General features: G+C 34.6%; 2 protein-coding genes and 1 long non-coding RNA gene across 3 annotated transcripts in view; 2 read left to right on the forward strand and 1 right to left on the reverse strand.

The window, feature by feature from the left end:
• The window catches only part of LOC130809850 (glyoxylate/hydroxypyruvate reductase HPR3-like), a 16,977-nt gene extending 10,929 nt beyond the window's left edge, over window positions 1-6,048 (reverse strand). Inside the window, exon 1 of the mRNA XM_057675683.1 lies at window positions 5,516-6,048. Coding sequence (XP_057531666.1) covers window positions 5,516-5,974 — 459 coding nt within the window. The 5' untranslated portion in view covers window positions 5,975-6,048. The remainder of the gene's footprint in view (window positions 1-5,515) is intronic.
• Window positions 6,049-28,531: 22,483 nt separating this feature from the next.
• On the forward strand, window positions 28,532-35,204 carry LOC130809852 (uncharacterized). Its single transcript, XR_009040952.1, has 3 exons — window positions 28,532-28,720; window positions 34,165-34,380; window positions 34,510-35,204. It is a non-coding gene; the product is annotated as an uncharacterized LOC130809852 (long non-coding RNA).
• Window positions 35,205-35,345: 141 nt separating this feature from the next.
• Window positions 35,346-54,211, forward strand: LOC130809851 (1-aminocyclopropane-1-carboxylate oxidase homolog 3-like). The gene is made up of 3 exons (XM_057675685.1): window positions 35,346-36,046; window positions 52,970-53,291; window positions 53,761-54,211. Exons 1-3 carry the CDS (start codon window positions 35,535-35,537, stop codon window positions 54,019-54,021), a joined length of 1,095 nt encoding a protein of 364 aa, XP_057531668.1. The 5' UTR covers window positions 35,346-35,534; the 3' UTR covers window positions 54,022-54,211.
• The last annotated feature ends 17,878 nt before the right edge of the window (window positions 54,212-72,089 follow it).

The following is a 72,089-nucleotide window of genomic DNA, read 5'->3' on the forward strand; positions in this document are numbered from 1 at the left end:
CCCGAAGCATTTTGGATTACATTTTCTGTTTATATTGACTAATATCAATCAAAATTCAAATGATGTCTTGTTTACCAAATCCTTACATTTTAGGACTTGATGGTTATGTTTCGATTCTGAATCATGCTTTGAGAAATAAGATTCCTTTTAGGCTTTCTATTTCACATATAAGGAGTCTTGAACTTTGAAAGAGAGACGTGAACTCTGAAAAGACAAAAGCTTAGTAAATCGTTATAAGCTTTCTTCTTAATTTACATCTTAATTTAGTAAAGCCACTTATAAGACACTTTTCTAAAGTATTGTTCTTCGTACTATTGAGACTGTTGATAACTTTATCTTTCATTAACCATGGAATTGTTAAGATTGTTCTCCTCTAGAAGAAAAAATTTGTGTGTAAAAGAAAGTGAGTTCTTCAGGTGATCTAAACTTCCAAATTAATGGAATAGGTGAATCCTACGGGTTAAGAAAACACTAGGAAGAAGTAGACTATTTGCAGCTAAACCTCGTTAACAATTCATTGTGTTTTGTCTAAGTTATTTTTGCTCATTATTATTCAAGTATTATTTCAAAACCGGTTTTAAGACGCCGAAACATCATTCAAAAGAAATTTCAAACCGACAAACTCTTCATTCACCCCACTAAAGAGTATTTAGTCTCCTACTCGAATCTTCACTAGCACCATGAAAAGAGGCCACGTGATAACTAGCTTGTAGGACATTGGATATTTTAAAATTCATTGTATACATTTTACCTTTAATTCTATTTTTGGAGAAATAATAGAATAAATATTCATGTACAAATTTATGGTACATACATTAGAGCTATGAATAATTTTCGAGTTCATTGCATTTTACTCCTTGATTCACGGATCACAAAATCACCACTCGTTGAAGAGTGTGGAGGCAAAATAATGGGTGCAGATCCTTCTAGTTGTGGTTTTTGTTGTGCAGATCCTTCTTGTTGTGAGTTATGTTGTGCAGATACATGTTGATTGATTGGGGCTAAGTAAAAAACAGGTTAACAGACTATGCATTGCAAAAATGAAAACACATTGAAACGTTGAGGTACACGCATTGAGAACCTCACCGTTTTCGGAAATAAAAACACTTACAAGTTACACTCTTACAAATGAAGTATTACAATTGAGTAAGAGATAAAACAAAGGGCTATGTGTTTAGGCCTAGGGTTGTGTTTGATGTGTTTTGATGAACAAAAAAGCTCACAATTTATAGAGCTAAAATACACTTAATGATAATAAATATTTAAGACTAAGAATAAATGAAAAACATAAGCTCACTATTTATAGAGCTAAATTACACTTAATGATAATAAATATTTAAGACTAAGAATAAATGAAAAACATAACAGCTCCAAGAATGTGAATGGTGGAAATCAGAACCCAAGGAGCACTGACCCAGGTCGCTCATTCGAGCTTGAGGGACGCTCGTTCGAGCAACCAACACCAGACCCTTCTAATCTGCTGCTTGCATGCTTTTGTTCCCTGACTGCTGAGGTGCTCGTTTGAGCATGTGAATCGCTCGTTTGAGCACTTAGTTGCTGGTGAGTCTGTTAGCTACTGAACTCTGTGCTCGTTCAAGGCATCACATAATCACCTTGGTGCCTCGTTTGAGGCATCAATGTCGGACCCACAAACTACTGATATTCTTCAATAAATTCTATCATCAAGTGTCATAAATCATCATGTTTAAGTCACTCATTCAAAGCCTTCATTACTTCAAGACTTAAACACCATCATAATCATCCTCATTCATCACCATATTAAGTTATCAAATTTAAACACCTACATTAACAATCATAGGATTTCATCCCAAGAGTCACACATGAATGCACACATCAAATATGCACTCAAGTCACACCATTCATAACAATCTCCACCTTGACTTGAGTTCACCCAAGTCAAAGCATTCATCAATCCACTTCATCTTAGAAAAATATAAACAAGCATAGAAAAACATACACACCTCATATGCCCGAAAGGACATCACTTCAAACAAGGAGCTAGACCAACCAAGTCAACACATAAATCCAACTTGGTTGCAGGCAATGGTTTTTTCATCACGTCGGTTGGGTTATCTTTAGTATCAATCTTCTTCAAAATCACCCTTTTGTGCTCAACTTCATCCCGAATGATATTATATACTTGATATCAATGTGTTTGGACCTTCTATGAAATGTACTTTGATTCCTAGCCAAGAGGAGTAGACACACCTTTAGCATCTTTCATTGAGAAGCGTTGCACAACTTTCTCAATATACTTCCTTTGGATAAGGTATAAGCCGGACAACCACTCCACACCCTATACCCCTTTACACCCACTCCATATCCCACAAAAATGCATTTTCTAGCTCTAGATTCTTACTTTCCATCATTTACATGAATATAAGCCGGACAACCAAAGACTCTAAGACCAGAATAATTTATCGGAGTGTTGTACCACACTTCTTGTGGTGATTTAAATTTCAAGGCGATATGAGGTGAGCGATTGATCTTGTACCACACTTCTATGTCTCACAATACCTTAACTCGCACAATATTGAAGAAATTTATTATCAACAAATTCAAGACCATTATCGGTTCTCAAGGTCTTGATGCTCCTATCGGTCTTTTTCTCTATCATTTTCTTCCATTCTAAGAAAACATCAAATACTTCATTTTTGTGTTTAATGAACACCAAACTTTTCTTGAGAAGTCATCTATGAAAGTCAACAAGTAGTTCCAACCACTAAGTGAGGGCTTTCTTGAAGGCCCCCACAAATCGGAATGAATATAGTCAACGATTCCCTTAGTGTATTGGATGGCGGGTTTAAAACTAACCTCTTGTGTTTCCCATAATACATCGTTCGCAAAACCCAAAGTTCCCGAACTTTTTACCATCAAATAAACCTTGTTTAGAAAGTTCATACATACCTCTTTCTCCCATGTGACCAAGTCTCAAGTGCCAAAGCTTTGTTTCACGATCGAACATTGTGTTTGTGGAAACATTTGCCGAGCCGAATTTAGTTGAACCTTCAAGAGCATACAAACTCCCATTCATCTTCCCCTTCATCACCACAACCATGTGACCAAGTCTCAAGTGCCAAAGCTTTGTTTCATGATCGGACATTGTGTTTGTGGAAACATTTGCCGAGCCGGACATAGTTGAACCTTCAAGAGCATACAAACTCCCATTCATCTTTCCCTTCATCACCACAAGTGACCTTCTATCAACCTTCATAACTCCACCTTCACAAGTGATGCTACACCCGATCTTATCAAGAATACCCAAAGACATGAAATTCTTTTTCAAACTCCGGAACATACCTCACATTGGTCAAGTTCCTCACCATTCCATCAAACATTCTCATTTTCACAATCCCAACTCCAACCACCTTACACGTTGTGTTGTTTCTCATGGTCACATTTTCCTCATCAACACTTTCAAATGTTTGGAAGAAAGTTTTGTTGGGAGTTATGTGGAATGTGCACCCCGAGTCAAGAATCCATTCATCACTATATTTGTACCCATGTGTGGCAACTAAAACACCACCATTATCACTATCATTCACGTAACTAGCATTGGCGTCACTAGTTGTGTCCCTAGCCCCATCATTACTAGCATTTTTCTTTTTCCATTTCTAATAATCTTTCTTGATGTGGCCTTTAAGCTTGCAATAGTTGCAAGTCTTATTTTTGTTAGGCCCCCATGACGTCGACCTCCCTTTACCCTTGATTCCACCCCCACTAGTGGAACCTTTCTCTAATGTCCTCCCTCTCACAAACAACCCATCACCCGAGCCACCCCGTGATTTTTGTGACAATTGTGTATCAATGAGATCCCTTTGAGTCCAGAAATTTTTCACATCGTCACTACTCAAGTTTTCTCTACCATAAAGTAGAGTTTTTCTAAAATTCTTGTAAGATGGAGGAAGAGAACATAAGAGGTAAATAGCCAAGTCTTCATCATCAAGCTTGACTTCTATGTTTTGCAAATCCATAACAATGGAATAGAACTCATCTAAGTGAGGTTTTAAAGGTTTACCTTCCTCCAAGCGTAGATCGTAGAGTCTACTCTTCAAAAGAAGCCTATTGGTAACACTCTTGGCCATGTAGAGTAATTCCAATTTCTCATATCCCCTTGGTTGTAACTTTTTTAACAACTTCTCTTAGCACTTCATTAGAAAGGCATAATTGGATTGCCGATAGTGCCTTTGTATCAATCTTTTCCCATCTCGCCGCAGTCATTCCTTCCGGCATTTTGTCTACACCATCAATTGTCTTTCGCACACCATTTTGAATCAAAATGACTTTCGTTTTGACTTGCCATAAGCCAAAGTTTACACTCCTATCAAACTTCCCTATATCAAGCTTCATTGTAGACATGTTTAACCAACAACGACTTCTTAATCACCGTAACAACAACTTGGCTATGATACCAATTGAAATGATAGCTAGGATCGATACATTTCGAAGTACTTTGATGAACAATACCGAATTCAATGAATTAACAAACATTTGACAGAAAATAAAATTGCAAAAATGACACAATGATTTAAGGAGGTTCACCCAATGATGGCTACGTCCTCCGTGGTGTGTAGTTGCTTGTTTATACTATTTCAAGAGTAAAACACTCTTACAAATAAAGTATTACAATTGAGTAAGAGATAAAACAAAGGGCTATGTGTTTAGGCTTGGGGTTGTATTTGAGGTGTTTTGATGAACAAAAAGCTCGCTATTTATAGAGCTAAATTACACTTAATGATAATACATATTTAAGACTAAGAATAAATGAAAAACATAACAGCTCCAACAATGTGAATGGTCGAAATCAGAATCCAAGGAGCACTGACCCAGGTTGCTCGTTCGAGCAACCAGCACCTGACCCTTCTGATCTGCTGCCTACATGCTTCTGTTCTCTGACTGCTGAGGTGCTCGTTCGAGCACTCAGTTGCTGGTGAGTCTGTATAGCTACTGAACTTCGTGCTCATTCAAGGCATCACATAATCACCTTGGAGCCTCGTTCAAGGCATCAATGGCAGACCCACAAACTGCTGATATTCTTCAATAAATTCTAACAAGTGTCATAAATCATCATGTTTATGTCACCACTCAAAGCCTACAATACTTCATGACTTAAACACCATCATAATCATCCTCATTCATCACAAGATTAAGTTACCAAATTTAAACACTCACATTAACACACTCATAGGATCAAGAGTCACACATATATGCACACGTCAAATGTGCATTCAAGTCACACCATTCATAACAAGTACCTGGCGGATTATACGCATCTCAACATTTTTCTAAACCGTTTCGTAGCTAAGTATGATGTCTAAGCAATTAAGCCCGGTAATAGTATTGATTTTATTTTCATTTTTCCGTCCCACCAATTGTTCTCAAAAAAAACACAATAAACTATTATCTATATCTATTGAATAGAACCTCACAAATCAATAGGAGTAAAATACAATAACAAAAAATCAACAAGATAAGTTTTAGATAATAAATTTACCCGATGCCCTAAAGGAAAAGTAGAAGCGCTCCAATTCCCTCCTCGAACAAACCGATCCGCTTCAGAAATCCTCCGAAGAACATCAAACAAAAGCGCAATCGCAGTATCAGCGCAGTCCCGAGAGAAAACATCGGCGGCATTAGCAACGGTGATTTGACGACGGCGACATTCATCGAGGTCGACGAAGTCAACGCCAATGGTCGAGGTAACGATGCATCGAAGTGAAGGAAGGTAGTTGAGGATGTTATCGGCAGTAATTTTAGGGCCAAGGTTGGTTACGAACATTGCGGAGATATTGGTGGCGCTGGAAGCGGCGAGGAAATCAGGGAGAGGTAGCTGCGATTCGTAGGCTTTGAGGAAGTTGAAATGGAGACAAAATAGGGGTTCGTAAAGAAGGTAAATTGGTGGTGGTCTTAATAAGAGGACTTTAGGGAGATTAATGGAGGTTGATAACGCCATTGAAGAAGACAAGGGAAGATCAGTGAGAACTTAAGTTTTAATATGAAGTGTGTTGAATAGTGAATAGACCATCTTCATATATACGTTGGAGTGACGGATACAATGTCGCATAAACGGCGTGTTACAAGCCACATCAATTTGGCCATTTTCATGTACATAGTTGATTTCATGATTCACAAACTATTGTGTTTCACGGTTTGTTTGAGACATCGTCTTTAATTGATCCGATCTATTATATATTTTGTAAAATATTATAAATAGGTATTAAAAATAATATAAGTAGACATTTAAGATATTAAAGGTAGACATTAAGGATACGGTAAATAAACATTAAAGATAATGTAAGTAGGCATTAATAATGTGATAAATAAACATTAATTTTCAATGGATTAGGCTTGAGATACGTCTCTCAAGAGACTAGTTGTTCATGGTTTGGGTGGTGAATTGGTGTGTAATAATAGGAGTTTGTGTTGGTGTGCGCATAATAATTGGATATGAATCGTCTTATTTAATATATTTGGTATTTTGTTTTACAGAGTCGAATAATTTATACGATATTTGAAATCTGGAAAATTTAGATTGAATAACTGATTTATAAGTCGAAAGTCGGATTCTGATCAGAACTTTAGCAAAATCATATTTCGTTTTTAATTGAAAAATTCTATTTAACCTTTTGAACATTCAACATATTGCCAAGATTGGTTTTCAATCTATGGAAAATAATTTTGATCAAAGAAAGAAAGAAAAGTGGGCATAAGTATTTATATGCACAAAATCAAATAATAAAAATTTCAACCGCTCTTACGAGCGACGATCTCATAATAAGACGAACCATTTACAATCCAGCCCATTATCAATTAGAATTCAAAAAAAATATATATAGAAGATATAACTACCATACTTGAAACGAATTGTTCTCTGAAACTTTCATTACTGCGCCAAAAATTGAAGAACGACAATTAGGGAAGAAATCAAAAAAGAATTACTCCTTCAATTCTACACATATCTCTAGAATTTACAGTATTCTCCTTTTCACGGGCATAAAAATGGAGGATTTAATGAATAAAAGCGACATGAAAATAAATTTACAGTACTTTCGAAGAGATGAAAACGAAATTGAAGGTAATAATATTATGAACTATTGTATATGTCATGGTATCACCTACCTAATTCGTTTATTTATTTATTTCAATTATTAATGTCATTTTACCTTAATAACCTTTAACCTTTTAGATTGACCTGAACTTTTAGTCACTGGGCCTTTTTCTGGATTCTCCCATCTCTTCAATTGGCCCATAAGCAAATGACCCATACAAAACCCTAACTCCTTCCAGAAAAATAACCTCCTATTTGACCCAACTTCCCACTCTCCCTCATTGCTTGGTTATCCTTCTTCCAAGGCTGGTAACTGCCCACTACTCCCATGATATTCAACCTCTTCTCTGAAATAACTTCCTTCTTCACCATTATAAATAGGGACAACCATCAGAGAGGAAGGGATCATTTGAAAATAATCCTCTTAAGTATCCTTACTCCACTTCATTAGCCTACCCAAATTCCAGCAATATCAACCCCGACATCTTCTTGCATTCAGTTTATACTCATCCACTCCATAATCTCATATCAACGTTCTAACTTGAGCGTCGGAGGGGTTTTCCGGGAAATCACCCCCCGGACAAGGCTAACGTGTTGTTTCGCAAGAATTCAAGTCGCTTCCTTCCACGAATCGCCGCTCTTGATAACGCTTCAACTAATGGTATTTCAAGTGTTTCTCACTTCCTCGTTTCATAATTGAAACAGTTTGGCGCCGTCTGTGGGGAGTGAATAAAAAGTCATGGCTCCTAAGAAGAATCCGACCCAAACAGCTACCATGCACAGCACAGATACAGACACTTCCGCAGGTCACGCTAACAACCAAGCCGTGACTCGTCGTGATCTGGACATGCTGGCATGAAACCTCACTGTCGCTTTCTCCGAGCAACTCCGCGCCGTCATAAATAATACTCCTACTCAACAACGAGTGTTAGAGGACATGGCGGACCAAATAAAAAGTTTGTAGGAACGAATCGAACCCCATCAAGAGATACAAAAGTCTCATGAGTCTCAAGATGGAAACTCGAGAACTTCCCACTCCAGTAGGCGCAATAAAAAGAGGCGGGAGAGATCCAGGACCAACCCAAGTCTCAACAAAACTGACCAACAAGATGATGTATCTAAAACCACCTCTCGAGACGCCCGTACCTACCTGGAAAGCAAAAAGCAAAAGGCATCCGAAAGCGTCCAATCGCTAGTGGATAAAAGGATGGAAGAAAGGAAAAAGGCACAACTCGCGGGATCTAGCCGTCCCCTCAGTCCCGTCACTATGCCGCGGAATGCGGACCGCAGGAGTAGCCTTCCCGAAAATCCCATACCAATAATTTCTCCGCTAGCTCCGGGGATACTGAATATTCCCAACCCCGGGAAAATAAAAATCCCAAACATGGCGGCCTTCGAGGGGACTTCCTGCCCAGAGGAACATCTGATGGCCTACAAGAACCTGATGCTACTGTACACCACTAACCCATCATTGTGGTGCAAGTTCTTCCCAACTACTCTTACGGGAGTAGCCCTGACGTGGTACACCTCCTTTCCAGGAGGAAGCATCCACAACTTTGCCCAACTGGAAGGCAAGTTCCTAAGTCATTTTATAGCTTCCAGAAGACAGGAAAAATCAAACTTCCATTTGCTCAGCATCACACAGTTGGAAGGAGAGTCCATATCATCTTACTTGAAAAAGTTCCACGAGGTGGTACTAGAAGTAACTGATTTGGAAGAGTCGATTGCATTAAACGCCCTGATCAACGGAATGAAGACTCAAAGGCTGAAGTTCCAGTTGGTCGAGAGCCAAGTAAAGACATACGCGGAGGCCATGAAGCAATGCCAAAGCTATGTCACGGCCTCCGAAATATGTCAGGCACATGATCCAAAGAAACGAAGGTCCGATAAGAAGTATCTCACAGCTAACCATTCGTCAAGGAGCAGAGCGGAACATTTATCAAGGAGGGAAAGAAACTACTTGCCGCGTCATCCAGAACCTCCGTCAGATATGGGGCCCCCACAATCCAGACACATATATGTCGCTGAGGGGGAGCCCAGGACGCGGAATTTATTAGATGGTGACAACGATCCGCTGTTCAACCGGAACAGGAAGGACATATTCTTCGCCATCAGGGATCAATTGCCAACTCCACCTCCTACTGCCACCCCCTCTGATCGACGCAACTATAAACTATGGTGTGATTACCACAAAGAGCACGGCCACACTTTGGCCCAATGCCGCGAACTCAAACGCAACTATAAACGTATCGTCAAGAGGGTACTCATAGATACCGGGAGCACGGCTGATCTCATAACAATGGAGTGCCTGAGAAAAATGAAGTTCAAAGAAAAGCACTTGCAACCCCTCGACAAACCGCTGATCGGGTTTGGGGGAAGTCAGGTCATTCCACTAGGCACGATCATTCTCCCCGTGCGGGTGGGGGAAAGAAATGAAAGCAGAACCGTGCCCATACGATTCACGGTGGTGGATCTCACCTTTCCCTACAACGCTATCATGGGGCTTCCACTCATCAACAAAATCAAAGCCGCGATCTTCCCTCATCAACTCTTGCTACAATTCGAGAGGGATGATGGACAAGTGGGTATCCTCAAAGGGGATTGGGTGACGGCACGCCAATGTCTCATCAACACCTTAAAACGAGGAGCTTCCATCACCCCCTCCAAAAGGGAAAGGGAAGAAGAGTCCCCTACTGTCATGAGCATGTATCTAGAGAACCCCAACACGCATGAAAGGCCTCGCCCCGTAGAACGATACAAGGAGGTGGACATATTTGAAGGAAAACGCATCAAAATAGGGAAAGAACTCCCTGGCCCGGTCAAACAAGATATCATGGCCACCCTTACTGAATTCCGCGACGTCTTTGCTTTTTCCACGGAAGAAATGCCTGGCATCCCTACAAGTGTCATGTGCCATAAACTTGATATAAAACCATGCTACAAACCCGTGAAGCAAAAGCTGCGACATCAAGGTAGAGAGCGGATAGAGGCCGCCCGAGAAGAAGTGGAGAAATTGCTGAGAGCTGGATTCATCAAAGAATGCCAATACTCCGATTGGCTCTCAAACGTCGTCCTCGTGAAAAAATCAAACGGCAAGTGGAGGATGTGCGTTGACTTCACGGATCTGAACAAAGCCTGCCCCAAGGACGATTATCCTCTTCCTAAAATAGATCGTTTGGTAAATTCCACAGCAGGCCACGCTCTATTGAGTTTCATGGATGCTAACGCTAGCTACCATCAGATTCCCTTGGCCACAGAAGACCAGCCATATACGGCCTTCATTACGAATGCTGGAGTATACTACTACAAAGTTATGCCCTTCGGGCTAAAGAATGTTGGAGCTACTTACCAGAGAATGGTCAATAAGGTCTTCCAATCTCAGATAGGCCGAAACTTAGAGGTATACGTGGATGATATGATCACAAAAAGCAAGCAGGCGTCCCAGCATGCCGCGGACTTACGCGAGATGTTCATAACCCTCCGAAAACACCAAATGCGACTCAATCCAGAAAAGTGCGTGTTTGGAGTCACCGGGGGGAAGTGCCTCGGCTTACTTGTTGACGAAAGAGGAATAGAAGCAAACCCTGACAAGATACATGCAATCCAGGACATGCAGTCCCCGGGATCCGCAAAAGAAGTTCAAAAGCTAACGGGATGCATAACTGCCTTGGGGAGATTTCTATCAAAGTCCGCGGACAGATGCTCGCCGTTCTTCAAAACCCTCAAGCAAAGAAAGTTCGAATGAACAAGAGAAGCCGAAGAATCTTTCCAGCAGTTGAAAGAGCAGTTGTCATCTTTGCCGAAACTGGTTTCGCCATTCAAGGGGGAAAAGCTGGTCTTATATGTCTTGGTCTGCAAATACTCCCTATCAGGAGTACTGATCGCCGAAAGAGAAAAGAAGCAATTCCCCGTATACTATGTGAGTCACGCCTTTCGAGGTTCTGAGGGGAACTACAGCGACGTAGAGAAGGTCTTATTTGCAATCGTGATGGCGAGCAAGAAATTGAAACCATACATCCAATCCCACCAGATCATCGTCAGATCCAGCCAGCCTTTGAAAAAGATTCTGGAGGGAAAAAAATATCAAGTTGCGTCACTGATTGGGCTAATCAACTAGCAGATTACGGCATTGAATACGAACCGCGAACAGCAATCAAAGCCCAAGCTTTGGCTGACTTCATCGCCGAAAGCACTATCCCCCAAAATCCTGAACCCAATCAAGAATGGAGGCTGTAAGTAGACGGATCCTCGACACAATCAGCAAGCGGAGCTGGGCTGTTGATCGTGTCCTTTGCCGGGGTCCGTATGGAAAGAGCGGTCAGATTCGAGTTCGCGGCCTCTAACAATGAAGCAGAATACGAAGCCTAACTCATGGGACTCAAAATCTGCTATGAGGCAGGGGCAAAAGTATTATCCACTTTCTCCGACTCCCAGCTAATAGTCGGACAAGTAAATGGGGAATTCGATGCAAAAGATGATAGCATGAAAATGTACTTGCAGCAAGTAAGAGAACTTGTCAAGAAATTCGACAAATTCACATTGGTCCATATCCCAAGATCTCAAAATGCACAAGCCGATTCCCTGGCAAAGCTCGCCAGCTCAGCTGAATCATCCGCGACTCGCGATATTATCTGGGAAGTACTTCCAAACCCCAGTATCAACCTCATGGTTAACACCATTGATAGATCAGAAACGTGGATGGAACCGTACATCAAATTTTTGCAAAATCAGACGCTCCCCCAAGATGAGAATCAGGCAAAAGTGCTTCAAAAGAGGGCCAGATGGTTCGAGCTCCATGAAGGCACGCTCTATAAAAAATCATATACCCATCCCCTTTTAAAATGTGTTCCTCCTGAAGAAGGAAACTACATCCTTCGCGAAATACATGAAGGCGGATGCGGCATACATCAAGGAGTACGAACTGTCATTGGCAAAGTCCTCAGAAGCGGATATTATTGGCCCTCTCTCAGGAATGACGCGGAAGCCCTTGTCAAGCGATGTCCCGAATGCCAATACCACTCAAAAATAGGAAGGAAGCCCTCTAACTACTTGTACGTCATGCAAGCCGTCTTGCCTTTCGATAAGTGGGGTATGGATCTCCTTGGCCCCTTCCCGCCTGCAAAGGGGCAACGCAAATTCACTATAGTGGCTATTGATTATTTCACCAAGTACGTGAAAGCAGAGGCCCTCAGCTCCATCACAGACAAACAAGGTTGTCAATTCATATGGCGAAATATCATCACAAGATACAGTATTCCTCGCGTGATAATTACCGACAATGGGAGACAATTTGTCAGTAAGAACACGATAGAATACTGCGACATATTTGGCATTCAAATCCAATTTAGTTCAGTATCTCGACCGCAAACAAATGGGCAAGTTGAATCAGCAAACAAGGAGATCTTGAACGGCATCAAAAAGAAAATAGAGGGGGCTAAAGGTACTTGGGATGAAGAACTACTCGGCATCCTATGGGCAAGCCGAACAACCGTTAAAGAAGCGACATGGCATACTCCATTCTCCTTGGTGTACGGGTCCGAAGCCGTGCTTCCAGTAGAAAGGCATACCCTTCATAAGGGTTACCTACTACTCACACGACGAGAATGAACAAGGAAAAAAGGAGAACTTAGATCTGCTTCCAGAAACACGGGGGAATGCATTGTTAAGATCCATGGCCCATAAACAGAAAATGATTCGCAGCTTCAACCGAATCGTCAAAACTAAACACATTCAAGTTGGCGACTTCGTCCTACGCAAAGTTGAGGCCACGGGGAAAATCATAGATAAAGGAAAACTTGGGGCCAACTGGGATGGCCCGTTCAAAATCATTCGCGTCATCAAACCCGGAACATTCGAACAGTAAGACATGAAAGGAAAGAAGCTTCCCCGCCCATGGAATGGAGATCACTTAAAGAAGTACTTCATTTAATAAGATCCGCAAGAGGCCAGTCAATGATCATTACTTTCATCAGAATCAGTAGTTTCATCCCGCGGCATAGTCGCGTTGTCATTACATTTTTCAATATATCAGAGATTTCATTTTTTCAGAATTATCGGGCTCCAATAAGTATTCAGTTATATTCTACTTCCTTTAGTAATATTGCAAATCTTATTAAATTCAGTTATGTCTATAAGTCGGACCCCTTGAGAAGGGTCCCATATTCAAATTAATTCTAAGTCACCATGACTCAGTGACATCCACAAGTCGGACCCAAAAAGAGGGGTCAAATATCAAAAATTATTCCAAGTAAAAATCTCGCCCGTCAGTAACATCGATAAGTCTGACCCCTAAACTGGGGTCCAAAAAATAGAATTAATTTAAGTTAAAAACAATGTTCTCTGGTACTCAGGTAAGTATCAGTGACATCCATAAGTCGGACCCTTAGAATAGGGTCCCAAAATAAAAATTATTCCAAGTAAAATTTTGCTTGATGTCTCGTGTTCGTGACATCGATAAGTCGGACCCGCTTTGATGGTGATCTCGTTCAAAGATATTCAGGTCCCTAAAGACCCGTATGGTCGACAAATCGGACCCCCTTGGGGGCTATTTGTTCCAAAATATTCTAAGTATTGGGGGTTTCCGTGGCATCGATGAAGCATGAACCAGGATCCAGCCTCCGCATCTATATTCCTGTTGCTAAATAATATAGACAGGGAGGAATATTCCGCGGCATGCTTCAAGCCGCGACTTGACTGGCGTTACTTATTTTTCTTGAAGCATCTCCTGCGGTTATTTTGAAAAGGCCATAACTTTTTCGTTACAACTCGGAATTCGGCATGTGAACAGTCGATTTAAAGCTTACGAATCTAATTTTCGGGATCCGCCAAAAGATCCGCCTAATGACGCTTAACGCTTCCGCACAAAGAAAGATACTTCGAGTCATCAGGGTTGCCTTTCTCATATCATCCTTCGTGCGTGGGGCTAAATGTCATGGTATCACCTACCTAATTCATTTATTTATTTATTTCAATTATTAATGTCATTTTACCATAATAATCTTTGACCTTTTAGATTGACCTGAACTTTTAGTCAGTGGGCCTTTTCTGGATTCTCCCATCTCTTCAATTGGCCTATAAGCAAATGACCCATACAAAACCCTAACTCCTTCCAGGAAAATAACCTCCTATTTGACCCAACTTCCCACTCTCCCTCATTGCTTGGTTATCCTTCTTCCAAGGGTGGTAACTGCCCACTACTCCACTAGTGGAAAAAACATCATTTGCTGCGGTTTTTTTGATGACCGCAGCAAATAAGCATTATTTGCTGCGGTTTTATTAAGCGCGCAGCAAATAAGTGTTTATCAAACGAAAAAAAAATAAAAATAAAAAAAATAAGCATTATTTGCTGCGGTTTTAATAAAACCGCAGCAAATAAGTTATTACAAAAAAGAAATTTTTTTTTAATACTTATTTGCTGCGGGCTTCTTAGAACCATAGCAAATAATGCTTATTTGCTGCGGTTTTTTAAGAAGCCCGCAGCAAATAGCTAGTTCAAAAAATATAAAAACGCGTTTTGACGTTCAATTGCTTAAAACCCTAAAATAACTTTCTTCAAAATCCTACGACGACGACTGTCTTCTTCTTCAAGCTTATGAATTTCAGAAAATTTCTTCAAAAACCCAAGAAAAATCTCTTCAAGTTCTTCAAGTTTTTCAAATCATACGACTCCACTGTGTTTTCTCTTCATTTCATTCATCATCTTCCAAACCGAACGACTTTGTTTAAGTTCTTCAAATTCCTGTGTTGTTGAAATTTGTTGCTTCAATAACCGCCCATTGCATGAATTTCCTTCTCCATCTTTGTTTAAGTTCTAAAACCCACCATTGTTGCTTTTCCTTCAAAAGCCACGAAATTATGGCTAGTCTTGTTATTTTTCAAGTCATTGTGTTTTAATAAGGATTTAGTCTTTTTTTATACTAATTTTGATTTGTTTTTTTCATTGTAGGTTACATAATCTTAATCTGGAAACAAAATTATCATATCTCATTATCAAGGTATGTATTTTATGTTTAAATATGAATAATTTACTTATGTATGTACATGAATATTTGAATGTGAATAATTTTAATTAATTAGGATTTTTAGGGTAGTGTTGGACCTCTTGAGTTTTGATGATGACTACACTTAAGCAAATATGTGTTTAGAGATTGTGTGCAGGTCGATATCTGATTGAAATGGTGATCGTTGATAGTACCTGTGGCTTAGTTCATGGGAATGCACGTGTCAAAAGGATTCAAGGGATGTTAAAAGAAGTATATCGCTTGGGATGTAAAATGGAGACAGCAGGTCTACTGTTCCTAAGTTGGATGTTCTAGCAAAACTTGATTCTGGAGACAGCGCACTGTTCCCAAACCAAAGTCAGCCTACGTTAACTAATAAATTCTGATTTTTATTTTTTAGTTAATGTATTTAAATTAATTTGTTGCATTTATTTATTATAGTTAATTGGCAAAAAGCTTTTCTAAAAATCCTTTACGTGTGGTTTTCTAAAAATATTCCTTTATTTTAGGATCTATATTTAGTAAATAATGGATTTACTAAAAATAAAAATAGCGGTTGTTGAATGGGTCTTAGCTATTATTTTTAACCGGTCTTTACTTTTGATAATAGGTTATCATGTCTAGTTTTATTAAGTATAACCGTTTCTAAAAATAGCAAAAACGTTCTAGCAGTTAGTACTGGAATAGGAACTGCTGAAGAAACTGCTGCTTAAGGGAACAACGGTTATTATTAGGGAACAGCGGTTATTATTAGGAAACAACGGTTATTATTGCTTTAACCGTATGTTTGATTTATTCAAGGCTTATGGAAATAACCGTTTGATAGTGTAATCCACATTTTTCCCATGATCTTTTGATAGGGAATAATGGATTGGAATATTTCTCTATTTTTAGAGATTTTATTTTTTATAAATAGCTAATGAACTCGGCTGTTCCTTAGCGCATGCATTGAGAGAAAAAAACGTATAAACCTTTTTTCATGCGATTATTTTTGAAAATTCTATTAGAAATATTTTGCTTTTAAAAATGCCAATTAATTCATAATATTTTCTTTTGCAACTCATTGATTTATTTTAGAGAATTTCATTCATTTTGTAAGGGTTTTTGAGAGAACTTGTAATTAGACTCGGGTGAGTCTAAGGGGGGAATTATATACCTTTAAGTGAAGCTATTGAGGTGTTTAGCTTTTAGTAAAGCTAAGTTTGTTGCTTTGAGTAAAGCAATTTGAGAGAGAAGAGTTGACCTAGTAGATTCGCTTCGAGTGAAGTAAGGTATTTATTGTAATTGTAACTAATTGCCTTAAACATAGTGGAGTTTTTAGAAATCCCAAGGGGTCGTGGTTTTTCCTTCTGTTTAGGCCCAGAAGGTTTCCACGTAAAAATCGTGTGTTTCTCTTTTATTATTTTGTTCTAAGTTTAAGCTTTATTTATTTTACTCAATTCCGCAAAAACAGGGCATAAATGCTTAAACTAGCAACAACAACAATTCACCCCCCCCCCCCCTCTTGTTGCTGTTCCCGTTCCTAATTGAGTCAACAATTGGTATCAGAGCCCTGTTCCCAGTAGATCAGGAAACCCTGAGGGCAGAATCCTGGTGTTCCCGAAAATGTCAATTATGAACGAGCGAATGGAAGAAGGGTATTCAACTCAAAGACCGCCAATATTCGATGGAAAATTCTATACATACTGGAAAAATAGGATGGCAATCTTCATCAAGGCTGAGAACTATCAAGTGTGGAGAGTCATCGAAATCGGTGATTTTGAGGTAACCATTACTAACTCCAACAATGAAGTAGTTCTCAAACCAATAACAGAATATGAAAAAGAAGATTTTCAAAAAATGGAATTAAACGCTCTTGCAATAAAATTACTTCATTGTGGGCTTGGACCAAACGAGCATAATAGGATAATGGGGTGCAAATCTGCTAAGCAAATTTGGGACCTGCTAGCTGTTACCCATGAGGGAACAAGTGAAGTCAAACGGTCCAAAATTGATTTGTTAATGTCTAAATACGACAGATTTGTTATGAAGCCAAGAAAAAGCATCCAAGAGATGTTCACTAGGTTCACCAACATAACAAACGAACTTGTCTCTCTTGGTAGAATAATTCCCACTGATGAACAAGTAAGGAAGATTCTTAGGAGTCTTCCTCAAGATGAGCGCTGGAGGGCCAAGGTTACTGCTATACAAGAATCCAAAGATTTTACAAAGTTTAATCTAGAGGAGCTGGCTGGTTCCCTAATGACGCATGAATTACATTTGGGAACAGTTGACAGTTCCAGAAACAAGGAACTGGCCCTGGCAGTTGGGGATATGGACGAGTGAGAATGCGATGAAGAAGAGGCTGCCTTACTGGTACGAAAATTCAAGAAGTTCTTCAGGAACAGCAGGTATACAAATCAAAGAAAAACAAAGAAAGAAGAACAAAAATCAATCTTGAATGCCACAAATGTGGAAGTACCGATCACTTCATCAAGGAATGCCCAATGTGGAAGAATGATAAGGGCAAGGGAAAGACAAGAGATTCAAGAAGACCTTTGAACAAAGAAAACTTTAACAAGACCGACTTTCGCAAGGCCATGATTGCTGCATGGGGAGAAACTGAAAGTGAAAATGAAACTATTGTTCCCGAAGAAGAGGAGACAGCTAACCTATGTCTCATGGCTACGCACGAAGGCAAGGAAAAGCAGGTAAATACTTCTAATTCATTTTCAATCCATCCATCCAATTTAAGTAAAAATAAATTAATTGAGTTGCTAAAGGAGACACAAGCTAAACTTGAAAATTGCAATGTTAAGTGTCTCCAATTAGAAAAGAAACTCAAGGTAAGCAAAGACCATGTCTCCTATATAAACACCTTTAGATATGATGTCCAAAACAGATTTTTCAGTTTGTTGGATCAAAACATAATTCTAAAGGAAAATATGGAGAGAATTAAAATGGAAAATGTTATTCTTAATATTGAGTTGTCGCAATACAAATTATTAGGCTTGAATAAAGAATTGAATGATGCATCTACTAAAGATTTGTGCAATGAGTTTCAAAATTTAAAATTGAATCTAGAATCCAATCGTAACAATGATGATAAGCTTGAATTAAACTCAAGAGAAAAAGGAAAAATCAAAATTACTCCCCAATGGATTCAAGATGCCAAAAATAAAAATTCAAAAGGCCTAAAATACTTTAAGAATAATAAAATGAAGAAAGCTTACGTTGATCTTCCTAGTGACAGATTCTGTTCCTTTTGTGGAGGAACTGGTCATCTGAAGGACCAGTGCACCAAAAAGGAACAGTACACTGTCTCTAACAGAAACTATATCGATAACATTCAGAATAAGAAAAATGATTCATGCAAAATCGACAAGGAACCCAAGAAAGTCTAGGTTCCTGTAACTAACCATTAATTTTTTACAGGTCCAAGTGAGGGGGAACAGCTCATGGTATCTCGACAGTGGGTGTTCCAAGCACATGACGGGTGACAAATCTAAATTTCTCTCACTTGAAGCCTATGATGGGGGAACAGTAACCTTCGGTGACAATATGAAGGGTGAGATAATCGCCAAAGGAAAGGTTGGAAGGTCATGTTCCCATGCCATTGATAATGTATTTTTAGTCGAGAATTTGAAACATAACTTACTCAGCATTTCTCAATTTTGTGATAAGGGTAACTCTGTGAACTTTACTTCCGAAAAGTGCATTATTTCTAGGAATGACAGAGGAGACATCGTTCTTGAGGGAACCAGAAAAGGGAACACTTATGTAGTGGACCTGAACACTGTTCCCAAGACCAATCTAACGTGTCTAAGTGTTGTAGAAGACGTCCCACTTCTTTGGCATAAGTGTCTAGGTCATGCTAGTTATACATTGATTAATTCATTAAGATCAAAAGACCTAGTTAGAGGACTACCAGCTATAAAATTCCTTAAGGATGAAATTTGTGATCCTTGTGCCAAAGGAAAACAAGTTAGGTCATCTTTTAAACCAAAGAATGTTATGACCACCTCTAAACCACTTGAACTAATACACATGGATTTGTGTGGACCTATGAGAATACAAAGCCGCAGTGGCAAAAGATATGTGTTTGTTATTGTTGATGATTATAGTAGATTTACATGGACTTTATTTTTAGTTAGTAAAGATGAAGCTTTTAATGAGTTTGTTTCTTTCGCTAACAAAATGCAAAAATCTACCAATAATCAAATTATTCACATAAGGTCAGATCATGGTAAAGAATTTGAAAATTCAAGTTTTATGGGTTATTGCAATGAACATGGATTAAGTCATAATTTTTCGGCACCACGAACACCACAACAAAATGGTGTAGTAAAAAGGAAAAATAGAACTTTAGAGGAAATGGCTAGAACCATGTTAATTGCTAGTGGTCTACCAAGAAATTTTTGGGCCGAGGCTGTTAATACTGCATGTTATATTTTGAATCGTGTATTAATAAGACCAATCACTTCAAAGACACCCTATGAATTGCTTAAAGGTATTAAACCAAATATTTCCTATTTTCGTGTGTTTGGATGCAAATGTTTTGTACATGTTAATGGAAAACGAAATATAGGTAAATTTGATGAAAGAAGTGATGAAGCAGTATTTCTTGGCTATTCATCTCAAAGTAAGGCATATAGAGTTTATAACAAAAGAACAATGAGTGTGGAAGAATCCGTTCACATAATTTTCGATGAAACTAACTTTTTGTCAAGTGAACAGGATACAAATAATTTTAAGATAGGTCTTGCAAATCTTGAGAATGATGAAGAAGAAATGAAAATGCAAGATCAAGGAACAGCAGGTGAACAGCTGATTCCAGAAGAGGCAGAAAGGAACGATCTTGATCAGGAACAGCCGGTACTTCAAAACCAACAGACTGTTCCCAATACAGCTATTCCCACAGAAGAGCAAAACGATCCAGTAGCTGAACAGAATGTTGATCAAGCTGATGAACCAGAACATGCTATTGTTCCCACAAGAGAATTTGTGCCCAAACCTTGGAAGTATCAAAGTCATCATCCTCTTGATTTGATTATAAGTGATTTGAATAAAGGAACACAAACTAGATCTCAAATGATAAACTTTTGTGCACACTTTGCGTTCCTATCATCACTCGAGCCCAAGAATCATGAAGAAGCTCTAAAGGATTCCGAATGGATCGTAGCCATGCAAGGTGAATTAAATGAATTTGAAAGAAATAAGGTATGTCACTTAGAACCCAAACCAAAACACAAGAAGGTAATTGGTTTTAAATGGGTATTTCGAAATAAGCTAGATGAGCATGGAATAATTGTTAGAAACAAAGCAAGGCTCGTGGTCAAAGGATACAATCAACAAGAAGGTATTGATTATACCGAGACATTTGCTCCGGTAGCAAGGTTAGAGGCTATAAGAATCTTAATTTCTTTTGCTGCATTCATGAACTTTAAATTATATCAAATGGATGTGAAATGTGCTTTCTTAAACGGTTTTCTTAATGAAGAAGTTTTTGTTGAACAACCCCCAGGCTTTGAAATTACCTCTTGTCTTGATCATGTCTACAAGCTTGATAAAGCTCTTTATGGCTTGAAACAAGCTCCTAGGCAATGGTATGAAAGACTATCAAAGTTTTTGATTCAAAATGACTTTGTAAGAGGCAAAATTGACAAAACCTTATTCTTTAAGAATAGAGGTTCGGATATTGTAATTGTTCAAATATATGTTGATGATATTATCTTTGGAGCCACCAATGAACTGTTGTGTAAAGAATTTGCCAACCTTATGAGCACTGAATTTGAAATGAGCATGATGGGAGAATTAAATTTCTTTCTTGGTTTGCAAATTAAACAAACTGCTAATGGTATCTTCATTCACCAACAAAAATATATAAAAGAACTTCTCAAGAAATATGGCTTGAATAATGTTAAAATCAACAACACACCTATGGCTACAAATGTTAGATTAGATGAAGACCCAAATGGAACAAATGTTGATCAAACTATGTATAGAGGCATGATTGGCTCTTTATTATATCTAACTGCTAGTAGACCCGATATTGCTTTTAGTGTTGGTTTATGTGCTAGATTTCAATCCAATCCTAAAGAATCACATCTCACTGCAGTTAAACGAATTCTAAGATATTTGAAGAGAACAGACGACTTATCCTTATTTTATCCTAAAAGTGATGTTTATGATTTGAAAGGTTTTAGTGATGCAGATTATGCAGGTGATCTAGTTAATAGAAAAAGTACATCCGGTATGGTACAATTTCTTGGCTCATGTTTAGTTTCATGGAGTTCCAAGAAATAAAACACTGTTGCATTATCCACTGCCGAAGCTGAATACGTAGCAGCAGCAGCTTGCTGTTCCCAAATGCTATGGATAAAGCAGCAGCTAAGAGATTTTGGTATTAAGTTTGAATGTGTTCCTATTTATTGTGATAATACCAGTGCCATATGCTTATCTAAAAATCCAGTGCATCATTCAAGAGTAAAACATATACACATTAGGCATCATTTTCTTAAGGATAATGTTGAAAATAAAAATATTTTTTTAAAGCATGTAAACACAAACGAGCAAATAGCAGATATCATGACTAAACCGCTTCCAAGGGAACAACATGAGAAAATGAGATTGGAACTTGGCATGATCAAGCTACATTGAAGTGAGTGACATATGTGATCCTTAAAGTCAGAATGAAAATTGAAAAGGTCGATCAACCACAAAATCTTGATTGAAAAATCGATTAACGAAAGGATCAGGTACGCACCATTTAAAAGTATATACTGTGAATGCTCATATGATTGCTTGTATGATTTGTTCAGATTATAGTAGCATAAAACTTTCCATTTATTTTTCATCTTCATAAAAATTTCATAATATTTAATATATATATTTACCCAGCAATTTCCATTAAGATAGCGGGAGTTAAATCATCATAGTTCTTCACTAAACTCGTCTGTTTCCATTTCACTTTCTGTGTCCATATACATAAATAAGGACAATGAAGCACCAAATTCATTAAAAAAAAAATAACCGTCACCTCACACTTATTAAAGCCACTCTCTCACGTCAAATCCATCATTTCATCTTCAATTTCACTCTCAAAACCTTCTTCAACTCACTGCATTTCAAAACCGCCTTCAATTGCATTTCATTACTTCATTCTTGCTTTTTCCTTTTCTTAATTCTTCAAACCACCATGAAAACCAAGAACCAAACACCAAAAATGAAGCAACCCAAACCTCTACAAATCATCCATCCAACACCTCTCATTACCGAAACTGAGTCCTCATCAAGAAAGCAACAGGAAACCCCGGTTGCCTCTGGAGTGCATGAAACCAAAAAGAGAGAGAGGGACTCTACAGTAAAGAAATCATCTTCAAAAAGGGCAAAAGTTGATGTTCAAGTAAGTGCTGAAGAGCTATCTAAAGAGATGATTGTTGTTTTCGGTCTTGATAAACAATGGTATGAATCCAATTTCTTTCCTCAATTTCACGCCATTTTGCAAAATCAATTTTGGGAATCTTTAATGACAGAACACTGCTGTAATCCAATGTATCCCAACTTGATGCGCGAGTTTATTTCAAATTTTTCTTTTGACCATGGCGTTTGTACTAGTGTTGTTCAGGGGATTAAAATTGAATTTAATAATTTGATTTTAGGAGGGTGGTTAGGTGTCCCCTCCACTGGATTTGATATATATGTTGTTGGATCAAAAATCAATTTTTCTGGGATAAATGAGAAGGTAGTTTGGAAGTTTCTAGGGATAAAAAAGAAAAGAGGAAAGGTTAGTCACAATGTGTTGTCACCAATGCACAAGCTGTTATATAATATAGCAAGACGATTTATTCTGCCTCGCACATCTAAAAGAAGTGAGGTTAGTTTAAGGGATGCTACGTTAATATATTGTATGGCTAATAACATCAAGATTAATTTTCCCTCTTTGATGATTTGTCACTTGAATGATTGTATTTTTAAGCGTAATGTGTTAGGATATGGTGGATTGTTAACATGGATATTTATGAAGTTGGGTGTTCCTCTTGATGGTCCAAATTATCCCATGGGTCCAAATAACAAAGTAGGTGTTAAGTGTTTGAATAACTTGCATCTAAGATTAAATGAAAAAGGGACCCTTGAGAATATCTCTGAACAATCTGAGGGCACAAATGAAGAAGAAAATGAAGAAAATGTTAAGGAGGAGGAAGTAAATAAGGAGGAACAGGAGCCTGTTCCCTCTGCCACTGAGAAGGCAGAGGAGCATTCTGAGGAGGAACCGGAGGAAAATTCTTGTAAGGGGGAAGTTGAGAAGGAACCTGTGAAGGATGCTATGGAGGAAGAAGAAGAAAAAGATGAGGAGAGTTCCTTACCTGGTTCAAACCTTAGGAAGAGTCGTAGGCTAGCTTCCAAAGGAAAGAAACCTGTTGTTATTATTGATGATAACTCAGCCTCATACACAACAACTGAACCAAGCCATCCTTCTTCACCTAAACCTGCCACACAGTCACCGATACAACCATCTTCACCACCACAGTCACCAATACAACCATCTTCACCACCAAAGTCACCTATACCATCATCACCACCACCAGTACACACATCACAAAATCAAGGTTTAGGTGACACTACAATTCCTACAGCCCCTTTATCCTCCATTCTCCTAAAACTCACAGAATTGCAGACAAGCTTCCTTGTTTTTAAGGATGAAATTCGTGTCTCCATAGCCTCACTTTCTGCTCAAATGGACCAAATGGAAGCACGTTTGGGGGCCAAGCTTGACACAGTGGAGGTGGAAACAGAATACATAGATGATGAAGCTCCTGCATCTTAATTTCCCCTGATAATCATCATATTTTTTTTGTTGCAACCATCACTATTATCAAACAATCTTTTCTTGCTTTTGATTTGTACCAGCTGGGGTACTGTTTGTATTAATTCATACTATGACCTACAATTTCTTTTATGCTACTAACTATCTGTGACGATTAATCATAGCTGATCTTGTTTGCATTCATTGTTACTGCTTTTTACTTTGTGCATCCTTATTCTCTCGTTGACTATGTCTATATGCGTAGTGCTGTGGTTTGATTGCTCCAATTCTTTTTGAATGATGTCAAAAGGGGAAATATTTGACACAAACTTAAATAATGCTTGAGTATGCTTAGCTATGATTAAATCTATTATGTTGGACTTTAGGATTAAGGTTATGCTTCTCTGAACTAAGGGCTGTTTGGCTGTATGCTGCTGATGATTGTTGTTTGCTTGCTAATTTTGCTCTGATTGTCAAAATATAGCTTAGGCTTTGAACTGTCAAAATATAGTTAATTTATTGTCAGTATATAGTTAACATCTTTTGTTTATACATTGAAGCTCTGATTATGATTTGATTATACATGATGCTTGTTTTGGATGTATCTGTTCTGTTTTTAAGTTTCTTTTAAGCTCTGATCATTTTACATCATTGTTTAAGTTTTATGCTGAAATTGTATGAGTTTTTGTTATGTTTATTTTTAGAGTAATTTGATTCAAGATATGCTTGGTGAATTATATTTACTAAGTTAAGAAGAGTTGTTTTGATCTCTAACATGCTCTTCAACATTGGTTTACTCTATTGTGTTTAAGTTTGTTTAAAAGTTTTTCATCATCAAAAAGGGGGAATTTGTTGGACCTCATGAGTTTTGATGATGACTACACTTAAGCAAATATGTGTTTAGAGATTGTGTGCAGGTCGATATCCAATTGAAATGGTGATCGTTGATAGTACTTGTGGCTTAGTTCATGGGAATGCACGTGTCAAAAGGATTCAAGGGATGTTAGAAGAAGTATATCACTTGGGATGTAAAATGGAGACAACAGGTCTACTGTTCCTAAGTTGGATGTTCTAGCAAAACTTGATTCTAGAGACAGCGCACTGTTCCCAAACCAAAGTCAGCCTACATTAACTAATAAATTCTGATTTTTATTTTTTAGTTAATGTATTTAAATTAATTTGTTGCATTTATTTATTATAGTTAATTGGCAAAAAGCTTTTCTAAAAATCCTTTACGTGTGGTTTTCTAAAAATAATCCTTTATTTTAGGATCTATATTTAGTAAATAATGGATTTACTAAAAATAAAAATAGCGGTTGTTGAATGGGTCTTAGCTATTATTTTTAACCGGTCTTTACTTTTGATAATAGGTTATCATGTCTAGTTTTATTAAGTATAACCGTTTCTAAAAATAGCAAAAATGTTCCAGCAGTTAGTACTGGAATAGGAACTGCTGAAGAAACTGTTGCTTAAGGGAACAACGATTATTATTAGGGAATAGCGGTTATTATTAGGAAACAGCGGTTATTATTGCTTTAACCGTATGTTTGATTTATTCAAGGCTTATGGAAATAACCGTTTGATAGTGTAATCCACATTTTTCCCATGATCTTTTGATAGGGAATAATGGATTGGAATATTTCTCTATTTTTAGAGATTTTATTTTTTATAAATAGCTAATGAACTCGGCTGTTCCTTAGCGCATGCATTGAGAGAAAAAAACGTATAAACCTTTTTTTCATGGGATTATTTTGGAAATTCTACAAGAAATATTTTGCTTTTAAAAATGCCAATTAATTCATAATATTTTCTTGTGCAACTCATTGATTTATTTTAGAGAATTTCATTCATTTTGTAAGGGTTTTTGAGAGAACTTGTAATTAGACTCGGGTGAGTCTAAGGGGGGAATTATATACCTTTAAGTGAAGCTATTGAGGTGTTTAGCTTTTAGTAAAGCTAAGTTTGTTGCTTTGAGTAAAGCAATTTGAGAGAGAAGAGTTGGCCTAGTAGATTCGCTTCGAGTGAAGTAAGGTATTTATTGTAATTGTAACTAATTGCCTTAAACATAGTGGAGTTTTTAGAAATCCCAAGGGGTCGTGGTTTTTCCTTCTGTTTAGGCCCAGAAGGTTTCCACGTAAAAATCGTGTGTTTCTCTTTTATTATTTTGCTCTAAGTTTAAGCTTTATTTATTTTACTCAATTCCGCAAAAACAGGGCATAAACGCTTAAACTAGCAACAACAACAATTCACCCCCCCTTCTTGTTGCTGTTCCCGTTCCTAATTGAGTCAACAGGTAGATTGAATGTGAATAATTTACTTATGTATATATGTAGTTGTATATTTGAATGTGAATAATTACTTATGTATGTGGTATCAATGGTTCAATGGGTAGTTGTTCTTGTAAACGACATCATGTAAGATTATAATCATGTAATTTAATTATATATCAATCTTTATTTGGTGATGATAATTTTTGCTGGTATTAAACCTGCTTTGCTTTATTATGTGTGTGAAGTAGAAATTTGGAAGTAGGATAGTGGCTTTTGCTTATCGACAATCGGCTAAGAAACTGTAAAGATTTAAAGAACCTCAAAAAATGAAATGAGATTTATATACACTACTTATAAAATAATGTATTATTCATTTTCTATTTTTAGGATTAAGTTGGTATTCTAATGTACTTCTAGGATGTTAATTAATTATGTTTTTGGATTGGTTTAATGCTTATTTGTGTTTCGCTGGATTTGCAGATTAATAGTTTGCCATGTCGATGTTTATTTGAAGGACAAAATTCAACTCGAATCCACTATTCACTTTCGATTTATTAGAACTTTAATTTGTATATGTACATATTATTATATTGTATTATATATACGATCGAGAGTTTTCAAAGAGATTATTGGTGATTATCATTGGATTAATTATTGTTTATTACAGTGTACATTATTGGATTAGTTAATAATATTAAACGAAAAAAAGGAAAATTTTTTTTTTTTTTTCGTTTAATAGACACTTATTTGCTGCGGGCATCTTAAAACCGCAGCAAATAATGCTTATTTGCTGCGGTTTTTTAAGAAGCCCGCAGAAAATAGTTAGTTTTTTTGCTGCGGTTCAAAATCGCAGCATTTAAAATAGGTTATTTGCTGCTATCACTATTGCTGCGGGCCAAAACCGCAGCATATTATGGCCCAAAAACCGCAACAAATAAGGTTTTTTCCACTAGTGCTCCCATGATATTCAACCTCCTCTCTGAAATAACTTCCTTCTTCACCATTATAAATAGGGACAACCATCAGAGAGGAAGGGATCATCTGAAAATAATCCTCTTAAGTATCCTTACTCCACTTCATTAGCCTACCCAAATTCCAGTTTATACTCATCTTGAGCGTCGGAGGGGTTTTCCGGGAAATCACCCCCCGGACAAGGCTAACTTGTTGTTTCGCAGGAATTCAAGTCGCTTCCTTCCACGAATCGCCGCTCTTGATAACGCTTCAACTAACGGTATTTCAAGTGTTTCCCACTTCCTCGTTTCATAATCGAAACAGTATACAATTATGGTAATGTTCAAATGATAAAATAATAATCTATTGTTATACAGAATAAAGGATTGATAATGATCAAATATTAGTGGTTTATAACTTTGATGGTGAAATTGAAGAAGATAATGTCAAGAATAAAATAATTGATACAGGTTTGTCGCAAAACACTAGTCTTGAATTCTGTTATTACAGTATTTAATTCTATTCTTATAGCATTCAATAAGTCTTTAATATTGTGCATTCAATAAGTCTTTAATATTGTGCATTCAAAGATTTTAAAGGCAAAATTAAATATTATAAGTTCAAAATTGAGTTTGATAATAAAATACATTATCAATTATCAATTTATATATCATAAGTTTACTATTAATATATTGAATTTAAACTAAATGTTATTCAATGACTTTATACAATACAATTAACATATTCAATTTAAAGTAAATGCTATGCAATATCTCTATACAATTTGAATAGTTATTTTTAAATCGATAATTGAATATTATAAGTTCAAAATTGAATTAGATCATAAAACATTATTTGTCAATTTATATGTCACATATTTAGTATTTAAATATTCAACTTGGACACATTCCTATACAATAGCTTTATAGACTTTGAATGCATATATGTATACTAACATAACATATTCAATGGTTGGATTATAGTGTTCAATTTGTATCTTATATTCTTCAATTCATGGAATGATTTTATGATTTCAGATGCAGATTGTGAAATAGAATGCTTATAATTGGATTATTTGTCACAAAAAAGAGAGTTTGACATCAAAGGTTAATTAGAGGGTATGACGGCAAGTAGTTGGGAAGAACTTGAGTTTTTGTATCATGATTACGCTAAAGCAACACGATTTAGTGTTTGAAAGTCCATTATAAGTAAAATAGATGGTGATATATATAAAAGGTACTTTGTTTGTTCTAAACAAGGATCTACAACATGATTGTTAAAATCGCGATCCGGATCGTAGGTAAGATCGGAATCAAGTGGGATCGTTCATGGGATCCGTAAAGTCGTTTAGGATCGGTAGTCATTCATAGAATCGCAATCCCATGACGATCCTAACGATTCTAACACAGGACGTGAATTGGGTTGTACCTTGTTGTTTAAGCCCCAAGTAATTTGGGCCTTCTTTCTCCCCAAAACCCCCAAAAACCTGCATAGGCTCTCACTCACTCAACCCTAATCAGTTAGGGATGATTCTTCCTTTTTCAGCCATCTTCAGTTGCTGGCTGCTGCTATGGCCTACGTTCCTTTAGCTCCAAGTACTTTGCTTAGAATCTTGCTTCTCTCTCCCACACGTCATTCAATTTAGGTACTTAACTTCTTGTTTTCTTTCTGATTCTTCACTATTGATGATGTTTGTTTTACAATTTCTCCTAATTTTCTTTAGTCTTTTCATTTTAAATGATGTTCGAACTCAATTTATAATTTTGAATTATCTATCTATTTATAATTTTGAATTTTCCATTCTTAATTTTGAATGATCTATTGTAACTTTTTTTACATAGTAACTTTCATCAGCTAGTCTTTTGAGAGACCATCTCTTTGAAAGACGTATCTCAATCCCAGCCCATTAAAGATTAAAACCTATTTACCATATTCTTAATGTCTACTTATATTATCCTTAAGGCTTATTTACCGTATCCTTAATGCTTACTTTTAATATTTTAATTAAATGTCTATTTACATTATTCTTAATGCCTACTTATAATATTTTAAAAATATATAATGGGACGGGCCATTTATAGATGATCTCTCACAAGAATTTGTGAACTTTCATTGAGCTATTAATAGTATAATTTTTTTAATCTAGTGTCAGAAAGTATAACACTTATGCTTTATATCCATTGATTATCAAATTATATCAAGCAATTTAAAAGAAAGTTTCTGTAGTAAAAAAAATCATAGGAAAGTATGTTCGAACAATAATACAATCTTTCAATAAGACATGGGTGAACTAGCTAACTTCAACACAATCTTTAATCACCATTAAAGAACCTTCCAACTTTCAATCTTGAACTTTAATTTGAGTCACAAAATCCCCAATTTGATCTTGATAGATGAACCCTAGTTCTCGTTTTTTCAATTAATCCAAATTTTACACTTGAATTGATATAAACCCTAACCTTAGTGATGATTGAAACTTGATTATACTTAATCAATTTGGTTCTAATAACTTAGGGCTTTTGATAATCAAAGCAATTGGAGTTGAATTCTGAATTTTGGTGTGTTTTGGAGTAGAAATCGTGATTCCATAAGATGGTGATGATATCTCTATGAAGTAGGAGTAATTTTAGTTCTCTGCAAGAGGAAGTGAAGGATGATGATTCCTGATGATGAGTATTGAGGTTTATAAAGAGGTGGGTTAGTAAATAGATTGACACATCCTCTAAATGACTCATGCATCATTTCCATCTATTTTCAATTACGTTCAGTTTTCTTTGTACTACTTACTTCGATCTCAAATTAAATACGACTGATATCCTTAAGTAATAAAATATTATTCCGAGCCCCAATAAAATAACATACTTAAAAATTAATACCCAAATTTACTTAATAATTACTATTAATTAAGCGGCTAATTTAAGGGCTATTTCATAGACTCAAAATTTTTAATCTTAATCTTCCGAATAATTTTCGAATTTTCAATTCAAATTTCTAATCCTTTGGTCCAATTCAAACAATCTTTAATTCCTAAATTTTTTGCAGTTTTGTATTTTCTACCAAATATTAAACTTTTAAATATTAATTTCCTTAAAATTTCTTTTTTATAAATAGTAAAATATTATTATATTATTTTATATTACAAAAAGTATATTTTTTTATTATATTTACGGTATTATTTAAAAATAATGTTTTAATTTCCTTTTCTTAAACTAACTTTTCTACTTATTATTTTAACCTTATAACTTTAATTTAATTATTTTATACCTAAAAATTAGCCATATTTTATTATTGACTTTAATTATAGTTTTAAGCAAAATTTTCTAAGTAAACTATCAAATTTTCATAATCAAACCTTAATTAAACTTGCCCATTATTCTAAAGCATATTCACTTGTACAAATTAAAACAAAAATTTGATGAACCAAAATCTTTTCTATTTAACCCCATGAGTGTTCCTCACTTATACAAGCTACTACCATTTTCTTATACAAGTTAACCTTCTTCTACACTCCAATCTCTTACACACTCTAACTCGTACACACTCTAAATCACTTATACAAATTAACCTTCTTCCATTCCCATTTTTGATCGAATCGGAAAAATTAATTGGCAAATAAAAAATCTAGTGTTTCAACACTCATAAAAACCCTAGAAAAAAAGAGTAACTAAGACAAGAACTAAGTAAGCAAGCAAGGAGAGCCTAGAAAAGGCAAGGGGCTCTCCATTATTAGTTGAAGAAATTTAAGAAGATGGAGTTTAGAACACTCTTTATTTAGCTTAAATTATCATTATTTTGGAGAATTGTTGGGTGATTACTTTGAGTACTTAGAACATCATTATTTTTGGAGTTAGGTATTTATTTTGGGAGTTTGGAAGTACAAGCATTTGGAGCTTGTAGTATTGTTTTTGAGCACTACTTGCAGGATTTTATTTTCTTATTTTTTTTAATTAGTACTTAGTACTAATCCTTGGTGTTAGTATGGTATAACTTCTTATTCTACTCTTTATATGAAATTTTAGATTATATTTACTTTATAATATGCAAAGTATGAAATATGTTGAGTATGTTTAAGTGGAAAGTTAGCTTAATGAAACCATGATTAAGATTATATTAAGTGTGTTTATGCTAAAAATATTTTTAGTATGTTAGTTAATTGGTAACTTTTGAACATGTTTAGGAAGTTGGGTGAAAAATAATGAGCTAGTGATATGAAGTACGATTTATGTTATAACTTAGTGTTAATATGTTTATGAGTTGTGTAGGACTGTTATTTAATTTAAAAATGTTTATGTTAGAATTTTTGTTAATATAATTTTTTAGCCTTGAAACTAGTAAGTTATTTTATGAATATATTTTTATTACTTCGAGGGACTAGTAGTTTGAAAGAGATATCATGAGTAAATAGAGGTGTTTAGACAGACGAGTAGATTCGTTATTGCTATGCTATATCATTGTCTATAGTTTTTGTTCAATGATTAATATGAAGATAAATATGATATGACCAGCTTTAGGGTGTCGGGCATCACCTAATTCTAACATAGGAGTCGATCACTCTCATGATTGTATGAAACTGAGTCATTGACATGATTAAATGTGATCTAATTCATCTCAAGCTTTCTCTCTATTGATTAATATCGATTTAAGACCAAATTAGTGTTAATCCTCAAACTTCCGTTTTATTGGCTAAACTAGTAGGACTTTAACTGAAACATATTTCAATCCTAAATTAGTCCTAATCTCAAACTTTTGTTTTATTGAAAAAAGGTTAATAAAGATGTTTAAACCGAGATTCATTAAGCATAGATTTAATTATAAACCCAAATTTCACACAATTAATCTCTAAAATGTAATCTCATGCTTCGAAATAGGGATTATACTCTAACCCTAAAGAAGAAAACTACTCACTAGACATGGTGGTAAACATGTATTCATGATAAATGAAGACTTAATTGAAGTACTAAACATGAAGATGATGAATGATTTCAATGTGCAAAAGTAAATGATAAGCAATAAATAAAGAAAACTTACTAATGGAGAAGAACGTAAAATAAATTACAAGGACATTAAGTGTAACAATGGAGTTCAATCACCAAGATTCATGGAAAAGCAAAAGAGAAAAATCAAAATTCCATACAGAAAAACAAAAGAAAAAAAATTGTCCCTTTAAAAAGGTAACCGCCACTTTATATAGTGGTTCCAAAAATTAACCGTCGAAACGCACAAAATAGGCTCTAACAAACATGCAACAACTCGTGACATCAAGGGCGACAAGTCGTCGCTTTGTTTCTGCCTGGGATATAAGAGTTCAGTGAAGAAGCGACGACTCGTCGCATGCGGCAACGAGTCATCGAATGCGGAGATGAGTCGTGGCTTTCAGGCGACGACTCGTGCTTTGCTTCTGGCTGGGGAACTATAAACAGTCGCCATTTGTTTTTCGGTTGTTAGAATTGGACATATAATATACCGTTAGAAAGCCCTTGAAGTTTACTTTCCAATTCTGCAAACCTTGCATTAATGCGATCTTTAGAGTGAGCATATATCAAATTTCACCTTAAAACTTTTGTATTTTAAACACTTTTCAACTCTTTTGCCCATCTTTATTGTAAACCATCTTTAAACGAGAAATAATCTTCTTAGTAAACTCCGTCAACATTAAAACCACAAGAATTATACTTAAAAACGATCAAAACCGCTCAAAATCAACATGAATAACCAAAATGGGTAGAGTAGCATAAATCTTCAAAATAAGCACGAAGTTAATAACAATAATCGTCATTAAGGAGTATAAAATGATATGGATAAGTGCAAATAATTGCACTTATCAGAGACATCTGACTGTGGTCATTATGTAGAGCAGCAGGAGGATCATAGCTTGGCATGACAAGTATAGGAGCTTCTTTTGCTTTGCATTGGGAAAAGAGTGGAGTACGATCGTAGCAATTGTGTAAAAGTTGCCTAATGCTTGTAGCTTCTACATTACTTATAAAGTGTTCTTTTTGGGATTGTATAATTCTTTCGTATGGAGCCATATGTCTCGTTGTATGATCCATAGTTCCGCTGCATAGTTTTTGGATGTATAGTAGTGAGAATATTCCTTTAGTATTCGTTAAACCGATGCGTTCACTGGAACCACGATCCTCATTAGAGTTGATGATTTGAAGAGCCGACGATGATTCATTCCGTCATGACATATTTTTGAAAGGTATTAAAGGCCTCAGATTAGTTTAGTTATGTTATCCATTTATATATTCTTGTCACATCCTTAGTTTTTAACAGAGATACTTCCGAAATTTTCACTCACTTATCCTATTTAGCTAGTCATCAACGTTTATTTAAATTCTTTTTATGTAACACCTAATTTCCTCCCTTCCTTCATGATTTTTGGTTTCGTTTAAGGGGTTGGAAATTCAGGGGTGTTACAGGTGGTTACCAGAGCCGGTGGTTCCACTTTGATGCTTGTATTCTAAAGTTTTTAAGGAATTGTTTAAAGTTAATGTTACGCGTGAGAGCTGGGGTAGATTTGGGATAGACATACGACTTATGTTTTGTGTTGTGGTGATTATTGCATGTGCATAAGTAGAATAAGTTAAGTAATTTGATATTAGATTCATAAGTGTAAGTTGCTCATATTTATGACTTCCTTATGAACATTGGTTTGTTTAATAGATGCCAGTTACGATGTTTGCAATATTGAGTATTATTTAGTGTTAGTGAAGCTTTCGGTACAACCTATTAAATTTGTATAATAATACTTAAATATGATGTGGATTTGAACCTTATTGGTATGAGAAGGTTAATGCGTTATGTGTTGGGTGCTTGAGAATCTATATACGAAAATATTCATTTCGTATATGTGAATTCCGTCTTTCAACTGTTTATTTACGAAATTCTTTGAGCCAAGCTTACATAGTACGTGTTTGCTGAAAAAGAAGATAAGCGTAGTACTATATAAGGTTGATTATCATGGAGGTAGGAGTACACATGTAGATAAGTTAGATCGTGAGTTAAATCTTCGACACCACACTTTCTCGTCTTTTTGGCATAGACGGAGAAATAAACTTATATTCGTGTTGGATATGATGCTAACAGGAAATGCCTCCTTTATCTAGAAATCGTTTGTGACAACGCTCTTCTAACAAGGCACTACGTGAGCTGGTTATGGAACTGGCTGAGGAAAGGAGGTCAAAGTCCAAGCCTACCGCAGAGACAACTTCCTCTATGAGCAAGAGAATCTCTCAGAATAAACCTCCTACGTATTCGGGGACTTCTTCGTACTTCTTCGGGCCTCTTTCTCTCTCAACAAAGGTATGCTTCTGAAAATCTTGAAAAGACTGGCATGTCTCAGTGTAACCCAGTTGCTACTCCTATTGCAATCTCTGGCAAACTTTCTGCTACTGCTGGTTCCCCTTGTGATGATCCTACCTTGTATCGCAGCCTAGCTGGTGCTTTGCAGTATCTTACATTCACCCGACCAGATATTTCATATGCTGTTCAGCAGGTTTGTCTTTATATGCATGATCCTCGAATTGAACATATGGCTGCTATTCACCGCATTCTTCGCTATGTCAAAGGCACTATTCACTATGGTCTGTAGTTATATCGTTCTAATATTTCAACTCTTTTGTCTTATACCGATGCTGATTGGGGTGGCTGTCCTGACACTCGCCGCTCCACTTCTGGTTACTGTGTTCTTCTGGGTGATGATTTAATTTCATGGTCCGCTAAACGACAACCTAATGTTTCCAAATCTAGTGCTGAGGCTGAATATCGTGGTGTTGCTAATGCTGTTTCTGAAACTTGTTGGATTCGCAATTTACTTCTTGAGCTACACTGTCCTATTTCTACAGCTACTCTTGTCTATTGTGACAATGTTAGTGCCGTATATTTAGCTGGTAATCCCGTCCATCATCAGCGCACTAAGCATATTGAGATCGACATTCACTTTGTTCGGAAAAAAGTAAAACGTGGTGATGTTCGGGTGCTTTATTTTCCAACTTGTTATCAGATTGCTGACATTTTCACCAAAGGCCTTCCTCAAATATTATTCGATGATTTTCGTTCCAGTCTCAGCGTCTCTAAACCTCCCGATTCGACTGCGAGGGTGTCTTAGAATATATTAGAATAATATCTTTTTGATTCCTTGCACATTTTGTAAAATCTTTATGATTTTGTAGAATATTAGGAAAATATTTAGTTTCCTAAAATATGATTTATAATCTTATATATATTAATATTATATTTCCTAAAATATTTAGTTTCCTTGCGACGGAAATCATTCTTACATATATTTCGTCTCTTCTTTTTGTCTCTCTTCCGTATTCAAAACACACAAAAAAACAAAAAGTTATTTTCAAAGTAACGTAGAAAACTGGTACATAAATTGCCAATTATCCCATTCATAAGCAAGAAGAATAATTTCTAACAGCTACACCAAACAAGAAAGAAAGGGAGAAAAAAAAATGACAACAATAAGCCAACCAGTATTAGCTTATGATCGAAAAAACGAAGTTAAAGAATTTGAAGAAACAAAACTGGGAGTAAAAGGTTTAATTGACTCGGGTATAACTCAGATTCCATCCATCTTCCATCACCCCGAAGAAAACCTGGTTGACACAGCAAACTCGGAGTCAAAGTTGGGTGTGGATCCAATACCCGTGATAGATCTTTCGGGTCCAAAAGAAGAGGTGGTGGATGAGATCCGAGAAGCAGCAGGGAAGTTTGGGTTTTTTCAAGTGATAAACCATGGAATTTCAGTTTCTCTCCTTGACGGACTTGTTAAAACGGTGAAGGAATTTCATGAACTTCCTGCTGAGGAAAGGATGAAGTATTACAGGAGAGATATGGAGACAGGTGTGAATTACTTTTCTAATGTTGATTTGTTTGTTTCAAAAGCAGCTAGTTGGAGAGATACTTTGCAATTGAGGTTAAGCCCTACTATGGCTCAGCCTGATGCTATTCCTCATGTTTGTAGGTACACATCTTTCATCTTTTTTTTGCTTTTTATTTTAGAAATTATTATCAATAATACTTCATCCGTTCCGTTTTAGTCGGTACATTTGCATGAATACGGGTATTAAGAAAATTGATTGACCTACAGTGTAGCTCATTATTTACTTTATAGAGTATAGTATTTTATTATTGTTAATTGAAAAAGAAAAAGGAAAAATGGGTTACTTTATAGATATAGTATAGTATTTCATTATAGAGTATAGAGTAGGATAAAAATAGGGTAGGTAGAACTTTAAATGATTGTTTTATTACTAAAAACGAAAATGTAGCAAATAATATGAAATTGCCAAAAATAGAAAATGTAGCGTGTATTATGAAACGGAAGAACTACAATATTTTAAGTATTTTTTATAATATTACTTCTTTCATTTTTTGTTTGTCCACGTTAATTTTATCCACTTTAAAACAGAAAATTTAAAATAGATTTTTAATGTATATATATTAATTATAAAATATATTTATGTGAGATTTTAAACATATAAAAAAAACTGAGCTGAGTACAGCTTACATGACTTTTTTTAGATAATTACATTAATTAAGTAAATTAATGCTTGTCTAATTAAAAATTGATAGCTTATCAAACATCTCTTGAAAGAAATATGTAAATTAATATTTTTAGGGTTCATTTTTCAGATTTCACCCAGAACTCCTTAAATGTTGGACGCAACCTTAACTTTATTTTCTAAGTCATTTAGCTTTCAATTCAAATCTGGAGTGATATCTTTTGACGAGCCTAATTCTCATTGAACAATCAAACAAATACTTCATTCATTTTAAATTACTAAAATATTATACTCTAATAATATATTATACTTAATATATTTTTTTTATTTTGTACTTCTATAAAGTTCGTTTTCAATAATAGGTGTATATATCATTTTGCATGAAATTAGTGGTAGTCATGCTACGTCTTTCGTTTTAAAATACTTACAATTTTGATTTTTTCATACGGTAAAATGTAATAATTTAATCCTTAATACTTTTAATTATGTTAAATAAATTAAAATTTAACATTAATAATATTTACATCGATTTAAATCAAATAAAATTACATTTAACTATATTTTAACTTATAGATTAAAAATTAATTAATATTAAAAGAGATAAATAAATAGTATAAGCAACTCCAATCTACAAGTAAATTAAAAAAGAAGAATTATATTCCCTTCTATTTATCTTAAGTGTCTCATTTACTTTATGCACTCTATCCAATACACTTATTCAATCCTTAATATATCGAGTTATGTATGATTAAAAATTATAAAAAATTGATATTAATAATCTTTACATCAAAACGAATCAAATAAGATTCCACATGACTATGTTTTAATTATAGATTAATAATAAAATGGAATTAAAAAGTGATAGATGATTAATGTCTTACAAGTAAATGGGACAACTAAAGTGAATAGGTGTGAGTATTATTTAATGGTGCAAATCTCAATGTGAAAGAAATTAGACGAACGAAGGAAGTCAAAAAAGTTTATGAGATATCAGTAGTATTTATGTCAGTTGTGGTGTCGTGTAAACTTCGCATGAGATGTGTGGTGACTGATGATCTCCAAAAAAAAAACTAAGTGGAAATTTGATGTGACTGACTTCATATTCGTCTCAACATTAGATTAAGTTTTCCATCAATTTAAATCTACACATTTTTTGTGAGGTGAAGTATATGGACTAGAGGTGATCAAACACCGGGTCGAGTGAGAAAAAATTGCCCATTGATGCAGGCCGGGTCAAAGTACGGGTTTAAAGTTTCTGCCCAAACTCGTAATGTGCGGGATTGCGGGCCTATTTTATATATTATTTAATTGTATCATACAATAAAACTAAAATTAAAATATTATTTTTTCCTTTTCAAATTAATTGCAACTTAGAAAAATGTCATTATTAATTCTTTACTCTTAATTTTTGTTTAATTTTTTTTTTATAAGTTGAAATATAATTAAGTGATATCTTGTTTGAATCATTTCATTGTAAAGATTATTAATATATAACTTTTGTAATTTTCATTACATATAATTAAGAATATTAATAATTAAATTAGTACATCAAACTTCATAACAAATAAAATATTGCAAAAAACATTTGTACTTATCCTTTTTATTGAACATGTGTAGTGTAAGAATATAAGGTGGTCCTTTTAATTAGTTCCAATTTCCAAACGTAACTGTGCCGGGCCAAACCAAACAATTTAACAAATATAACGATACTTAAATCATTCCATCAATAGTTGAATACTCTAATGTAAGAGTGCAAGACTATTCAGTAACACTACACAAAAATTCACCAACACCAAACACAATGCACAACAGCTAGACAATATAGACAACCAGCACACCATGAGCTTCGAGCAGCACACGTAGCCCCAAAGTTGTATGATTTTTAGATAACAACGATTAGAGATATTAAGGATTAAAATGTTCTCTCAGCAATAATATCAATTTTTTATAATTTTTAGTTAAGAATAATTCGAGATATTAATGATTAAAATGTTGCCTCGTAAAGTGTTAAAAATTAAATGAGACTATAGGTTGAATAGAAAGTAGTATATAAATATAGTAATGGTCATAAAATTTTATGCTCAATAATTAGACACTTATTTTACTATATTTTAATATGCTTTATATTCTTTTTCTAATTCTACGTAATATTAAGTATTTAGGAATAATCAAATTGTATTGATTCAAGGTTTTACAATATTTTGTTTCCTTTAAAACTCTAGACGTGATTAATTAAGCTCTCTCTCATACTAATTGTAATTTTCGATTTTGAAAAACTACTTGGTATTTTTATTTAGATCAATCAATCAAAATACGACAAATCAAATCAAGATAAATAAAATACGCCAAATCAAAATGCGAGAAAATTTTGTTAAATTGTAGTATTAGGATTATTTCTCATGTTAAACTTGAATTCAAAGTACATATTTTGTTTTTAAATTGTATTTGAAAAATATATTTTGTTAACTTCGTATGCTTTAAATCATTAGTACAATATCACAACTGTAGGAATGCTAATGGATGATCGAATGCAACAAGAGGGGGGGGGGGGGGTGAATTGTTGTGTAGTAGGTTTAAGATTTTTGCCTCTAATTTTTGCGGAATTGTATCAAGTAAAGAACAAAACTTAAACTCAAAAACGAAAAGAAAAATAATAAAGGAGACAAAGATTTTACGTGGAAACCTTCTTGGCCTAATAAGAAGGAAAAACCACGACCCCCCGGGATTTCAAAATTCTCACTATGTTAAGGCAATCAATTACAATTACACAAAACAATGTTTGCTTCACTTGAAGCTTCTCAATTCTCTAAATGCTTCACTCAAAGCTTCTCTACTTAGGCCTACTTCTCTTCTCTTCTCTTTCTCTCCTTCTCTTTCTCTTCTCTCGATTCTATTCTCTATTCCCTTAGACTTCCCATAAGTCTAATTACAACAAAACACTCAATTACCCTTTACAAGGCCAATTCTCATGAAGATTAAAATTAAGTAGTTGCTCAAAAACAGAAAATATTTTTCTTTGAATGATCTCCCTTAAATGGACACTCTCTATTCTTATCCGCTTAACCGTAGCTTCCCTCTTTTATAAAGGGAACAGCCGTCAGTGCACTCAGCCCACGTTCTCCATGAGATGCACTTATCCCACGACTTCCATAAACTTACTTGCTCCCAAAGAAAGTGGGAAGTTAGTTGAAAGTAGGAGTGGAACATAACTGCTGTACGGTTAATATTACATGGGTTAAAGGAAGATCCTAAAATGTAGGAGACTAATTCAAAGTAGAGAACAAGTCTCTTGGATGTCCGAGTTTATAGGAGATAAACAAGGAATTAGTCTTCTCCATGTTTTTAGGCGTATTAAAAACATTTTGCCAATTAATAAATAAATTTAATTAAGCAACTAATTAAATTTTAACCTTTTACATTAACTAAAAACAGAAAACATAATTTTCGTAACTTCCAGTCAATGTCTTCTTCAGACCTGTATTGTGGGGAACAACGCACTGTCTCCATCTACAACTTTCGTCAGGACTTCAACTCTAGGAACAGTAAACTGACTTCTAAAGCAATTGCTCAACTTCTTGGATATTTGAGACATGTACAACTTCCACGAATCAAGTCATAGGCTTCATCAACGATTCAAATTAAACCGGATATATACCTACAAAACAATCTCTAAAAATATGTTTGTTTATTTAAAAGTAAAGTCATCATCAAAACCTTAAGAGACCAACAAATTCCCCCTTTTTGATGATGGCAAACTTTATAAACAAACTTAAGTAAAATAGAGTAAAACAAATTTCTTAGAGCATACTAGAGATTAAAGCAACTCTAAATAACTTAGCAAATCAACTCGTTACAATATAATTTACCAAGCATTCACAATAAAACAGTTTACTCCATAATATCAAATATTTTTCAAAACTTTCAAAATTAATTAACCTAAAACTTAAATAAAATAAACTAAGTTAAACTAAAATAAACTGACATAATAACTAACATAATTAAACTAACACACATTGTTAAATAATTTCAATCAGAAACATTTTGAGAACAAATGCTCAAGAACAATAAATATCCTCAAAAACTTAGCAACACAGATGATCACTAAACATAGAATCAATATTAATCAACCAAGATATGTAACTGTGTATTCACTTCTCCTCTTAAGTTTGTGCATAATCTTCCCCCTTTTGTCATCAATCAAAAAGAAGTGGGAGTTATCAAAACTCAGCACAAACCAAATAGATTTGTTAGTGATGAAAACAAGAAACAATAATGAAAGCAAGCACCATAAAAGTAATCAAACCTGCAAATAGTCAATTGTCACAGACCATGAAAATAAAAACAAAGAAAGTAAAGTAGCAATTGTTCAAAGGTACATCAACAATGTACCCCAGATGGTACAAAGTAAAAGATGAAATTGTTTGTGAAATGTAACAGCCAATCAAATCTTAAAAACATAGGGAGAGGGTTCAAGGGGCAGTCTCTTCTTCGTCTACATATTCGGTCTGCACTTCTACTGTATCCAACTTTGCACCAAGACGATGCTCCATCATGGTCAGTTGATCAACAATTGAAGCGAGTGAGACACGAACTTCATCTTGAAAAGTACTGAATTGAGACTGTAGATCATTAAGCTTGGAGAGAACAGAATGTGAAGATGCTGTAGGAATAGGATCAGCACAACCAATACCAGGAGATGATGGAAATGGTGGTGGTGTAAAGTGAATAGGTGATGGAGGTGGTGATGAAGTTTGATTTGGTGGTGGAGTGGTTGGCTTGGGTGAGAGAGGTTCGTTTAAAGTAGGCTCAGGAATGGTTTCAGAAGTGATATCATCAACCTTTTGGTTCAGTAGATTTCGAAATGAATTCTCGCATTAGATTTGGAAAAATGGAATTGCAACTAAAATTTGTCATCAAAATCTCCCATTCTTGATTTTGTAAAATGTCATGCAATTTAGGAAAATAAGTAGAATCATACCAGTACTTGTCTAACCCAAATCCTACAGACATTTCTTTTGCAACTTCTTCAGCACTATTAGGATCAGCAAGCTTCAAACGTTTGACTATTTTGGAAGATGATCCACCTTTTGGTGATGAGATCTTGCGTTTTGTACCAGTAGGTTCAGTAGATTGTTTGGGTGATGTATTTGTGGTTTCTTTGGTGGTGAGTGGTGCAGCATCCAGTAATGGTGGAGGATGAACCACTCTCAGAGGTTTTGGCTGTGATTGTTTACGGGATTTAGGGGTTTTCTTTGAGGAACTTGGGGTTTTCATTTTGAAGTGTTGAATAGATTGAGAGATAGGGATGAGAACGGTTTCTTGAAGAGGAATTGAGAAGGCGTGTGAAGTGTGAAGTAAGAGAAAGGTTTAATAATGTGATGAAATGACGGTTTCCTTAAGTCCAATCCCTTTAATGCTCTAATCATAGCGTTTGATATGGAAAGATTTTGAAGAGATGGGATTGAAAACCGTTTCCCATTATTTTTATTTTAAGTTGGCCGTAAAAAAATGTGAAATATGAAAACAAAATATGAATAAATAAAATATGAATATGAATATTAAAATAAAATATGAAAACAAAATAGAAAAATGATGAATTAAGAAAAACAAAAAAAATTATAAAGAAAATAACGAACATATTGCCGTGGTCTGATCAAACTAACAACATGCAAACAAGAAAATATTCATAGTACAAACTTCATTACGTGTTTACCTGATCCATGCAATAATTGATTTTCAATCAAAATTTTGAGGTTGATTCCTGACCCTCTTTTTTTTTTATGATGCTTCATTGGAAATTTTATGCAACCAACTTTAGTGGAGCTTGATCATACCAAGTTCCAATTTCATCTTTTCATATTGTTCCCTAGGAAGTGGTTTGGTCAGAATATCTGCAACTTGTTCATTTGTGTTAACATGCCTTAATATAATATTTTTGTGTTCTACGTTATCCTTAAGAAAATGATGTCTAATATGTATATGTTTAGCACGAGAATGATGCACTGGATCTTTGGATATACATATGGCACTGGTATTATCACAATAAATAGGAATGCATTCAACTTTAATACCAAAATCTCTTAGTTGCTGTTTTATCCAAAGCATTTGGGAACAGCAAGCTGCTGCTGCTACGTATTCAGCTTCGGCTGTGGATAATGCAACCGTGTTTTGTTTCTTGGAACTCCATGAAACTAAACAAGAGCCAAGAAATTGTACCATACCTGACGTGCTTTTTTTATTAACTAGATCACCTGCATAATCTGCATCATTAAAACCTTTTAAATCAAAAACATCACTTTTAGGATTAAAATAAGGACAAGTCGTCTGTTCCCTTCAAATATCTTAAAATTCGTTTGACTGCCGTGAGATGTGATTCTTTAGGATTTGATTGAAATCTAGCACATAAACCAACACTAAATGAAATATCGGGTCTACTTGCAGTTAGATATAATAAGGAACCTATCATGCCTCGATACATTGTTTGATCTACGTTAGTTCCTTTTAGGTCTTCATCTAATCTAACATTTGTAGCCATGGGTGTATGGTTGGTTTTAGCATTTGTTAGACCATATTTCTTTAGAAGTTCTTTTATGTATTTTTGTTGATGAATAAAAATACCATTTTCAGTTTGTTTAATTTGTAAACCAAGGAAGAAATTTAGTTCTCCCATCATGCTCATTTCAAATTCAGTGCCCATTAGGTTAGCAAATTCTTTACATAATAAATCATTAGTGGCACCAAAAATAATATCATCAACATAAATTTGAACAACCAAAATATTAGAACCTTTATTCTTAAAGAACAAGGTTTTGTCGATTTTTCCTCTTACAAAGTTATTTTGAATCAAAAACTTTGAAAGTCTTTCATACCATTGCCTAGGAGCTTGCTTCAAGCCATATAGGGCTTTATCAAGCTTGTAGACATGATCAGGACAAGAGGTATTTTCAAAACCTGGGGGTTGTTCAACAAAAACTTATTCATCAAGAAAGCCATTTAAAAAAGCACATTTCACATCCATTTGATATAATTTAAAATTCATGAATGCAGCAAAAGAAATTAAAATTCTAATAGCTTCTAACCTTGCTACCGGAGCAAATGTCTCAGTATAATCAATAACTTCTTGTTGATTGTACCCTTTGACCACGAGTCTTGCTTTGTTTCTTACAATTATTCCATGCTCATCTAGCTTATTCCGAAATACCCATTTCAAACCAATTACTTTCTTGCCTTTTGGTTTGGGTTCTAAGTGCCACACTTTATTTCTTTCAAATTCATTTAATTCATCTTGCATGGCTACTATCCATTCGGAATCCTTTAGAGCTTCTTCGTGATTTTTGGGTTCAAGTGATGATAGGAACGCAAAGTGTGCACAAAAGTTTCTCAGTTGGGATCTGGTTTGTGTTCCTTTATTCATATCACTTATAATCAGATCAAGAGGATGATAACTTTGGTATTTCCAAGGTTTAGGCACAAATTCTCTGGAGGGAACAGTAGCATGTTCTGTTTCAGCATCTGGTTTTGCATTTTGTTCAGCTACTGGATCATCTTGGTCAGCTGCGGGAACAACTAGATTGGGAACAGTCTGCTGGTCCTGTTGTTCTGGCAGTTCCTGGATTTGGTCAGTTTCTTCTGCCTCTTCTTGTGTAGACTGTTCACTTGCTGTTCCATGATCTTGCACTTTAATTCCTTCATCATCATCTTCCAAGTTTGCAAGACCTATTTTAATATTACTTGTTTCCTGTTCACTTGTTGAAAAGTTAGTTTCATCAAAAATTATGTGAACAGATTCCTCTACGCACATTGTTCTCTTATTATAAACTCTGTAAGCTTTGCTATGTGATGAATAACCGAGGAATACTGCTTCATCACTTCTTTCATCAAACTTACCTATATTTCGTTTACCATTCACATGAACAAAACATTTGCATCCAAATACACGAAAATAGAAAATATTTGGTTTAACACCTTTGAGTAATTCATAGGGTGTTTTAGAAGTGATTGGCCTTATTAGTACACGATTCAATATGTAACATGCAGTATTGACGGCTTCTGCCCAAAAATTCCTAGGTAGACCACTAGCAATCAACATGGTCCTAGCCATTTCTTCTAAGGTCCTATTTTTCCTTTCTACCACTCCATTTTGTTGTGGTGTTCTAGGTGCGGAAAAATTGTGATTTATGCCATGTTCATTGCAATAATTCATGAAGTTTGAATTTTCAAATTCTTTCCCATGATCAGACCTTATGTGAACGATTTGATTATTGGTAGATTTTTGTATTTTATTAGCAAAAGAAACAAACTCATCAAAAGCTTCATCTTTGCTTACCAAAAATAAGGTCCAAGTAAATCTACTAAAATCATCAACTATGACAAACACATATCTTTTGCCACTACAACTTTGTGTTCTCATAGGTCCACATAAATCCATATGAATTAATTCTAATGGTCTAGTGGTAGTCACAACGTTCTTTGATTTAAAGGATGACCGCACTTGTTTTCCTTTAGCATAAGGATCACAAACTTCATTTTTAAGGAATTTTATTGCAGGTAATCCTCTTACTAGGTCTTTTGATCTTAATGTGTTAATCAATGAATAACTAGCATGACCTAGACTTTTGTGCCAAAGAAGTAGGTCTTCTTCAATAACACTTAAACACGTTAGACTGTTTCTGGGAACAGTGTCCAGGTCAACCACATAGGTGTTCCCTTTTCTGATTCCCTCCAGCACAGGGTCTCCTGTACTGTTCCTAGTTTTTATGCATCGTTCAGAAGTAAACTTAACATAGTTACCTTTGTCGCAAAATTGAGAAATACTTAACAAATTGTGTTTTAAATTCTCGACTAAAAATACGTTATCGATGGCATGGGAACTAGACCTTCCAACCTTTACTTTGGCAATTATCTCACCCTTCATGTTGTCACCGAAGGTTACTGTTCCCCCATCATAGGCTTCAAGTGAGAGAAATTTAGATTTGTCACCCGTCATATGTTTGGAACACCCACTGTCGAGATACCATGAGTTGTTCCCCCTCACTTGAACCTGCAAAGCAAACTAATGGTTAGGTACAGGAACCCATTCATCCTTGGGTTCCTTGTCGACAATACTTGAATCACATTTCTTAATCCATATTCGTTCGACATAATTTTTATTTGCTTTGATATGCTGTTCCTTCTTTATACATTGATGTTTCAGGTGTCCACTTTTACCACAGAAGGAACATATTTTGCTACTAGGGAGATCTACATAGACCTTTTTCTTTTTATCGTTCTTCATATAGCCTAGTCCTTCTTTACTTTTGATTTTAGCATTTAGAATCCATTTGGGAATTTCATTGAATTTCCCTTTTCCTTTTAAGTTTATTTTATTTTTCAAATTTTCATTTTCAATTTCGTAGGATTCTAATTTTGATTTCAACTTTTGAAATTCAGTGTTAACCATGTGAGTAGATATGTTGTTTGCATCTTTACTTAATCCTAACAATCTGTTTTGATTCATTTCGATACTAAGGAAAATAAATTCTTGTTTCAATTTCTCAATTGTCTCTTTCAAAACAACATTCTGATCTAGCAAATTAAAAAATCTGCTTTGTACATCTATTCTAAATGAATTTAGATAGGATACATGATCCTTGTTTGAGTTGAGGTCTTTCTCAATTTGGAGACACTTAGCTGTTTTTTCATTCAATTTTTCTTGTGTCTCTAACAACAATTTGATTAATTTATTCTTACTTAAATTAGACAATTGTTTAGAAGATGGACTAGAAGACATTACCTCTTTTTCTTTAGACTCTTCATGAGATGCCATGAGACACAGATTTGCGGTTTCTTCCTCCACTGGAGCTTCTGTCTCAGCCTCGCTCTCCGTATCACCCCAAGCTGCGATCATTGCCTTTCTAAAATCAGTTTTGAAGTTTTCCTTCTTATATTGTCTTCCAACTTCTCTTGCTTTTCCCTTGCCCCTCTCATTTTTCCATTGAGGGCAATCCTTGATGAAGTGTTCAGTGCTCCCGCATTTGTGGCATTTAAAATTTGTCTTCAAGTTTGTAGTTCCCTTTTCTTTATTATTTCTTTGATTTCCATATCTTCTGTTCCTGAAGAATTTTTTGAATTTACGTGCCAACAAAGCTGCTTCCTTTTCACCATCTTCTGATTCTTCACTATCATCTGCTGCCAGAGCCAATCCTTTGTTTCGGGAACTGTCAGCGGTTCCCAAATGCAATTCATGGGTCATTAGAGAACCAGCCAGCTCTTCCAAATTAAACTTGGTGAAATCTTTGGACTCTTGGATGGCAGTGACCTTTGCTCTCCAGCGTTCGTCTTGAGGAAGACTCCTAAGTACTTTCCTCACTTGTTCATCAACGGGAATGATTCTACCAAGAGAGACTAACTCATTCGTAATGTTTGTGAACCTAGTGAATATCTCTTGAATGTTTTCCCTCGGTTCCATGACGAATCTTTCATATTTGGACATTAGCAAGTCAATCTTGGATCTCTTTACTTCACTAGTACCTTCATGGGTAACTTCTAGCAGGTCCCAAATCTGCTTAGCGGTTTTGCAACCCATAATACGATTGTGCTCATTTGGACCAAGCCCACAGTGAAGTAACTTGATTGCAAGAGCGTTCATCTCCATCTTTTGAAAATCTTCTTTTTCATATTCAGTGATTGGTTTTGGAACAGCTTCATTGTTGGAGTTGATGGTCGTCACCTCAAAGTCTCCAATTTCAATGACTCTCCAAACTTGATAGTTTTCGGCCTTTATGAAAATTTCCATTCTATTTTTCCAGTAAGTATAGAATTTCCCATCGAACATGGGTGGCCTTTGTGTGGAGTACCCCTCTTCCATACGCTCGTTCATCTTCAACATCTTTCCAGGGAACAGGATACTGCTCTCAGGGTTTCCTGATTAAATGAGGAACAGGGCTCTGATACCAATTGTAGGAATGTTAATGGATGATCGAATGCAACAAGAGGGGGGGGTGAATTATTGTGTAGTAGGTTTAAGATTTTTGCCTCTAATTTTTGCGGAATTGTATCAAGTAAAGAACAAAACTTAAACTCAAAAACGAAAAGAAAAATAATAAAGGAGACAAAGATTTTACGTGGAAACCTTCTTGGCCTAATAAGAAGGAAAAACCACGACCCCCCGGGATTTCAAAATTCTCACTATGTTAAGGCAATCAATTACAATTACACAAAACAATGTTTGCTTCACTTGAAGCTTCTCAATTCTCTAAATGCTTCACTCAAAGCTTCTCTACTTAAGCCTACTTCTCTTCTCTTCTCTTTCTCTCCTTCTCTTTCTCTTCTCTCGATTCTATTCTCTATTCCCTTAGACTTCCCATAAGTCTAATTACAACAAAACACTCAATTACCCTTTACAAGGCCAATTCTCATGAAGATTAAAATTAAGTAGTTGCTCAAGAAAAATATAATGAATTAATTGACATTGAAAAACAGAAAATATTTTTCTTTGAATGATCTCCCTTAAATGGACACTCTCTATTCTTATCCGCTTAACCGTAGCTTCCCTCTTTTATAAAGGGAACAGCCGTCCGTGCACTCAGCCCACGTTCTCCATGAGATGCACTTATCCCACGACTTCCATAAACTTACTTGCTCCCAAAGAAAGTGGGAAGTTAGTTGAAAGTAGGAGTGGAACATAACTGCTGTACGGTTAATATTACATGGGTTAAAGAAAGATCCTAAAATGTAGGAGACTAATTCAAAGTAGAGAACAAGTCTCTTGGATGTCCGAGTTTATAGGAGATAAACAAGGAATTAGTCTTCTCCATGTTTTTAGGCGTATTAAAAACATTTTGCCAATTAATAAATAAATTTAATTAAGCAACTAATTAAATTTTAACCTTTTACATTAACTAAAAACAGAAAACATAATTTTCGTAACTTCCAGTCAATGTCTTCTTCAGACCTGTATTGTGGGGAACAGCGCACTGTCTCCATCTACAACTTTCGTCAGGACTTCAACTCTAGGAACAGTAAACTGACTTCTAAAGCAATTGCCCAACTTCTTGGATATTTGAGACATGTACAACTTCCACGAATCAAGTCATAGGCTTCATCAACGATTCAAATTAAACCGGATATATACCTACAAAACAATCTCTAAAAATATGTTTGTTTATTTAAAAGTAAAGTCATCATCAAAACCTTAAGAGACCAACAACAACGATAAAGTTTGATAATAATCCGACTCCGTATCCGACTCCGTTGGAGGTCCGAGAGTCCCAGTCGGGGCAAACTTGGAGTATGCATAATCCGACTCCGAGTGGAGGTAGACTGAAAAAAAAATTTCGACTAAAATCCGGAGCAAAGTTGGAGTATGTATAATCCGAGCCGAGTCCGACCCATTGCCATCCCTATCGGTGAGTAGTAGAATTCTCTTAAGAGAGTTCCACAATCGTGTTTAAGTAAATATGGGCCGGATTGGATAAATGTCTTTTAAATTTAATATGGGCTTTAAATTATCATTTGTAATAAGAATAATTTGTGAATTACAGCCTTAAAGTTTAGCACTTTGTGAATTATAGCCTCAATATTTATTTTCTTGCGAATTACAGCCACCAAAGTAACAAAGTTTGCAGGTTCAAGACAAAACACAAAATTCTGACCATTTTGGTGGTCGAAATTTTAGGTTATGTGGTCGGAATTTTATGTTTTTGGCTTGAACTCGTAAACTTTAATACTTTGGTGGCTGTAATTTGCAAAAAATATACATTGAGGCTGTAATTTGCAAAAGCACTAAACTATAAAACTGTAATTTGCAAATTATTCTTATAATAATTAAATTGAAAAAATATTAATGATTCTCATTTAACATTGTCATTTATAATATTTCAATTATACATTAATATGTTATTTAAAAAGACCCATTTCCAACTCTTATTAAGCTCTTTTATAGCCCACTTTATTTTAATTATAGTACAGCCTGTTTTAGGCCTGATCTATTTTTGGTCTAACCCTTACAAATTCTTCTAAAAACGGGTTAAATAAGGGCTCAAAATGGGGGCCCGACCCATTGAGCACCTGAGCTTATTTGCACGCTGAAGAATGTCGTTTATGTATTTTCTTTGTGAGAGAAATAAACCTTAGGAATGGGGTATTACCTCAACATCAAAGAAAGTATGATAGAGTGGCTAGATCTTTAAGGGAGTACCGAGATACTAAAGTGCGAATACAAAAGTCAAGTATTGAAGGGTTTGGTCTAGTGACAATAATGTCATCAACATACACTATGAGATAAACAGGAGAAGGGGATTTTTGTAGAACAAAAAGGAAGAGGTCAGACATAGTAAAGGTGAAGCCCTGGGATAAGAGATAAGAACCTAACTCATTACCTTGGTTAACGTTCCTTAAAGGAGTGCGTTATTGACATAGGTATTAGAATCTTGATTTTGATCTACGATTTTACGATCTTACAATTCAAAAATAAACAATCAATTTGGACTATATGTAGTATCTTAATGTGGTAGAATCATATGATCCTACTTAGCTCATAAATGGTAGGATCATAACACGATTACACGATCCTATGATCCAACGATCTGATCATACTTGGTAGTTTCAATCATAATTTTTTTTTATATAATACAAATTTCACTTATGTATAAATATATATTTAAAATAACAATTGATACCTTTATAAAATTCAAGTTTTTCTTGATTTGATGTTTAATGATTATTAAAATTATTTTTTAAATATGAAATCAAATAGTTTTCACTTAATCGTAAATTAAAAAAAAAAAACAAATATAATTGATAATAAATAATTCAAAGTACATTAATTCTAATTTGTAGGATCACACGATCCTACGATTCGATTCTACCGATTTCGATCCTACCACCTTAATGATCTAAAGTAGAATCTCAATCCTAATAACCATGGCTACTAATATCAAGTTGTCTAAGGTTCCAACAATCAACATCGGGGCGTTGGTGAAAACCTTTAGTAGCAAGTCGAGCCTTCAGATGATCAACGGAACCATCGACTTTATATTTGACTGGAAAAACCCATTTACACCCAACAACTCTGGATGCATCGATAGAAGGGACTAAGTTCCAAGTTCGCGGGATAAAGCATCGAACTTACTAGTCATGTCTTGACGTCGTAGTGGATGTTTTTTAGCACCAAGGATATTAGATGGATCAGGAATAGGGATTGAATAGTTGTGTGTAAAAGGTAGTCTGAATTAAAAATACTTGCTAATTAGTTTTCTTTCTTGAGGAGGCCTTGAAATTTGGTTAGTATTTGTATGTGTAGTGTGATTAGGAATTTCAGGAGAAAGTGGCGTAGGAATATGGGATTGATGGGCGGCAATAGATGCGCTCGATGGTATAGTATTAGATTGGGTTGGCATTTGTATTTGTAGAGTACACATAGTAGTAGAGGCATTTGATGTATTTGTAGTTAGAGTAGAATGTCTATGACAATGTGTAATAGAAAGTGCTATTAAAATGTGGGGTATAGTTTGTTAGAGCTGGAACATTCTATACTTGTAATACATGAATACAGATTGAAACCCATGTATTAACATAATTGTAGAGTAAATGTTGGAAATTGTAGAGTAAATATTGGAAGTAGAATTAGTAAGGGAGATATAAGGAAAATCAGTTTCAAAAATATTAAAGAGTCGACACAATAAAAAACACTTTGGAAAGTGGAATAACCAACAAAAATGCATGGAGTTTACTTGGGTTGTAATTTGTGCATATGATCGTAACCGGTTAACACAGATAACCAAAACTTCTTAATTCATTGTAGTTTGGGCTAGTTTTGAATAAAAGTTGATAGGGTGAAATAATGTGAAGTGTAGAAGTAGGAAGATGGTTAATGAGATATGTGACTGTAGAAAAGGTGTTAGACCAATATTTTAAAGGCATATTAACATGAGATAAAAGGGTAAGACTAGTTTCTACAATATGATGATGACGTCGTTCAGCATAACCCTTATGTTCAGGTGTATGAGGTGGAGGTGTGAGATGGCCGATGCCACAAGAAGGGAGATGAAATTGAATTTTGGTATGTTCTCCACCAATTGTCACTGAAAATTTCTTGCAAAGAGTCGAATTTGTGCTTAATTGGATACAACCAAGTGTATTTAATTTGGTGTAATGATCAATATAAATAATGTATTATTTAAAATGATCATAAGATAAGATGGGAGAAGTCCAAACATAAGATATAAAATATATTTTTGAATATTAGAATAAATGGAGTATATTATTATTGCTTTAACACATAAATTAGTATTGAAGAAGAGGTGAAGAAACTTTTTTATTTAGTATCGACGAAGAGGTGAGGAAACTTTTTGTTTTCTATTTGATGTAATACATTTTGCATGTGAAAAGTTTTCATAAAAAAAGCTAATGTGGACCAGAGGAAAAGTGAAGGGAGAGAATGATGTGAATTTTTATTCCACACCATTAATAGTCCTCTAACAACAAGAAAAAGCACATTAACATTTTAATTAGCCGTTATGAACCTGGTCAAACGCGAGTAGAAAAATAAAACTAAAATTTCTATTTAGTCATTGTTTCTTTTTTTTTTTGGCATTATTATATTTCACTATTTACCCGTTTTATTTTTTATTCTTGGTAATAATTTTTCTAACTTCTTTCTGAAAGAGAATAGCTTTGGATGCAACAATGGCAGTATGATGTACAGGCCAAAATACATTATACGAACCCTAGGAACAAGTAAACTTATTCCTCAAGCCAAAACCCGCAAAACACGTTTTTAGGCCCTAACGCAATCGCTCGAATGAGCACTAGTCGAGCCAGCCTTTTGTTTGCTTTCCTCTGTTGCCTCGATCAAGCAAATACTTGCTTGTACCTTGCCTCTTTCAAGGCACCACTGAAATCTCTTTTGGTGCACTATCTTGCATTGATCAAGGCCTCCCTTGCCTTGCTCAATGCAACCCTTATTCACCATATTTCTTGTTCTTCGTTGCACCTCATTATGACACACCAAAGACTCTCTTCTGTAGCTCACTACATCATGAGCATTGGCTTGAGTCATCAAGCCATCACTTTCACACTTGGAACATTTGACACTTACTTTAACCCTAACATTTTCTAAATCAAGCTCTCTCAACTCAATCTCAATATCCAAAGATGAAAGTTAGTTCAATTCTAAAAGTTTTCCGTAAATTTCTTCTTTTTTTTTTTGAAAAATAAGTCACTTAAAACATACGCTTAACGTAGATAACGAAATTAATAAAATTTTTTCATAAAAAACGATCAAGTGGCGCAAACTTTTTTATTTGGAGGTATCCATTAAATATTCTTTGATAACAGATAACTCATGTTATTCAAATTTTCTAATGACACTAGTTGAAACTGATGATCTTGTGTTATGTCAGAAATGAGATAATTGAATGGAATAAGGAAGCTACACAACTAGCTGAGAAATTGATGGGTTATTTCTCTCTAGGATTGGGAGTAAAAGAAGATAAGTTAAAGGAATTGTCATGTGGTGAAGGAAGAGTAATGGTTGGGCATTATTATCCATATTGTCCTGAACCAAATAAGACCATTGGGATTGCCTCTCATACTGATCCTGGCATTCTCACTGTCCTTTTGCAAGACCAAGTTGGTGGCTTGCAAGTTAAATATGATGGTAAATGGGTTAATGTTAAACCAGTTCATGGTGCTCTTGTTATCAATGTTGGTGACTTGCTTCAGGTGATTATTTCTTTTTTTTTTTCCTACGAAATTAAATTTATTTTTAGTCGGAAGTATTTGCAAATTACAGCTTTAAAGGTTAGGATATTTGCGAACTACCTTTAATATTTCTTTTTTGCGAATTATAACCATCAAAGTATCAATATCTTTATCATTCAAGTCAATTCATAGGATTTGACCATTTTAGTAGTTGAAATTTTTGATTAAGTGGTCGGAATCCTATGATTTGGCTTGAGGATTTTGATGAGTGTAATTCACAAAAAATAAAATTGACGGTATAATTTACAAAAAGGCCTAAGTTTTAAGGCTGTAATTCAAAATTTTTTTAATGAGAAGTTGTAGAACACGCTGTTATTGAAAGATTATTAGAAAAGAAGAAAATTCATAAAATGTCACTTTAACATAAAACAATTAGTATAAATTCAAAATATGGCACTGATTGGTTATGTGAATTTGTTATATTAATAAGATGATATCCAATAACAAGTACAAGAGTGTGGAGCATCGAGTGTACGCTAATCCTTTGCATGAGCCACGCATATCAATTGCTATATTCTTCAATCCAAGCCGCAGGGAGGATTTCTACGGACCATTACCCGAAATTGTGTCGCCTGAACAACCTGCACTTTACCAACATTTTACGTACAATGAATTTATGTACAGATTCTTCTCAAAGGAGTTAGATGGAAAATCGTTGACCAATTTCTTCAGTTTGGAAAACAAGTCATAGATGATCATCATTATGGTTTTTATCATGATTTTATTGCTATGTATGATCATGTATTTATTTATGAAGCCTAAGTTCATTATTGTTGATCTGTTTGTTTTAGTAAGAAATGTTGGTTCTTGAAGAATTAATAAAGTAATGTGTTTGTAAGAGGCAAATAAAATAAGTGGAGCAAAGTGTGGCGAGAAATAAAGTTGTTAAGACAACATTGTTTAGGTTCAAACTTACATACTTTAATTGCCTAAAAGTAGATTGATTAGACACATTAAAGAAAGCAATTTCTAAGCAACTAGTCTCTTGATAGAGATACTCTTCAAGGCAAGCCTATTAATATTTTACAATTAAAAAACAAACGTCCACACTATACATGTTTTAACCTATTTGAATTTTGAAGCTGATATGTTAACCTATTCGAGTTGGTAATGAAGCGCGTGTTTGTTAATTTTTTTAAATAATATTTTAGGTCGGCCCACATAGACGCGTCTTTCAATGAGACCGTCTCTCACAATAATTTATTAATTTAAAAATGTCACACATAAATACATTGAATTGGGCTACAAGCAGAAACAACTGAGATTATTAGTTGATAGACACGACCGTCTATTTTCTAACTTAGTTTACATATATTATAAAGAGATAAGGGAAGGGATAAGGGGTCAATATAGGCCTAAAACCCTCATTTAGTGTTCTATATTTGTGATTCGTGTGTAAACACTAAATTATTCATTTTTTTTACTAGATTATATAGGGTGCATTCTCTGTATGTGGACTGATTAGAAATATTTGAATTGAAGTCATAATTGGAGATACGTGAAAAAAAATAATAGATTAGATTTTCTTTATAATCAGTCAAGAATAAAATAGGAAAAAGAAATAGAAGACCAAATTCCTTTAATTTTTTTTTCTCTTTTCTTTCTTTTTTATCCAATAAATGAAAAATGTATGGTCAACTTATAAAAGTCACATAGTTACAATTAAGTTTCAAATAAAAGTATGTTTAGCTTAGCAAGCTTATGTAGTTTTTAAGAAAATCAATATAAATCCATCTTCATTATTTGATTGCTCGACAAGGAGAAATGTTGAATCTTTTTAATAGATCTATCGATAACAATGAGTACATTAATTTCACATTTGTACGCGATTATCACTACATAAAAAGTTGCTTGTAACCAGACTTAAAAATGCAATTGCACACATTTATTTGTGTGCCTAAAATGTTTCCTCACACTTAAATAAATATGGTAAAAAAAGTGTGGGGAAAAATTAGGCAAACTTAATAAGTGTGGCAATTATGGATTTGGTTATGCTTATAAGCGTGGCTAAATGCACCTCTAGCCATACTTGTAAGCGATGAAACATCTCCTCACTTTTAAGCTTGAATATTTTTTTTTAAAAAAAATACCTGATTTATTAATAAAGATTCAAATGACATCTACATCAGAGATTAAAATTAGCAAGTACATAACAATTTTAACCAAATATATTTCAAAATTAACAAAACTATAATTGTTGTGTATGAGATCTGACATTTCTGAATATCTTCTTCCACATTGCTGTATGATAGAGCCTCCTACGAGGGGTTTTTCGATTTGTTGTAGTCTTAAGATAGATGTGAATTTGATGTAATTGATAGTAATTGCAATTTTGGTGTCGGCTGCATTATCGCATTAATCTCTACAAAAAAATCAATTAGAGACCAAAATTCATAACCCCAAACTATCATGATGAGAGAGATGAAAACCCAATATATGGGTAGAATCAACCCAATGAATGGTAGAACAACTTTCCTGTAGGGAAAGAACAAATATTTATTTCAATCATATTCAAAAAGATTAAAACGGAGAAATTAGGGGCTTACCATCAACCAAAAGGTTGATGATAGCCCCAAGCCAACTATAAGCGTGGGGAGTTGGTATAAGTATATGAATTTTTTTAATGTTTTTTCAAAATATATAAGCACGGGGAATAAAGCTATTAACTAACTTTTAACCAAATTTTTGCGTCAAATTTTATATTATTTTATTTTTTAAAATCTTATTATTGTTGTCATTTGTTAAAACTATAATAATAATAATAATAATAATAATAATAATAATAATAATAATAATAATAATAATAATAATAATAATAATAATAATAATGAAAAATTATAAGAAACTACCTAATGTATAGGTATATACGCAAAATACTACATTATGTAATTTTTTTGAAAAAAAACTACTTGAGTGAAATATTTCTCTGCAAATGACAATCACTTAATGGAAAACGTTAATTGACGGTTAAGTTTAAAGGTTTGACCAATTTAAGAGTTTAAGTTGTCTTTATGGCAGTATACTATTGGTCCTTGTATTTTTAAATAATTATAAATTAAAACACATAAATTAATAAAAATAAATAAATAATATTTGACGTCATTTTTATCCATCATAACGATATTTTTTCAAATATGGATGTCACAATTATCCTTATGGGGTAGCTCTTTGAAAAGTGCAATTATTTGCACTTATTTATATCATTTTATACTCCTTAATGATGGTCGTTGTTAGTAATTCCATGCTTATTTTGAAGATTTATGCTACTTTACCCATTTTGGTTATTCATGCTAATGTTGAGCGGTTTTGATTGTTTTACGCATAATTTTTATGGTTTTAATAAGGACGAAGTTTACTAGAAGGTGATTGCTCGTTTGAAGATGTTTTGCAATAAAGATGGGCAAAAGAGTTGAAAAGTGTTTAAAATACAAAAGTTTTGAGGTGAAATTTAATACATACTCACTATTTTGGTCATAAATTTTGATAAAAAATTCTCATTAATGCAAGGTTTGCGGCATTGGAAAGTAGACTTCAAGAGCTTTCCAAAAGTATATTATATATCCAATTCCGACAACCAAGCAAGGGATGGCGGCTGTTTAAAGTTTGCCAGTAAGAAGCAAAGTGACGAGTTGTCGCCTGAAAGCTACGACTCGTCTCCAACTGCTGATATCCATGCGCTGACGGTTTTCTTTCACTATTTTAGTGGTTTTATTTATTTTAGCTTTATTATAAATCAGTTAATTTTGGGGAGATTGTTCCCCAAGTAAACTTAGAATTTAAATAGGCATTAGTATATTTCATAGTGCTTTTAGTGCCCTAGATGCCCTAATGCTCTAGTTTTCAGTTTTTAGTTTATGCAATATATTGTAATTTTATATTCCAATTTTTAAGTTTCTCTATCTTGTCCTTTAATTATTCATTAAATTGTCTTTAATTCATTATTTTCATCATGTTCATCATCTAAATTAGGGTTTTGCTTATTGTTAATTTCATGTTAGTTATTATGTTTAGTAAGAAGATTTCTCTTCTAAGATTAAGGGATTGACCCTAATTTGAAACATGGAATAATATTTGATCAATTAATTGTGTGAAATTTGGGTCTATGCCCTTGCTTAATGAACCTTAGTTCAAACATCTTTATTAACCTTTTAAGTTTGAGATTATGATTAATTTAGGATTGAGATATATTTAAGTTAAATTCCTATTAGTTTAGTGATGATTGTAATTATTTGCACTTATTTATATCATTTTATACTCCTTAATGATGGTCGTTGTTAGTAATTTCGTGATTATTTTGAAGATTTATGCTACTTTACTCGTTTTGGTTATTCATGTTGATTTTTGAGTGGTTTTGATTGTTTAAAGCATATTTCCTATGGTTTTAATGATGGTGGAGTTCACTAAGGAGATTTTAGCTCGAGTGAAGATTTTCTACAAAGAAAATGAGCAAAAGAGTAGAAGAGTGTTTATAATGCAAAACTTTTGAGGTGAATTTTTATACATGTCTACTCTTTTGGTCATAACTTTTGATAGGAAAATTGCATTAAGGCAAACTTTACGGTTTTGGAAACTAGACTTCAAAAGCTTTCCAATGGTATATTATATGCCCAATTCCGATAATCGAGCAAGAAATGACAATCGTTTAAAGTTTGCTGAAACTGTCAGCCAGAAACGCCGACTCAGCTTCCTAGTCGTGGAAGAGGACGCCGATTAGGCTTTTTATTCTGGACTCCATGCAGCATATTTTTCAATACTTTAATTTTGTATTATTTTCTTTTATCTTTTTTAATTAAGTTCTTAGGGTTTATTTAGTGGTTAATAATGGGCAATTAGATTAAGCCTCCGTTGGGGGGAGAATAGAAGAGGATATTTAAAACCCTCCTCTTTCTCCTTTTTCCTTTTCATCATACTCTCCATTAAACACCATTTTTAATACTTGTAAGCTTTTAATTTCTTGTCTTTAATTTGTTGTCTTATTAGTAGTTTAATCTTTCTTTATCAAATTTGTATTAGTTTAATCTTTCCTTGTCAAACTTTAATTGTTTTTCCTAGAAATTGTCATTTAATAAAGTAGTATTGTTCTTCCTGTTTTTGTCTGTTGGATCTTTAATTGTATTGTTTCATAGTTTAATTATTGTTTTTTCCTTGCAATTTCATTATTATCATCTTTTATCATGCTTAAATTCAATCTAGGGTTTGTGTTCATTGTTTCCACCATGATTAGTGAGTAGATTTATTTTCTAAAGTTAGGGTTTGAACCTATAATTTCAGTATGATTTGATTATTGAATGTGTCTATGAAATTAAGATTAAAGTGGTTGAATTGTGCTAATAGCTCTAAATTAAGCATGCTTTGTCGGACTAGTCAATAGAATTAGCGTGTGAGAATTGGATCGACTTTGCTTTAGGGTAAATTTTTGTTAAATTCTTATTAATTCGTTCAATAAAACTAGCGTGTGAGAATTGAATTAATAGAGCCTAAATCTAATAGTTAATCAACAGAGCGAGAGTTTGAGATTAACAACATCATATTTAATCACACAATTAATCCGACATTTCATAGGCACTAATAAGTGTCTGATCATACAAGAATTTAGGGGATTCCTGACACCCTAGATCTTTTCATCATGTAGTTTCAATCCAATTTCTTATTGCATTTTTAGTTTATTAGCCAAAAACTAATTAAACATTTTTCACTTCAAGTAATATTTTTAGTAGAAATTAGCAAGTTTCTTGTCCTAACTTCCTTTTGTTCGACCCGCGACTACACTTACACACCGTTCGCTTGCGGTTAAATAAAATTTGCACATCATTTAGCCATTAAAACGGAACTTTTAGGACTAACACTAGTAAGGTCAAATAGCAATATTGATCAATAGAGCGGAAGCTTGAGATTAATTAGATCACGTTTAATTATGCCAAAGACACAAATTCATACAATTGTGAGAGTAATTGACTCCCATGTTAGAATTAGGTGATTTCCGACACCCTAGATTTGTCTTATTATTATCATCGTCTTCATATTAATTATTGTTTTAGATTTATTTATTAGTTTTATTTATATTTTTTTAGTTATTGCTTGCAGTAGTGTTCGTTTTTGAACCCAACTATTTGTTGATCCGTATCTCGTAGTCACAAATTGAATAAATTAGTTAACTCGCTTCCCTGAGTTCGACCCGTATTGCTACACGTGCATCGTGCGCTTGCAGTAATTTAAAATTTGTACATCAAGTTTTTGGCGCCGTTGTCGGGGAGGTGATGTATAATTTATTTGTTTAGTTGAAAGTTTACGTGATACTTTTGTGTTGGCCATGGCTATATTCTCTTTTCCGCAATATGAAGGTGAGAAATTCTATGCATATTTCTCTAGATTTCAAGAATATGTGGAATATTTGTGTTATTGTGGTTATACTTATTATCATGAGGATCTAAGCCATGTGAGTTTAGAAGGGTTGAACCCGGAGTCTAGGAGTCTAGCCAACTATATGGCCAATAGTCATATACTTAACATGGATGACAATTATCGTTAGGATATTTTTTTGCAATATGTCTGCTCAGTGTTTGCAAGATGAATAATGTTAGGAATCATTTTCTAGAGAAATATCAACGATGATCGAGGAATTAGCAATACGGAACGAACAATTAGCTGACTAATCAACTAGTCTTCCTCGTAATCAAGGAATTATCGATCAGATGGTAATGGACAATGTTGGACCTCTTGAGTTTTGATGATGACTACACTTTATTTAAACAAATATGTTTTTAGAGATTGTGTGCAGGTCGATATTCGGTCATGATTATGATCGTTGATAGTACCTATGACTTGGTTCATGAAAATGTACGTGTCAAAAGGATCCGAAAGATGTTAGAAGAAGTATATCGCTTGGGATGTAAAATGGAGACAGCAGGTCTACTATTCCCAGGTTGGATGTTCTAGCAAAACTGGATTTTTGAGACAGCACACTGTTCCTGAACTGGAGTCAGCCTACGTTAACTGGAAATTCTGGTTATTTATTTATAATTATTATTTTTAGTTAATGTACTGAAATTAATTTGTTGCATTTATTTATTATAGGTAATTGGCAAAAAGTTTTCTAAAAATTACTTTACGTGTGAGTCTCTAAATAAAGATCCTTTATTTTAGGATCTATATTTAGTAAATATTGGATTTGCTATAAATAGAAATAGTGGTTGTTGAATAGGTCTTAGCTATTATTTTTAACCTGTCTTTATCTTAGATAATAGGTTAACGTGTCTATTTTTATTAAGTGTAACCGTTTCTATAAATAGCAAAAACGTTCCAGCAGTTAGTACTGGAACAGGAACTGCTGTTTGTGAAACTGCTGCTTAAAAGGAACAGAACCTATTTTTAGAAAATGGGAACAGCGGTTATTGTTGTTTTAAACGTATGATTGATTTATTCAAGTCATTGTGGAAATAACCGTTTGGTAGTTTGATCCACATTACTCCCATGATCTTTTTGATAAAGGAATAATAGATTGGATTATTCCATTTTCTTAGCGATTTTAGCTCTATAAATAGTGGACTCGGTTATTCTTCAAAACTCGCCTTAGTATGAGCCATTAAATCATACGTAATTTTGAGAGAATTTTTACAAGAAAATTTTGTTTCAAAAATGCCAATTAATTTATAATATTTTCTTGTGCAACTCATTGATTTTATTTTAGAGAATTTTTATCCTTTTGTAAGGGTTTTTGAGAGAATCTTTGTAACTAGACTTGGGTGAGTCTAGGGGGAATTCGAAAGCTTCTAGTGAAGCTAGAGAAGAGAATAGCTTTGAGTAAAGCTAAGGACATAGCTTTGAGTGAAGCTAGTGTGGAGTTTAGCTTTTAGTGAAGCTAAGTTTGTTGCTTTGAGTGAAGCAATTTGAGAGAGAAGTTGGCCTAGTTGATGCGCTTCGAGTGAAGTAAGATGTTTAATGTAATTGTAACGAGTTGCCTTAAACATAGTGGAGAATTTAGAAATCCCCAGGGGTCGTGGTTTTTCCTTCTATTTAGGCCTAGAAGGTTTCCACGTAAAAATCGTTTATCTCTTTTAATTATTTCGCTCTAAGTTTAAGCTTTATTTATTTTATTCAATTCCGCAAAAATAGGGCAAAAACGCTTAAACTAGTAACAACAACAATTCAACCCCCCTCTTGTTGCTGCTTCCGTTCCTAATTGAGTCTACAATTGGTATCAGAGCCCTGTTCCCAGTAGATCAGGAAACCCTGAGGGCAGAATCCTGGTGTTCCCAAAAATGTCAATTATGAACGAGCGAATGGAAGAAGGATATTCTGCTCAAAGAACACCCATGTTTGATGAAAATTCTATACTTATTGGAAGAATAGGATGGAGATCTTCATCAAAGCGGAAAATTATCAAGTTTGTAGAGTCATCAAAATTGGAGACTTTGAGGTAATCACTACTAACTCCAATCATGAAATTGCTCCCAAACCCAAACCGTATTTGAAAAAGAAGATTTTCAAAAGATAGAAATTAATGCCTTTGCCATAAAGCAGGTATGTTCTTCTAACTCATTTTCTGTCCATCCATCCAAATTGAGTAAAAATAAATTAATAGAGTTGTTAAAGGAGACACAAATTAAACTTGAAAATGGTAATGATAAGTGTCTCCAATTGGAAAAGGAGCTCAAAGTAAGTAAAGACCATGTCTCCTATATAAACACCTTTAGATCCGATGTCCAAAACAGATTTTTCGGTTTGTTGGACCAAAACATAATTCTAAAGGAAAATATGGAAAGAATTAAAAAGGAAAATGTTATTCTTAATATTGAGTTGTCGCAATATAAATTGCTAGGCTTGAATAAGGAATTAAACGACGCATCTATTAAGAACCTGTGTACAGATTTTCAAAATCTGGACAGTAGCTTCGAATTCAACCGCTCCAACAGTGATAAAATAGAGCTTGAATTAAATTTAAGAGAAAAAGGGAAAATCAAAAGTGTTCCCAAATGGATTTAAGAAGCTAAAAGTAAAAATTCAAAACGCCTAGATCACTTTAAGATTAACAAGAAGAAAAAGGTATACGTTGATCTCCCTAGTGACAGAATCTGTTTCTTCTGTGGAGGAACTGGCCATCTGAAGGACCAGTGCACCAAAAGGGAACAGTACACTGTCTCTAACAGAAACTATGTCGATAACGTTTGGAAGAAGAAAACAGATTCTTGTAAAATCGATAAGGAACCCAAGACAGCCTGGGTTCCTGTAACTAACAATTAATTGTTTTCAGGTTCAAGTGAGGGGGAACAACTCATGGTATCTCGACAGTGGGTGTTCCAAACACATGACGGGTGACAAATCTTAATTTCTCTCACTTGAAGCGTATGATGGGGGAACAGTAACCTTCAGTGACAATATGAAGGGTGAGATAATCGCCAAAGGAAAAGTTGGAAGGTCATGTTCCCATGCTATCGATAATGTGTTTTTAGTCGAGAATTTGAAACATAACTTACTTAGCATTTCTCAATTTTGCGATAAAGGTAACTCTATGAACTTTACTTCTGAAAAGTGCATTATTTCTAGGAATGACACAGGAGACATCGTTCTTGAGGGAATCAGAAAAGGGAACACTTATGTAGTGAACTTGGACACTGTTCCCAAAACCAGTCTAACGTGTCTAAGCGTTATAGAAGACGACCCACTTCTTTGGCATAAGCGTCTAGGTCATGCTAGTTATACATTGATTAATACATTAAGATCAAAAGACCTAGTTAGAGGATTACCAGCTATAAAATTCCTTAAGGATGAAATTTGTGATCCTTGTGCCAAAGGAAAACAAGTGAGGTCATATTTTAAATCAAAGAATATTGTGACCACCACTAAACCACTTGAATTATTACATATGGATCTATGTGGACCTATGAGAACACAAAGCCGAAGTGGCAAAAGATATGTGTTTGTTATTGTTGATAATTACAGTAGATTTACTTGGATTTTATTTTTAGTTAGTAAAGATGAAACTTTTAATGAGTTTGTTTCTTTCGCTAACAAAATACAAAAATCTACCAATAATCAAATTATTCACATAAGGTCAGATCATGGAAGAGAATTCGAAAATTCAAGTTTCTTGAATTATTGCAATGAACATGGATTAAGTCATAATTTTTCGGCACCACGAACACCACAACAAAATGGTGTAGTAGAAAGGAAAAATAAGACTTTAGAGGAAATGGCTAGAACCATGTTAATTGCTAGTGGTCTACCTAGAAATTTTTGGGCCGAAGATGTTAATACTGCATGTTATATTTTGAATCGTGTATTAATAAGACCAATCACTTCAAAGACACCCTATGAATTGCTTAAAGGTGTTAAACCAAATATTTCCTATTTTCATGTGTTTGGATGCAAATGTTTTGTTCATATGAATAGAAAACGAAATATAGGGAACTTTAATGAAAGAAGTGATGAAGCAGTATTTCTTGGCTACTCATCACATGGTAAAGCTTACAGAGTTTATAACAAAAGAACAATGAGCGTGGAAGAATCCGTTCACATAATTTTCGATGAAACTAACTTTATGTCAAGTGAACAGGATACAAATAATTTTAAGATAGGTCTTGCAAATCTAGAGAATGATGAAGAAGAAATGAAAATGCAAGATCAAGGAACAGCAGGTGAACAGCTGATCCCAGAAGAGGCAGAAAGAAACGATCTTGATCAGGAACAGTCGGTACTTCAGAACCAACAGACTGTTCCCAATCCAGCTGTTCCCATAGAAGAGCAAGCTAATCTAGTAGCTGAACAGAATGACAATCAAGCTGATGAACCAGAACATACTACTGTTCCCACAAGAAAATTTGTGCCCAAACCTTGGAAATATCAAAGTTATCATCCTCTTGATTTGATTATAAGTGATTTGAATAAAGGAACACAAACTAGATCTCAAATGAGAAACTTTTGTGCACACTTTGCGTTCCTATCATCACTCGAGCCCAAGAATCATGAAGAAGCTCTAAAGGATTCCAAATGAATCGTGGCCATGCAAGACGAATTAAATGAATTTGAAAGAAATAAAGTATGGCACTTGGAACCCAAACCAAAACACAAAAAGCTAATTGGTTTGAAATGGGTATTTCGGAATAAACTAGATGAGCATGGAATAATTGTAAGAAACAAAGCAAGGCTCGTGGTCAAAGGATACAATCAACAAGAAGGTATTGATTATACCGAGACATTTGCTCCGGTAGCGAGGTTAGAGGCTATAAGAATCTTTTGCTGCATTCATGAACTTTAAATTATATCAAATGGATGTGAAATTTGCTTTCTTAAATGGTTTTCTTGATGAGGAAGTTTTTGTTGAACAACCCCCAGGCTTTGAAAATACCTCTTGTCTTGATCATGTCTACAAACTTGATAAAGCTCTTTATGGCTTGAAACAAGCTCCTAGGCAATGGTATGAAAGACTATCAAAGTTTTTGATTCAAAATGACTTTGTAAGAGGCAAAATTAACAAAACCTTATTCTTTAAGAATAGAGGTTCAGATATTTTAGTTGTTCAAATATATGTTGATGATATTATTTTCGGAGCCATCAATGAACTGTTGTGTAAAGAATTTGCTAACCTAATGAGTAATGAATTTGAAAAACTTCTTCCTTGGGTTATAAATTAAACAAACAGCTAATGGTATCTTTATTCACCAACAAAAATATATATAAGAACTTCTCAAGAAATATGGCTTGAATAATGCTAAAACCAACAATACACCTATGGCTACAAATGTTAGATTAGATGAAGACCCAAATGGAACAAATATTGATCAAACTATATATAGAGGCATGATTGGCTCTTTATTATATCTAACTGCTAGTAGACCCGATATTGCTTTTACTGTTGGTTTATGTGCTAGATTTCAATCCAATCCTAAAGAATCACATCTCACTGCAGTTAAATGAATTTTAAGATATCTGAAAGGAACAGACGACTTGTCCTTATTTTACCCTAAAAGTGATGTCTATGATTTGAAAGGTTTTAGTGATGCAGATAATGCAGGCGATCTAGTTATGGTACAATTTCTTGGCTCATGTTTAGTTTCATGGAATTCCAAGAAACAAAACACTGTTGCATTATCTACTGCCGAAGCTGAATACGTAGCAGCAGCAGCTTGCTGTTCCCAAATGCTTTGGATAAAACAACAGCTAAGAGATTTTGGTATTAAGTTTGAATGTGTTCCTATTTATTGTGATAATACCAGTGCCATATGCATATCTAATGATACAGTGCATCATTCACGAGTAAAACACATCCACATTAGGCATCATTTTCTTAAGGATAATGTTGAAAATAAAAATATTATTTTAAAGCATGTAAACTCCAACGAGCAAATAGCAGATATCATGACTAAACCACTTCCAAGGGAACAACATGAGAAAATGAGATTGGAACTTGGCATGATCAAGCTGCATTGAAGTAAATGACATATGTGATCCTTAAAGACAGAATGAAAATTGAAAAGGTCGATCAACCACAAAATCCTGATTGAAAAATCGATTATCGAAAGGATCAGATACGCACCATTTAAAAGTATATACTGTGAATGCTCATATGATTGCTTGTTTAATTTGATCAAATTGTAGTAGCATAAAATTTCCATTTATTTTTCATTTTCATAAAAAATTTCATAATATTTAATATATATATTTACCCAGCAAATTCCATTAAAATAGCGGGAGTTAAATCATCATAGTTCTTCACTAAATTCGTCTGTTTCCATTTCACATTCTCTGTCCATATGCATGAATTAAATAAGGAACATGAAACACTTAATCAAGTAAAACAAACGTCCCTTCATACTCATTATAATCACTCTCTCACATCAATCTCTCACTTCATCCTCAACCCTAACAACCGCCTTAAATCTTGCGTTTCCCTTTCTTGATTCACCAAATCGCCATGAAAACCAAGAACCAAAGACCAAAAATGAAACAACCTAAGCCTTTAAGAATCATCCACCCAACACCTCTTATCACTGAACCTGAGTCTTCTTCAAGAGAACAACAGGAAACCCCGGTTGCCTCTGGAGTGTATGAAAGCAAAAAGAGATAGTGGGACTCTACAGTAAAGAAATCGTCTTCAAAAAAGGGCAAAAGTTGTTGTTCTAGTTAGTGCTGAAGAGTTATCCAAAGACATGATTGTTGGTTTCGGACTTGACAAGCAATGGTATGAATCCAATTTCTTTCCTCAATTTCACGCAATCTTACAAAATCAATTTTGGGAATCTTTAATGGCAGAACACTGCTGTAACCCAATGTACCCCAACTTGATGCGCGAGTTTGTTTCAAACTTTTCTTTTGACCATGGCGTTTGTACTAGTGTTGTTAAGGGGATTAAAATTGAATTTAATAGTTTGATTTTAGGAGGATGGTTAGGTGTTCCCTCCACTGGATTTGATATATACGTTGTTGGGTCAAAAATCAATTTTTCCGGGATAAATGAGAAGGTAGTTTGGAAGTTTTTAGGGATAAAAGAAAAAAGAGGAAAGGTTAGTCACAATGTGCTGTCACCTATGCACAAGTTGTTATACAATATAGCAAGACGATTTATTCTGCCTCGCACATCTAAAAGAAGTGAGGTTAGTTTAAGGGATGCTATGTTAATATATTGTATGGCTAATAACATCAAGATTAATTTTCCCTCTTTGATGATTTGTCACTTGAATGATTGTATTTTTAAGGGTAATGTGTTAGGATATGGTGGATTGTTAACATGGATATTTATGAAGTTGGGTGTTCCTCTTGAAGGTCAAAATTTTCCCATGGGTCCAAATAACAAAATAGGTGTTAAGTGTCTAAATAACTTGCATCTTAAACTACATAAAAATGGGACTCTTGAGAATATTTATGAACAATCTAATGTGAGTTCTGACAAGGAGGGCACCAATGAAGGAGAAAATGAAGAAAACGTTGAGGAGGAGGAATTAAATAAGGAGGAACATGAGCCTGTTCCCTCTGCCACTGAGAAGGCAGAAGGGCATTCTGAAGAGGAACAGAAGGAAAATTCATGTAAGGGGGAAGTTGAGAAGGAACCTGTGGAGGATGCTGTGGAGGAAGAAGAAGAGAAAGATGAGGAGAGTTCTTTACCTGGTTCAAACCCTAGGAAGAGTCGTAGGCTAGCTTCCAAAGGAAAGAAACCTGTTGTTATTATTGATGATGACTCAACCTCATATACAACAGCTGAACCAAGCCATCCTTCCTCACCTAAACCTGCCACACCGTCATTTCATAATTTTTCTTCACCACCACAGTCGCCAATACAACCATCTTTACCACCACAATCACCAATTCAACCATCTTCACCACCACAGTCACCTATACCACCATCATCACCACCACTAGAACACACATCACCAAATCAAGGTTTAGGTGACATTACAGTTCCAACAGCTCATCTATCCTCCATTCTCCTGAAACGTAACGAATTGCAATCCAGCTTCCTTGTTTTTAAAGATGAAATTCGTGTTTCTATAGCCTCACTATTTGCTCAAATGGACCAAATGGAAGCGCTTTTGGGGGCCAAGCTCGACACATTAGAGGTGGAAACAGAATATATAGATGATGAAGCTCCTGCATCCTAATTCTTCCTGATAGCTTTTTAATATCTTCTTATTTGTTGCAACCATCACTGTCATCAAACAATCTTTTCTTGTTTTTCAATTGTACCAGCTGGGGTAGTGTTTGTCTAATTCATACTATGAACTACATTTTCTTTTATGCTACTAACTATCTGTGACGATTAATCATAGCAGATCTTGTTTGCATTTATTGTTACTACTTTTTACTTTGTGCATCCTTATTCTCTCTTTGACTATGACTAAATGCTTAGTGCTGTGGTTTGATTGCTCCAATTCTTTTTGAATGATGTCAAAAGGGGGAATATTTGACACAAACTTAAATAATGCTTGTATACTTAGCTCTGATTAAATCTATTATATGATTGTTTATTGCTTGCTTATTGCTTGATTGCTTGTTTGCTGTGATTGTCAAAGTATAGTTAATCTATTGTCAGTATATAGTTAACACCTTTTGTTAATGCTTGATGCTCTGATGCTTATGATCAAGATTGATTTATATTGCTCTGATAATAGAAGTTATTTGATGAACTGTTGCTCTGAAGACTCTGATGATGAATTGTTCTAATAATTGTTTTGAATGTTCTGTTGATAGGAGTATAAGATATATGCTCTGACTGTATGATTAATTGTTCTGATTTCAAAGTTATTACATTTGAAATACTTAGTGATTTATGTTAACTATTTTTGGAAACTATTTAAAAACATATATTTTATATTGTGTTTTTATACTATATGGAGTAAACTGTGTTGCTATGATTGCTTGGTAAATTATATTGTAACAAGTTAATTTACTAAGATATGTAGAGTTGTTTTAATCTCTGACATGCTCTATAATATTAATTTTACTCTAAATTTTATTTTAATTTTGTTTAAAAGTTTGTCATCATCAAAAAGGGGGAATTTGTTGGACCTCTTGAGTTTTGATGATGACTACACTTTATTTAAACAAATATGTTTTTAGAGATTGTGTGCAGGTCGATATTCGGTCGTGATTATGATCGTTGATAGTACCTATGACTTGGTTCATGGAAATGTACGTGTCGAAAGGATCCGAAAGATGTTAGAAGAAGTATATCGCTTGGGATGTAAAATGGAGACAGCAGGTCTACTGTTCCCAGGTTGGATGTTCTAGCAAAACTGGATTTTGGAGACAGCGCACTGTTCCTGAACTGGAGTCAGCCTACGTTAACTGAAAATTCTGGTTATTTATTTATAATTATTATTTTTAGTTAATGTACTGAAATTAATTTGTTGTATTTATTTATTAAAGTTAATTGGCAAAAAGTTTTCTAAAAATTACTTTACGTGTGAGTCTCTAAATAAAGATCCTTTATTTTAGGATCTATATTTAGTAAATATTGGATTTGCTAAAAATAGAAATAACGGTTGTTGAATAGGTCTTAGCTATTATTTTTAACCGGTCTTTATCTTAGATAATAGGTTAACGTGTCTATTTTTATTAAGTATAACCGTTTCTATAAATAGCAAAAACGTTCCAGCAGTTAGTATTGGAACAGGAACTGCTGTTTGTGAAACTGCTGCTTAAAAGGAACAAAACCTATTTTTAGAAAATGGGAACAGCGATTATTGTTGTTTTAAACGTATGATTGATTTATTCAAGTCATTGTGGAAATAACCGTTTGGTAGTTTAATCCACATTACTCCCATGATCTTTTTGATAAAGGAATAATGGATTGGATTATTCCATTTTCTTAGCGATTTTAGCTCTATAAATAGTGGACTCGGTTATTCTTCAAAACTCGCCTTAGTATGAGCCATTAAATCATACGCAATTTTGAGAGAATTTTTACAAGAAAATTTTGTTTTAAAAATGCCAATTATTTTATAATATTTTCTTGTGCAACTCATTGATTTTATTTTAAAGAATTTTTATCCTTTTGTAAGGGTTTTTGAGAGAATCTTTGTAACTAGACTTGGGTGAGTCTAGGGGGAATTAGAAAGCTTCTAGTGAAGCTAGAGAAGAGAATAGCTTTGAGTAAAGCTAAGGACATAGCTTTGAGTGAAGCTAGTGTGGAGTTTATCTTTTAGTGAAGCTAAGTTTGTTGCTTTGAGTGAAGCAATTTGAGAGAGAAGTTGGCCTAGTTGATGCGCTTCGAGTGAAGTAAGATGTTTAGTGTAATTGTAACGAGTTGCCTTAAACATAGTGGAGAATTTAGAAATCCCGAGGGGTCGTGGTTTTTCTTTTTATTTAGGCCTAGAAGGTTTCCACGTAAAAATCGTTTGTCTCTTTTAATTATTTCGCTCTAAGTTTAAGCTTTATTTATTTTATTCAATTCCGCAAAAACAGGGCAAAAACGCTTAAACTAGTAACAACAACAATTCACCCCCCCTCTTGTTGCTGTTCCCGTTCCTAATTGAGTTTACAGACAATGACAAAACCAGTTGTGCAACAATTGAGCTTGATGATTTCCCTTCTTTAAAGGGTAATGTGGGTGAGTTACACTTTCCAATTGAACAAGGTGATAATCTTAATAACTCTGACTTGCCCATTGATTCATCTTGTGATAGCTCATTTATTGTTCCTTTTAACATGTTTATTGATGACGAGGAAAAAGGGTCTTTAGTGTCTGATGCTATTAAGTCTTATGGTGTTACTTCTTATGATATTGCCTCCCCATCTCCCCTCATCTATTCACCACTCGTCAAGCATGAGTCCACCATTGACCATCCCAACTTTGTTAATGAGGAGTGTCATTTCAAGTCTATCAGGGATCGTGAAGTAGATGCACTTGAGATAATGTTAGAGGGTAACGAAATCTATGATGAAGAAACATTAACAGTGATTCACTCTTTTGATACTGAGTTTTTTTATCTCGAGACTTTATGTCTCGAATTGTTTTTGGCTGAGGAAGAAAAGTCTCATATGGTTGCATCACCACCTTTAATTCACAAGAGTACTATAGAGTTTGGTAATACTAATTTTATTACTGATAATTATGTTATTGACAAACTCTCATGTTATAGTCTCTTTGACCATGATCCATATGTGCTAAATTGGACTAATGTGCATGTTTTTCCTGAATGTGGCACTAGACTGTTTGACAAATTGAAAAGGGTTCTCACCTTTATTTTTGTAGCTATTCTTCTTTCGAACTACCACTATTATGTTGGTTTAATTTTTTCAAAGGAGTTCGATAAGATACTAAGAGCTCTGACGATGTCCAATATTGAGCCTAGTTAACTAGTTGAGCTGCGTCGAGCTATAGACGTTAAACAAGCGCTTTATGGGAGGCAATCTGTACTTTTAGCTAGATTTTATTTTTGTTTTAGTTATTTTTACATTAGACTTCCCCTATATGTGTGTTTATGTTTTTCATGCAGTTTTTGTTCCTTTGCTATGCTGTAAAGCATTGAGGACAATGCTTCTGATAAACATGGGAGGGAGTCTACACGTATTAGCTGTAGATTGGGATTTTCTAGTTTGGTTTTTATGCTTTCTTAGATTAGGATTTTTTTATTGTTTTTGTTATTATTTCTATTTTGTTTTTTCTTTTTTTGTTTACTCCCTACACGAAAAAAATTGAAAAATGAAAAATGAAAAAAGGAGAGAATGCTGGCCAATAACCGATGAAGGAGGTCTAGGCAAAAGGAGACTGAGTGTTCATCAGCTGCTATTATTGTTCCTCCTTTGCCGCGGCGCTTGCAGGTATACTTCTATTCTTATCTCTATTCTCATCTTTCTCTATATTCTAGCTCCACTATATTGTCACACCTTGACCCACCTTGCTATCCTCACTTAGAGTCTCGCACATCATCTCTTGTTAGCCACTACATGTATGTGAGCCACAAATTTTAACCAACAATAAACTCCTAACCTCTTTTATCCAAAGTAAGTTCTTGGATTGCGAGATCCAAGAGCTCTATTATATGAGCCTTACAGTTATGAAGGTTGGGTGCTTGTTTTGGTACATTATATTGTGGTTGTGATGATGGGATTGTGTGTTGGATGGGTATGAGTTTGATAAGGGGTTCGGGATTTTTGTGGGTTTACATGTGAGATCATTTTATGAGAGAAAGGGAGACCAAGATAGAAAGCCTGTTACTTTTGGGGAGTTATGAGGAGAGCCGGTGTTTCATGTTTTAAGAGGTAATGTTGTAACCGGTGGTGCTTTCCCGGTTTAACATCGGAATTTCATTAGGTAGGTTGTAT

Source organism: Amaranthus tricolor, chromosome 4 (genome assembly GCF_026212465.1).
Source record: "Amaranthus tricolor cultivar Red isolate AtriRed21 chromosome 4, ASM2621246v1, whole genome shotgun sequence".
Classification (NCBI taxonomy): domain Eukaryota; kingdom Viridiplantae; phylum Streptophyta; class Magnoliopsida; order Caryophyllales; family Amaranthaceae; genus Amaranthus; species Amaranthus tricolor.

What these genes read in the sequence shown, in the direction of transcription:
- LOC130809851 (XM_057675685.1), top strand. Translation starts at nt 35,535, where the DNA reads ATGACAACAATAAGCCAACCAGTATTAGCTTATGATCGAAAAAACGAA. An exon ending in GCTATTCCTCATGTTTGTAG is followed by an intron (nt 36,047 to 52,969) that starts GTACACATCTTT and finishes GTGTTATGTCAG; the next exon opens with AAATGAGATAATTGAATGGA. An exon ending in ATGTTGGTGACTTGCTTCAG is followed by an intron (nt 53,292 to 53,760) that starts GTGATTATTTCT and finishes TATATTAATAAG; the next exon opens with ATGATATCCAATAACAAGTA.